Source organism: Garra rufa, chromosome 17 (assembly GCF_049309525.1).
Source record: "Garra rufa chromosome 17, GarRuf1.0, whole genome shotgun sequence".
NCBI classification, from domain to species: domain Eukaryota; kingdom Metazoa; phylum Chordata; class Actinopteri; order Cypriniformes; family Cyprinidae; genus Garra; species Garra rufa.
The window spans coordinates 13,322,720-13,394,808 of NC_133377.1; the positions used below are offsets into that span (position 1 = coordinate 13,322,720).

The window sequence follows — 72,089 nt, forward strand, 5'->3', positions numbered from 1 at the left end:
AGGGGTGTGCACCGGGGAAAGATCGAGACGCGACAGCGGGTGCCCTTCAGGCAGATGGCTGCAACCCAGCCCTGGAGACGGAAACATACTTGTATGTGCGTCGTCGTGAGCATGTGTGCCGACAGCCTAAGAAGGGATCGGAACAGAGCTCCATCCAGGGCGGATGTTAACCCACCACTCTAACTGGACACGTGAAGTCAGGACTCTTATCAAACCCCGACCTCGTCCCGGCCGGAGAGACAGGCTGGATCGCGTCCTTCGCCAGTAGGAACGCGACCTCCGCAGGCAGAACAGAGGCACGCCTGTTTCCGAATAAAGAATGTAAGGGGTACCTGTGAGTCTGGGCGGACGCCTGGAGCCGGGCCGTACCGTCCGTATCAACCAGTGTAGTGGTATCAAGGGAACGTTGACCGGCGTGACCGTGGTGGGGCAGCCTGGGGAAAGACAGGGAAGGAGACAAAACCCAGAAGGATAAACGTCCTGGAGAAGTGTCTAACTGCGCTAAGCAGTGCTTACCTACTTCCCTGGTTCCCGCGCTGGCGACATCCGGTCCCGAGTCTGGTTCCGAGGAGTGGAAGTGCTGCTCAGGAAGGAAACTCGGGGCCGGGGCCCCAGAGGTGAGAAAGCTGGGTCTTTCTGTGATTTCAAATGACCGGCTAAGTCCCGCTTCCAGCGGGAGTGCCGACAGAGTAGCTCTCTCCACCTCTGGGGGTGCTCGCATCAGGGACGCTTCGAAGCTCGCCTGCGAGGGTCTTCCGTCGCAGGACCCTGAGAGGCGAGCGGCGTCCCTCTCCCACGGGCGGCTCGACGTCGGTTGCGAGCCTGGATCGTGTGGCTCAGCAGGGGACGGAGCTGCGGGGGGACGCCCTCGGCGACGGGCAGGCGGAGGCGGGGGCCCAGGCGGCGGAATGGTAACTTCGCGGCGGGGCAGGATATGTTGGACGGCCTCCGTCTGCCTCTGGACCGTTGGAGCGCCAGAGGAGACGCCCAGCCCGAACGACGGGGAGGCGTACTGCTCTGGCAACTCGACGGGGTATGCTGATGGGCGGAGGATCGCAGGCTTTTGGGGGCCGGCGATACGTTCGACGCCGCTGAGCAAAAACCCTTGACGGTGTCGCCGAATAGGCCGCTCTGGGGAATGGGAGAGTCGAGAAAGCGAACTTTGTCGGCCTCTGCCATCCGGGCCAGAGTCAGCCATAGGTGGCGTTCCTGGACCACGCAGGTGGACATCACCTGACCAAGGGGACACGCCGCGACCTAGTGGCCCGAAGGGCGAAGTCAGTGGCGGCGCGGAGTTCTTCAAGTACCCCCTGGTCAGGACCACTCTCGTGCAGGCCTTAAGGTGCCTGCACCTGGCACTTTTGCAGTGTTGCAATGGCCTGCAGGGCGGGGCAGCGTGTCGGGGGGCGCAGAAAAGGCCCAGCCGATGAGGGCGGAAGAAATTTCACATGCCCTAAAAGGGAGACGCGGAGGGCCCCACCAGGCGGCCGCGCCCGCGGGCAAAGGTGCACCGCGATGGCGCGCCCGACCTGGGGGACCGCCACGTACCCCTTGGCTGCCCCGCCATGGAGAGTGGCGAGGGGAGAGGAGCTGGAGTGCGCTTCAAATTAATAGGGCGCCATCGATTTTGTCAGCTCCTCATGCACATCCGGTCAGAACGGGACCGGGGGGCAGCGCGGCGCTGCCGCCGGTGCCCCCCCCAGGAACCAGTCGTCCAGCCTAGAAGGATCGGCCGGAGGCCCCTGAGGAACCCTCAAACCGATCCCCCCCGGCTGCCCGGAAAAGCATAGCCGACAGTTCGACATCAACCTCCGGGGGGGCAGCGACCACGGGTGGGCGCCGCGCCGCGGGAAGAGATGTATCACCGTCTGACTCTCCCTCTGATGCTGTGACAGACATCTCATCCTCTGCAGGAGCACCGAAGGAGACGCTCAGCCCGCCAGGCGGGGAAGCGTCTGCTGCGGAAACTCAACGGGACCGCGCTGAGATAGAGAGGTCCGCAGGGCTTTTTGAGCCGGCGGAACGCTGTCTATCGTAAATTGAATGTCCCCCCCCGCGCCCCACCGCGGTGGCCGAAGAGCATAGGCGGCTCAACGGCTGACCACGGGAGGGAGGCGGGGGGAGCCAGCTCGCGAACGAGCGGCAGGACTTCAGCGTGGTCATGGTCATGCTTTCACCGCATGGACCATTCATAAGCACCACCCCAGCGTGCTCAAAGCCTAAACACGTGAGGCAGCGCTCATGTCCGTTCGCTGAGGAGAGGAAACTACCACATCCAGAAACGCACGGCCGAAAAGACATCCTGAAAAGGACGTCTAAAACGGCCGCTAGAAATTGCTCTTTTGTGATCCCGGTTTGCCCAGGGAGGGGCCGCGGGGCAATGCACTCGCCGGGGCTGCTCGCTGGAATGCAAAAAGGCTTTATATGGCCGTGAAAACGGCCGCCCGCGGGACCGCGCTGACGGCTGCCAAACAATGCTCTTTCTGTGAAACACTCTTTTAGTTATGGCAGCGCAGCAGCAGGAGGGAGCATGAACTCTGAAGAACTCTTCTCGGCTGTTTAGAGGCTCGACACATCGGCTCTGAAAGCAAAAGTCTGACTGAGTGGTGCGCGCAGCCATCTTATATACCCGTATGTACGGGGGCGTGGCCGGCGCGCACGTCCACTCGCCAATTTTCAATTGGCCTTTTTAATAAGGCTCAGAGGTGATCGGTCTCTCAAGCGAGATCCCAATGTAACGTCGAAGTGATTCGACTGAAGGGGTAACTCATTTTGAGAAAACGGCCTTTAAAAATATGTATTGTAATTGAAATCTATTGACACAAACAGATAAAGTGCTATAAAAGTAACACTTAACAGTGTCTTTCGGGGGTTTTCTTTCCACTAGTCTGAAAAAATACTTTATGGAACACCAAAAAGCCTAAAATCTTAAACTTGACAGGTGCATGAAAAAAATGCATTTTTGCCCGCAGTGTCTCCCTTTAAATACAAAACTGAACAATACCCTGATTTAAACTAGCAGCACTTTCAATAGTGGGCCTTGCCATTTGTTACGGGTTACAGAAGTGTGTGTAAGAGTCTTAAAGTAGCCGTGGATGCTATAGGTTTTGCTTGTGTGTACATACAGTATGTAATCCAGTCCTATTGTTGCGCTCTGGCTCTCTGTACATCCTGTCCCTTTACTGTGGGCAGTCCAGGCATGGTGAGACAGGCTTGTTCGCAATGTTGCGGTTTTTCCGCATTAGCCATAAGCCTTCGGGCAAAGCTGGGAGAATACCGTTTTGAGACCCCACCTGTATTTATTTAGCAACTTCATTTGCACGCAGTGGTGAAAACACCAGGTGCTCTCGGAGTGAGATTAGAAAAGATGGGCTGTAATCATGAAGACATGCTAAATACTCATATCAAGATCAAAAACATGATCTAAGCGGATCTACTGTGGGACTTGATCTGACATTTTAGCGATTTGGCCTATGCTAATGTTGCCAACATGATGTTTGCCAAGCCAGGTGTCATTGTTACTATCGCTCATACTTAGGGTTCAACCACTAAACCTATTAAACTTTGGCACATGACTCATCTTGCACCTATTGCGCTATGGACATGAATGATAGCTTAAATGATGCTCAAAAACAATTTAGTCATTAGCATTTAGCATAACAAAGCCCTGGGAAATTTTGCATGCATATGCATTGCTCAAATGATCTGTGTAAATGTAAAATGTAGCCTTATATTGCATTGTAGCTACTGTTAACTAAAAAACTAAAGATATTAAGTCTAAAACTACTAAATTGACTAATACTAAAACTACCCACTTCTGGTCAATTAAATAAGGTTGAAAATAAAATAAAATATTACAACTATTAGTTGAAAAACTTAAAAAAAAAAAAACTATAAATGTTGCCTCAGCAACTTGCTGAAAAAAAGCTTAAGTTACAGTTCCTAAAATAGTAACCACATATTTTTAGTTTTGTTTACTTTAGTAGTAATTTTAGTTTATGTTTTAGCAATTTTGTTACGTGCTTTTGTTCTTTTTTTTTTTTTAAATACATATTTATTTAGTATTAAGTTTTTGTTTTACTAATTTTAAGGATGCCAAGAAGTCCTCTTTTTTCTGGACATGTCCTGGATATTTTTCTTGCCATTTTAATTATTATTTTTTAAATATTTATTTATCGTTAATTTGGCTTTTATTTCAGTTTTAGTGATTTTAGGGTGTCCAAAAGTCCCGCTTTTTTCATATTATTTCATATTATTTTTCATATTATTTAATTTAAAAAAAAAAGATATTTATTTAGGTCTAATTTATTAGACCTTTTTTTTACTGGACATGTCCTGGACATTTGTCCATGTTCATGTTCTGTAATTTTAGTCAAAGCTTTAGTAATTTTGTTATGTGCTTTTGTTCTTTTTTAAAAAATATATATTTATTTAGGTTTACTTTATTTCTTATTTAAGTTTTTGTTTTAGTGATTTTAGGATGCCAAGAAGTCCTCTTTTTTACCAGACATGTCCTGGAAATTTGTCCATGTCCTGTAAATAACGTTTTAGTAATTTGTTATGTGCTTTTGTCATTTGCATTATTTTATTTTATTTTTTAAAGATATTTATTTAGGTCAAAATATTTTTTTTATGTGACTTTTTAGTGTTTTAGTGACTTTAGGGTGTCCAAAATTCCTCTTTTTATCAGACATATCCTGGACAGTTGTCCATCTTCATGTCCTGCAATTTTAGTTAATGTTTTAGTAATCTTATGTGCTTTTGTCATTTGTATTCATTTTTTTGATATATATATATATATATATATATATATATATAGCTTTAAATTAATTATTTTCTTTATTTAATTTTTTGTTTCAGTGATTTTAGGGTGTCCAAAATACCTCTTTTTACAAGACATGTCGTGGACATTTGTTCATGTCCTGTAATTTTAGATCATGTTTTAGTAATTTGTTATGTGCTTTTGTCATTTGCATTATTTTATTTTATTTCTTAAAGATATTTATTTAGGTCTAAATAATTTTTAGTGACTTTTTAGTTTTTTAGTGACTTTAGGGTGTCCAAAAGTCCTCTTTTTACCAGTCATGTGCTGGACATTTGTCCATGTTCATGTCCCGTAATTTCAGTTAATGTTTCAGTCATTTTGTTTTGTGCATTTGTCATTTCTATTAGTTTTAATTTTTTTAAATATTTATTTAGCTTTAATTAATTATTATTATTTTTTTAATTTAAGTTTTTGTTTTAGTGATTTTAGGATGCCAAGAAGTCCTCTTTTTACCGGACATGTCCGGAACATTTTTATATGTCCATGTCCTGTCATTTTAATTAACACTTTAGTAATTTTGTTACGCGCTTCTTGCCATTTTATTTATTTTAAAAATATTTATTTTTCTTTAATTTAGCTTTTATTTCAGTTTTAGTGATTTTAGGGTGTCCAAAAGTCCTCTTTTTACCAGACATGTCCTGTAATTTTAGCTAACATTTTAGTAATTTGTTATGTGCTTTTGTCATTTGTATTATTTTAATTTTTTTAAAGATGTTTATTTCAGTTTTTGTTTTAGTGATTTTAGGGTGTCCAAAAGTCCTCTTTTTACTGAACATGTCCTGGACATTTTTCAATGTCCATGTCCCGTAATTTTAGTTAACGTTTTAGTCATTTTATTATGTGCTTTTGTCATTTGTATTAGTTTTTTTTTATTTTTTTATTTAGCTGTAAGTAATTTGTTTATTTATTTTTTATTAAAGTTTCTGTGATTTTAGGATGCCTAAAAGTCCTCTTTTACTTGACATTTGTCCATGTCCATGTCCTGTGATTTTAGTTAACATTTTAGTAAGTTATGTTATGTATTTTTGTAATTGTAATCAATTTATTTAGTTTTAGGTTTTAATTTATTTATTGGTTTTACTATCTAATTAATTCAGATTAATTCAGTTTTTGTTTTAGTCATTTTAAAGTGACCATATGTCCTCTTTTTTTTCTAGACATGTCCTAATTGGGATTTCTAAATTGCCTAAAATGTCCAGGTTTTTCTACTAAAGGTACTACACACATCATATCTATGTGTATTTGCATTGCTTTGACCAATCACTGTAGATCCCACCTTCTCATACTCCATGATTGGTTGATTATGTACAATGCCTGCACGCTATTGGTCAAACTACTTTGCAAGTTTGAGCAAGTAGAAAACAAAAGCAAAATAAATTCAGAACCTGAACATTTTAGGCAATTAGAAAGCCAAGGATTGTTTAAAAAGAAGACATATGGTCATCCTAAAATTACTAAAACAAAAACTTGAAACTGAAAATATAAAAATAAAATGATACTAAAATATCACTTATATACTGTAAATATGCCTCCTGTTTACTTATATACAGTTCAGTCTAATAACAGCTTTGAGAGCTCATTGTTTGAGAGAGTCTTTCATTTAAATGACAAAGAAGCCAAACTTAGCTTCATTGTCCTGATGTACTGTCAGGAGTCTCAGTGGTCCTTTGTGAGCATCCAGAGAGCAGGTCAGGCCAGGGGTCTTCAGAGAGGGCAGAGCGTGGAGATGTTATCAGACTCATTTGGGCCCCGCCGCTCCAGTACCCTTCCCTATCAGACCCCCTCTCCTTAAAGCAGAGAGCCATTGTCTCTGACCCAGGCTTTTTATTGCTTTTTCTTGAATGGCTGAGCTATGCTCAAAACAAAGGCCTGTGTTTGCTTGCCCAAGGTGTCTGTCTTCAAACTCCCTCACAATAGATGCCCAGTGTTTACACTCCACTGAACTGAGGTTTACCAAAGCTGCCGCAAATTGGTTTGTTTAGAAGTGGTAATAGCAAACATTACATTCTCTCACAATAGGTTCATTAAGGTGACAATAACAGTGGGTAAACAAGATATTATGAGTTCTCCAGTCTCATGATTAATCTCTCTATAGTGGCAGCAATATTGAGATGGTCATATTGTGCATTTAAATAAAGAAAAGGTACATTGGTGGTAAAATACAGTAAAAACAATAATATTACTGAAATTTAAATAAACGGTTTTCCATATGAATTTATGTTAAAATTTAATTTATTCCTGTGGTCAAAGCTGAATTTTAGCATTATTATTACATGATCATTCAAAAATCATTCTAACATGCTGATTTGCTTGTAAAGACACATTTCTATGGAATAAATACTTTTCTCAGTATTATGAGTTATAAAGATATAAACTCGCAATTCTGAGAAATAAAGTCGCAATTGCGAGTTGTGAGTTATAAAGTCAGAATTGCGAGTTATAAAGTCAGAATTGTGTGATATAAACTCGCAATTCTAAGAAATAAAGTCGGAATTCCAAAATATAAACTCGCATTTCTAAGAAATAAAGTCAGAATGCCGAGATATGAACTCGAATTTATTTGCAATTTTGAGAAATGAAGTCCGAATTGTGAGATATAAACCTGAAATTCTGAGAAAGTCAGAATTCTGAGATATAAACTCACAATTCTAAGAAATAAAGTCAGAATTCCGAGATATAAACTCTGAATTCTAAGAAAAAAAGTCAGAATTCCAAGATATAAACTCGCAAATTTAAGAAATAAAGTCAGAACTCCGAGATATAAACTCTGAATTCTAAAAAAAGTCAGAATTCCGAGATATAAACTCGCAAATTTAAGAAATAAAGTCAGAATTCCGAGATATAAACTCTCAATTCTAAGAAAAAAAGTCAGAATTCCGAGATACAAACTCGCAAATTTAAGAAATAAAGTCAGAATTCCGAGATATAAACTCTGAATTCTAAGAAAAAAAGTCAGAATTCCGAGATACAAACTCGCAAATTTAAGAAATAAAGTCAGAATTCCGAGATATAAACTCTGAATTCTAAGAAAAAAGTCAGAATTCCGAAATATAAATTCGCAAATTTAAGAAATAGTCAGAATTTCGAGATATAAACTCTGAATTCTAAGAAAAAAAGTCAGAATTCCGAGATATAAATTCACAATTCTAAGAAATAAAGTCAGAATTTAAGATATGAATTCACAATTTTGAGAAATGACGTCTGAATTGTAATATAACTCACAATTGCGAGTTGGTAAATCAGAATTACACGATATAAACTTGCAATTCTGAGAAATGAAGTCAGAATTGTGTTATATTAACTTTTATATCTTGCAATTCTAAAAAAAAAAGTCAGAATTGCAAGATATAAATATTATATTGCAATTCTGTCTTAACAACTCGCAATTGCAAGTTTATATGACAATTCGGACTTTATTTCTCAGAATTGTGAGTTTATTTAGCAGAATTCTTACTTTATAATTTACAATTGTGAGTTTATATCACAATTCTGACTTTATATCTAGCAATTCTGACTTTGAAGTCACAATTACCTTTTTTATTTTGTATTCAGGGGCAGAAACTGGCTTCAATACATTTCTGATTATTATCTATGCAGAAAACAGTTGTGCTGATTCATTTTTTTTGTGTGGAAACCATCATTCATTTCCATTCAAAAGAGGATGCATTCAACTGATCCAAAATATGAAAAATATACAAAAATATAAAGCAGCACAACTGTTGGCAAAATTAAAAATAAGAAAAAGATATAAACTCAAAATTGCGAGTTATAAATTTTTCAGTAGTTTTTGAGCAGCAGTATCTCTTTTCCCCCAAAAATCTGCACATTCATTGTATTATTCATGTCAAACATGAACAAACAAATGGGATGATACTAGATTTTTTGCGTTTTAGGTCAGAAATCATAATAACAGTGTAATAAATCTATGAGCAATAGTGAACAACACTAATAATATTTGAGTAATACAATATCACTCTTCACATCATCTTTGGTGTCAGTGTTGCAAGTTGCATGAGTAGTTTCTTATTTCCCATGTTTTGTCATCAAGTGACATCACTGTGTACTACATGTTCACACCTGACACAGGAACAAAACAAGTTTTCCACGACCTGAAAGTGTGGGAAATGTCCCACAGATGAATTTTTCTCACACAAAATTGCACTTAACTCTTTAAGGAACTAATATTGACTAACTACTATTTGATCTATGGGCATGTCAGGTCTTGCTGATTTGAATTTCTGAAGAATCTAAATAGGATGTGTGCTATTTATTGTGCTATTACCCAACTGTAAATCATTTTAAGAGGCCATTGTGAACTGAAAACCTTTCTGATTTCCATCTTCTCCTCTGGAGTGCATCATCATTGCACCTGAACAATAATAATCCAGACTTTTTGTGGTTGAGAGAAGAGCCACAATTGACATTTAGACACAACTCTGTAATATTCAATCAATATAGTGTAGAATTTCCTCCAAAGTTCTTACATTTGTGATCCTGGAGCACAAAACCAGTCGTAAGTAGCATGGGAATATTTGTATCAGTAGCCAAAAATACATTGTATAGGTCAAAATTTTTTCTTTTATGCCAAAAATCATTAGGATATTAAGTAAAGATCATGTTTAATGAAGATATTTTGTACATTTCCGACCATAAATATATCAAAACTTAATTTTTGATTAGTAATATGCATTGCTAAGAACTTCACTTGAACAACATTATAGGCGATTTTCTCGATATTTAGATTTTTTTTGCACCCTTCAAATAGTTGTATCTCAGCCTAATATTCTCATATCCTAACAAACCATACATCAATGAAAATCTTTCTTTCAGATTATGTATAAATCTCAGTTTCAGTTTTAAAAAAAATGACCCTTATGACTGGTTTTGTGGTCCAGGATCACATTTCTCTCTCACTTCTATATATTAGAGATTGTAGTCTTCACAAAGCGGATAAATAACAAACAACTTGTTTCCAGAGATCACACAAAGTATTTCTCCATCCTGTCTCCATTTTTAGCACAAATCTATGGCTGTAGGTGAGGTGGGTCTTCTAACCTATCTTCTAACGCGGCAGCCAATCAGCAGGCGCCATTTTCGCAAGCCAACCAATCAGAGTGCCGACCCGCCCCTACTTGAACCCAAATACTTTACACAGAAAAAACCCCATCAAAGTTTACCTTTAGTTCTATACGCAAACAATAAAAACATAAAAAGTAGATTTAACATGTTGTGAAAGTTTCGAATATTTTTTTTATTATTTATAAATTAGATTTGAAAGATTCGGGAAGGACGGGACGGGGGTGCTCAGGTGTTTCCTACCTGCTCCTTCAGCCCTTGAGAAATAACCGGAGAGAGAAAAGTCGATTTACCTGTAGCCCAGGTTCTGGCATCTCTCACTCGCGCTCTGTCTTCTGTTACCTGCACCGACTTGAAAGTCCAGTTTCACAAGGAAGAACCGCGGAGGAAGAGAAATATGTCACAGGAGACAGACAGGTAAGAGTCAGGACTGCGACACAATCTTCCATTACCGTATCGGAACGACACCGAGTGCCATTCTGCATTTTTACTTACAGAAAACTTAGATATTCTCTCTAAGCTTTTAAAACGTCTATTTATGGTCGCATTAATTACGTAAACGACGTACAATGTCATCCAGGTTTTTTTTAGTCTACTTGTTTTTATTGATAAATACCACCGCGTGAGGAAAGTTTTTTTTTGCGGTCAAAACGCCATTTTTCACGGAGGAAACACCTTGAATATAAGCTACCTGATTCATTCCTATGCATTTACACCTTTAAGAGAAGGTGTATTCGCTACATTGGATGTTTTTTACGTAAAATTTAATTTATTTATTTATCTATTTATTTTTGTGCAATTATTTCGTTATTGTTTTCTTAAACCCTATGTTGATCGTTGACGATCATCCTAAAGTGGAAGTGTCACAATATTACGTTTTTGTTTTTGTTTTAATACACAAGTTGCGTGTCTTAATGTGAAGTTTAAAAAGATTGTTTTAATCTATGCAGGTCTATTGTCTCAGTTTATTTATGCTTGTGCCGATTAAAACACATTTTTGCGCATAAACTAGGCGAAGTGGATGTACTGAATTGGTTTGGTTTCTCCTCAGGGTTGGTCTTGCATTTCTAGGTTAATTGCAAAAAAGTTAATTCATGTGCTATTGCATTTAAACAGGGTAAAGTGAGAAACGTTGTGATATTTTATAGGTATGTTGCAGCCAAGTATTATCCCATCCTAATAAGCCGTAATCAATGAAAAGCTTTCTTTCAATGATAAAGCATTGATCTTATGTCAGGATTGCTGATTTGAATTTTTAAAGAATCAAAATAGGATGTGTGCTATTTATTGTGGTCCTCTGGAGACCATCATTATTGCACCTGAACAATAATAATCTAGACTTTTGTGATTTAGAGAGGAGTCACAAATGACGTTGAGACACATCTCTGTAATATTCAGTCAATATAGTATTTACATTTGTGATCCTGTACCACAAAAGTGTCACAATATTACGTTTTCGTTTTATGTTTTAATACACACGTTGTGTGTCTTAATGTGAAGTTTGAAAAGATTGTTTTAATCTATGCAGGTCTATTGTCTCAGTTTATTTATGTTTGTGCCGATTAAAACACATTTTTGTACATAAAATGGGCGAAGTGGATGTACTGAATTGGTTTGGTTTCTCTTTAGGGTTGTTGGTCTTGCATTTCTTGGTTAATCTATGTGTCAAAGAATTGCATAAAATGTGCTATTGCAATTAAACAGGGTGAAGACAGGTAAAGTGATCATTTATAGGTGTGTTGCAGAGGGATTTATAGCCTACATAAAAGTTTTCCTGTTTCTGATGGTTTAGACACTTAGACACTTTCACAAAAAGTCATATTAAATAGTTAATCATCCACACTATACAGAAAGGAGAACTATATATTATTATAAGCAAAATATATCACAAACTATTTAGCTCATTTATACTGCAGTCCAAATTATATTATTTCTAAGGTAACTATAAAATGTCATCCTATTTATTATTATTATTTTGTTTTGTATGCACAAAATGATAAAGATGACCCACTTTAGACCCACTTTACCTGCTTTCTACCCATTCTTTTTAATGAAAGAGCACACAGCTTTGTATTCACTGTTTGTGTGTGCATCTCATCCCTGTGTTTACCAATGAATGACTATTGTGTTGTGAAGTCACTATTTGGACAATTAAATGTTTTAAACCATTATCAGTAAACTGTAGTGAGATGTAGTTAGATTCTGAGAAACTTACTTTCTAACTGAACAATAAGAGACAAATAAAAAAATAACAGAATCCAAGTCATAAAGTTTTTGAACAGAAAGATTTTTAATGTTTTGTAAAGAAGTATCTTCTGCTCACCTCCTGTATTTATTTGATTCAAAATGCAGCAAAAGCAGTAATATTGTGAAAAAGTGTTTCTGCTTTCTATTTGAGTATATTTTAAAATGTAATTTATTCCTGTGATCAAAGCTACATTTTCAGCATCATTACTCCAGTCTTCAGTGTCACATGATCCTTCAGAAATCATTCTAACATGCTGATTTTGTTTTACTATTAGTTATTATCATCAATATTTAAAACAGTTGAATACAGATGATTCTTTGATGAATAGAAAGACCTAAAGATCAGCATTTATCTGAAATAAAAAGCTTTTGTAACATTATACACTACACCATTTAAAAGCTTGGAGTCAGTATAATTTTTTTGGAAATCAATTATAGAAATTAATACTTTTATTTAGCAAGGATGCTTGAAATTGATCAAAAGTGATGATAAAGACATGTATAATGTTACAAAAGATTTCTATTTTCAAAAGCTGTTCTTCTGAACTTATTATTCATCAAAGAAAGCTGAAAAAATTCTGCTCAGCTGTTTTTAACATATTAAAAAATATAAATGTTTTTTAAGCAGCAAATCAGAATATTAGAATGACTTCTGAAGGATCATGTGACTGAAGACTGTGAAATTATTCAAATAGAAAGCAATTATATTAAATAGTAAAAATATTTCACAATTTTACAGTTTTTGCTGTACTTTGGATCAAATAAACGCAGTCTTGGTGAGCAAAAGAGACTTCTTTTAAACTTTTGAAAACTAAAAAAAACTTCTGACTGCCTGGTGTATATTTGAATTTCATTAATTATATACATGTTAAAAAAAACCCATAACAATAGATTATGAATCTTCTCATTAATACATTTCATTGGAAACCTTCTGTCCCAGTTCTAAGAATGGCGTCTTATAACATGGGTCAAAATAGACAAGAAACATCTTATATGAAAAATAAACATTTAAAAACATAATTTAACCTAAAACTGTTCAGATGAAAAGTCATCATGAATTAAAAAAGCATAAAGCAGCATAACAATTCAATAAATGTGTTCCATGTTGAGTAACTTCATTTGAATAATGCTTGTGTTATTAAATTTTTATTACCAGCTCAAATTTATTGTATATTTCTTTTTAGGTGTGGCCAAAACATTCTAAGGCCACTGTATATTGCTTAATATCTTGTCCATGATTGAAGATCGAAAGCAGCCTGATATAGATTTAATATCATACAATATTAGATAGGTAGACTAGAGCCAGCAGTGGCACTTCCCCTTGTTATATGTCACTACATTGTATCTGTAGCTGTCTGTCAGGCAGTAAAATGCAGAAGGACTTTTTAAAGTGTTTGGTTGGTTAGATATGCCCGGCATCAATACACTATACATCGCACTCACAAAAGGTGCAGTGTGCGGGTTTGTTTTCATCAGTATGCAAAATAGAGCTTTTACATAAAGCTTTATCAGCTGGATCATTTATGTCTGTGTTTCTGTTTGCTAGTGTGATGATATACTGTTTTGTGTCTGTGTGTGTGTGTCTCAGTAAAAGGCTGGTTGTAGTGGTGCCCAATGAGCCGTCCTTCCACTCGCGTCGGGCCTACACCAGTGAGGATGAGGCTTGGAGGTCTTACCTGGAGAATCCTCTTACGGCGGCCACAAAGGCCATGATGAGCATCAATGGAGATGAAGACAGTGCTGCTGCCTTGGGGCTACTCTATGAGTACTACAAGGTCACTTTCTAATTTCTTCATGTTAATCAAACCTTTAAAATGCATTCAAACCTTTCTTTCTTCGGTGGAATGCAAAAAGAGAAATTCAGCAGAATGTTCAAGCTGCTGTTTTCCATATAATGAAAGTGGATAGTAACTGGGCCTGCAGTAACAAGCTCTGAAAATAACTATTAAAGCACTATATAGTCAAAAAAGATAATCATATATAAATTTAAAATCCATTTCAATTACACAGTGTATAAAATGTGATGCATGCATAATTGAAACAAGTAAGAATGAGAGTAGTACTAATAACCAGGTTTATATATTTATCATCAATAATCTAATTTATGACATGTAAATCAGTCTTATACATGTTAACAAATTGAAACTTGCTTGTTCCACAGCAACCATGTTCATACTTGTTCAAACTGATTACATTGGTTTTCACAATTAACAGATTTCTGCTGACATTTTGAAAATATAATTAAATACAATTAAATAGATGCAAAAACATATTATTACCAGTCAACAGTTTTTGAACAGTAAGTCTCTTCTGCTCACCAAGCTTGCATTTATATTTATAAATATTTTTACTATTTAAAATAACTGTTTTTTATTTGAATATATTTTGAAATGTAATTTATTCCTGTGATTTCAAAGCTAATTTTTAGCATCATTGCTCCAGTCACATGACCCTTCAGAAATTATTCTAATATTCAGATTTGCTGCTCAAAAACATGTATTGTTATTATTATGCTGAAAACAGCTTAAGAGATTTTTTTCAGGTTCTTTAATGAATAGAAAGTTTAGAAGAACAGCATTTATCTGAAATAGAAATCTTTTGTAACATTATAAATGTCTTTATCATCACTTTTGATCGATTTAAAGCATCCTTGCTAAATAAAAGTATTAATTTCTTTCGCAAAGAAAAAAATGAATAGTATGGTGTATAATGTTACAAAAGCTTTTTTATTTCAGATAAATGCTGATCTTTGGAAATTTGGCTTTGAAATCACAGGAATAAATTACATTTTAAAATATATTCAAATAGAAAGCAGTTATTTTAAATAGTAAAAATATTTCAAAATTTTACTGTTTTTGCTGTACTTTGGATGGTGAGCAGAAGAGACTTGTTTAAAAAAACATTACAAATCAGGTTCAGGTTCAGTCGGAAAAGTCCATCCAGTTCATTCTTATACTGAATTATTTTTGAATAAGTTTTTGATAATGATATCAGTTTTCTGTGGATTTATGTCCCAGTGAAATGATTCTTTTTGGTATTTTGGGTAAAAATGTAAAATGTAGGAGCATTTAGAGACATCAACATGCCACACGGTTACTTTTACACTTACACTTTTCATAATTTTCCCCCCACAATTTCTTGACTAATGAACAAAAACATAATTATGTCATTGCCAGCCCTAGTAAAAAGTAATATATTTAAAATACATTTATTTCATACTAAGTATAGTTTAAATCTATTAAAGGGGTCATCGGATGCAAAACTAACTTTTACATGTTGTTTGAACATTAATATGTGTTGATAGTTTGTGTACACAACCACCCTGCAATGATAAAAATCCACCCAGTGGTATTTTTTTAATTTTTAAAAGTAATATCTCCTTTTTATAATCAGCTCATTCTCAGCTTCTTGTCGTTGTGACGAAACACAGTTGATGGACATGAGCGTCTTACCTTAGACCCGCCCTCTCCGAGCTGAAACAGTCCGAATACGATCGCCATTGTGTGAATCAGGTGCAGAGGAAGACTCTAATTGAGTGATTGAGGTGTTCTGTTGTTGGATGTAATAATGAACATAGCAGTAGTCATTTACTCCCGACATCTGAAAAGACAGAATAAATTATACCGAACAATGACGTGATGTGATCAAACAGAGGCGCGCACTAATGCAGCAAACATGGCTTTGTGTGGAAGCATTTAAAACTGTCCGAGAAAGACGTAAAAATCATTACAAGCACCGACAGCGAGAGACTGTTTAGTATCGCATCGCATGTCTTCCATGAGAAGAGAAAGGGGTGGTTGTTGCTGGTTACTGTATGATGACTGAAATCGCCAAATGACTTTAAACCATTAGTAAATAAACTACAGAACATTATGTTGTCTAATACAAGCACAAATTGTATTTATTCTGACAGCTCTGCATGAGCTCCTTAGCCAGGGTTCAAAGTCCAAAGCGTGAGGGAAATGTGCGTGATAAGAATCATTCATAAATCTGCTGCTGTCAGCAAAAAGTAGTACTGAGATCTTCTTGTGGGTTTCTGCCAAGATAAAAGTCAAAATTCATAAATGTTAGCATTGTAATTTTACTGTTGTTCTGTAAAATAAAATAAAAAAGTAAGACAAAAATAATTATAACAATCATTACAAAAGCTCTATTAATACATTTATTATAACATTCTCCTTTGCTCAGCAAGGCTGCATTTATTTGTACATTAAAAACACATGCCTGATTCAAGAAGGGGGTCTTAACAAAGGCCAAAGAATATTATTTTACTAACTTATTCATTTTAAGTTAAATTGTGCTTTGTTGGTAGGCTATAATGTCTACTAGAATGTTCAGTGTTAAATAAATATTTTTAATTTGTTGTTTTGTAATTGATTGTAATTGATTGATTTCTTTGAAAAGCAAGACAAAACTGTAAAAAGCAAATATTGGCTATTTAATTTATGCAATGGTGAATAAAATTGGCAAAATACATGGGGGAAATACAAATAAAGTACATTAAGCACAAAATTGGTTTGTTTCAATTTAGCAGATTTTAATTATACCAGTATTTGTAGCCTATCTTTGTTCTTATTTTTTTTTATAACAAAGATTAAAAAATGACAATGATTTTTTATCTTGGCCCAATTTGGCCTAAACATCTGCCATTGTCTTTATATTATATTTTGTTACCTTGTAAGGCTTTGAAACAGGGGAATTAGTTTGGCTGAACTGCTCAGACAACTTGCAAAATAGTAAAACCAACATGACAAAGAATCGTGATATTTCTGAAAAAATCATTAAATGATATTTTTGCTATATCGCCCACCCCTAATTTCAAATAGATCTTAGTATAATTCTTTTTCACTAGGGAGCGCAACCAAGGTAAAACTAACCAAAACATACAAGCACAGTAAAGATATAGTGAAATTATTGTTCTTTGCTGATCTGATAGGGAGGTCACCTGGCGGAAGATAATCAGGAAGTTTTCGATTTTCAAAAGGCAGTGAGTTTATCTCTATGGAGTGATAAACCTCCCTTTAAATCAATTCTATCCTACTATCAGCGCTGCTGTATATTGATGTTTCATCCTTTGCAGGTGCCCAAAGATAAGAGAGTGTTACCCATCAGCAAAGTGGTTGAAATTTCAGAGGAACCGGAAAAGAGGTCAGTGAAATGATCAGAGCAATGCAGTCAAATAAATGGATTAAAAATGTGACTTATTAAATTTTTTATGTTTTCATACTGTCCCAGAAACACTACAGTGGGAAGCAGCAGTCAGATGGAGCCGGAGACAGTGGATAATCGCGTCCAGGTCTTAAAATCAGTGCCTGTTAACCTGTCGCTCAACACGGATCACCAGGACACCAAACGGGAACAGTACAGCGTGTCTGCGGGAGAAAGCAACACCGCCGCAGTGGTCAAGGCTGAGGTGTACACTCCTCTTTTCATGGCTTCGGGAGTTCACTACAGGACAGAAGGAGAGGAACCGATGCGGGTCATCTGTGAACAGACCCCTTCGTTCGACACCTCAGCTGTATGTCATAGTGGATACGCAAAGGATGATCATCGCAGTAGTCCGGATAGCACCTATGAGGAAGACAGCAGTGAAGTAAGAGCAGATTCATATTTGGTCTTTATGACACACTTGTTATAAAACTTGGATGTAATACAGCAGATTGTTTTTTTTTTTTTTGATGCAGAAGTACCGCCCATCATCGCTTGGAGCTGATGACTTCATGTTTGAGCAGTCAGAGATGTTGTAAGTGTTGTTTGTTGTAACCAAGTGAGTTATATGGAAATAATGTACACCACGAGGCTTGTAATATTATGATTAATCAGCTCTCGCATACCTGACAAACACGCTGTTCAACAGAGACACCTTCCAGTACACACTCGAGGCCAGCAGGTCGTTGCGGCAGAAGCAGGGCGAAGGGCCTATGACTTACCTGAACAAAGGCCAGTTCTATGCTATTACACTGAATGAGACTAGTGCCAGTAAACGCCTCCGACATCCCATCAGCAAAGTGAGGGTGAGTGTGTAGCCCTGCCTTCTTCTGTCAAACCGGATAATCGACAGAATGGTATAATATGACAATATAATGTAAATGAATTTAGGATGCTTTTAACACATTCAATTGATCAAATGTGACAAAACGACAATCTCTAGTGTTCCAAAGTTTTCTAGATGAAAATAATTTGCTTTCTAAAAAAAATGTGGAAGCAGGAATTTCAAAAGAACAGCATTTACAGTTGAGGTCAAAAGTTTACACTCCCCTTTTAGAATCTGCAAAATGTTAATTATTTTACCAAAATAAGAGGGATCTTGCAAAATGCATGTAATTTTTTTATTAACTCATCATGACCTGAATAAGATATTTCACGTAAAAGATGTTCACATATAGTCCTCAAAAGAAAATAATTCAAAACTTCAAAAGTTTACACACACTTGATTCTTAATACTGTGTTGTTACCTGAATGATCCACAGCTGTGTTTTTTTTGTTCAGTGATAGTTGTTCATGAGTCCCTTGTTTGTCCTGAACAGTTAAACTGCCTGCTGTTCTTCAGAAAAATCCTTCAGGTCCCACAAATTTTTTGGTTTTCCAGCATTTTTGAACCCTTTTCAACAATGACTGTATGATTTTGAGATCCATCTTTTCACACTGAGGACAACTGAGGGACTCAAATGCACTATTACAGAAGGTTCAAACGCTCACTGATGCTCCAGAAGGAAACACAATGCATTAAGAGCCGGGGGTGAAAACATTTTGAATTTGAAGATCAGGGTAAATTTAGCTTACTTTGTCTTCTGGGAAACATGCAAGTATCTTCTATGGCTTCTGAATGGCAGTACTAAATAAAAAATATGATATATTTTGGCAAAATAAAAAAAATGTACACATCTTAATTCTGTTCAAAAGTTTTCACCCCCGGCTCTTAATGCATGGGTTTACCTTCTGGAGCATCAGTGAGCATATGATCCTTCTGTAATAGTTGCATATGAGTCCCTCAGTTGTCCTTAGTGTGAAAAGATGGATCTCAAAATCATACAGTCATTGTTGGAAAAGGTGCAAATACACTAAAATGCTGAAAAACCAAAGAATTTGTGGGACTTGAAGGATTTTTCTGAAGAACAGCAGGCAGTTTAACTGTTCAGGACAAACTATGGACACATGAACAACTATCACTAAACAAAAAAACACAGCTGTGGATCATTCAGGTAACAACACAGTATTAAGAATCAGGTGTATGTAAACTTTTGAACGGGGTAATTTTTATAAATTCAACTATTTTCTCTTGTGGACTATATGTATCTTTTATGTGAAATTCAGGTCAGTGCTGACAACATGCATTTTGTATGATCCCTTTTATTGTGGTAAAATAATTAACATTTTGCAGATTCTAAAAGGGGGGTGTAAACTTTTGACCTCAACTGTAAATGCTGTTCTTTTGAAATTCCTGCTTCCACATTTTTTTTAGAAAGCAAATTATTTTCACCTGTAATAACTTAAGACTAGAATAATTGCTGCTGAAAATTTCATTTTAGGAATAAATTACTTTTTAATATATAGACAAAATTCTTTTAAATTGTAATAAAATTTCACTTTATTATTGTTTTTACTGTGTGAAGTAATTGAGTGGATTGTGATAACCTCTGTTAACTTCTTTCACTTATTTCCTCTATCAGAGTGTCATCATGGTTGTATTCAGTGAAGATAAGAACCGCGATGAGCAGCTCAAGTACTGGAAGTATTGGCACTCTCGCCAGCACACGGCAAAGCAGAGGGTTCTGGACATCGGTGAGGCTTTCTTTCCTTTCTCTCCAATGTTTAGGCTTGATCTTAGATCAAAGAGGTGTCTAATCCTGCATTAAAGTTATCAGAAAATAACTAGCAACCCTGGTCCTGGATAGTACCCAACAATACAAATGTTATCTGATTATCTAAAGCACCCATTTCAGGTTTTGTAGTGTCGATGAGTTGAATCAGGTGTGTTTGATTAGGGAGGGTTGGAGATTTCAGGTCCAGAGTTGGGAGCCACTGGCGTCCTGCAGAGTTTAGCTCCAACATGCTCCAAAACACTTGCATGGAAGTTTCTAGTGATCCTTGTTGAGTTAGATTTGGTGTGTTTAATAAAGTTTGGAGCTAAACTCTTCAGGAAACTGTTCTGCATTAAACAGGTTTCTAGCTAAAAGTGTTTTGGCACCAAGATTCTCTTTAAACTGTTGCTCCACCATGGAGGCAGTTGACGTGAAAGTAAATATTTTTGAATGCAGCGATGCATGAGAGGGTGTTTGCACAGCTAGAAGCATTTGTGTTCTTGTACTTGCGTAGATTATGTATAATTTTTTTTACAGAAATCATTAACCAAGCAACTACTCGACACACTTTGGTACTTCTTCCTTTTAAAATGGTTCATTGTACATTCACCGCTAGTTTGAAGACTGATGGTGCCTTACATCCCAGAAGCCCTCAGGGCACTCAGGAGATTGGTTCCTCATGGTTTCCTCTGCTTAGCTAATAGGTACTAGGTTGCTAAATTGCTATACACACAGATTATACACAATTAACTAGAGAGTCTGTCCTGAGATTTTTTTTACGGATAGATACAGGGGCCAAATTCAGATTAGACCAGTCTATGTTTTATGCAAGGTATGACCAGACTTGAAGAAAATAATTAGATGACTAACTTTTAAGACTAGTCCAAGTAGTTTATGCTCTGCTCAGCTGCATAAACATAGTCACCATGTTTATACTGTATCTTAAGAACTAGTTTGACTAACAAGCAGTTAACCAAGTGGTAGTGTAACTTTTCAGATTCAAATTAGACTAGTCTAAGTAGTTTATGCTTTGTTCAGCTGCATAAACATAGTCACCATGTTAAGACTGTGTCTTAAGAACTAGTTTGACTAACTAGCAGTTAACCAAGTGGTAGTGTAACTTTTCAGATTCAAATTAGACTAGTCTAAGTAGTTTATGCTTTGTTCAGTTGAATAAACATAGTCACCATGTAAAGACTGTGTCTTAAGAACTAGTTTGACTAACTAGCAGTTAACTAAGTTGTAGTTGGTCTAACTTTTTAAATTCATATTAGATCAGTCTGTTTTTATTTAACTTTAAAAAGTTGATATTAGTCTTGAAGAATAAAATTACAGTACATGACTAACTTTAAAGACTATTCTAAGTAGTTTATGCTCTGCTCAGTTGCATAAACATAGTCATCATGTTAAGACTGTGTCTTAAAAAGTAGTTTGACTAACTAGCAGTTAACCAAGCACTAATCAATCTATCTTTTCTGATTCAAATTAGAAGTAGTTTATGCTCTGCTCTGCTCACATGCTCTAATAATAATATCTTTGTAGGAATATACATTATTTGGATAATTAGTAAAAAAGGTTATATCTGATGATGTTGCATTGAACTGAATGAAAATAGTATATTAATATTTAATGTTAATAATATTCATTGATATTTAATTTTCTGTTTAATTTATTTGTATTATTTTCAATAAAAGTGTGCTTGTTTTATTGGCTTGTGTTTTGTAAAGTCAGTATCATTAAAATTGAGTTCAATTTAAAAAGTCTTACAAAATTACTTTATATTATTTAATAAAATAAGAAATAATTATTACAAAGCATTTTCGGTTTCAGTATTTGGCTAATGTAATTTTTTACAGTATTTTTACTGTAAAATTCTAAGACAATGTGCTATCCTGAAGTTTGTAAATAGAATTTAAATTGACTACAAAGATTAAAAAAAATTAAAATAGATATTTTACTAGTTTTTATTTGAACGCATGAATAAAAAAGAACTTAACACTTAAATCTGGACTATAATACCTATGTGACCCTGGACCACAAAACCAGTAATAAGGGTCATTTTTTTTTATTAACCTGAATTTTCTCATACTTTTAATTGCTGTATGATTTAATAGGATAGGACAGTATTTGGCCGAGATGCAACTTTTTGAGGGTGCAAAAAAATCTAAATATTGAGAAAATCGCCTTTAAAGTTGTCCAAATTAAGTTCTTAGTAATGCACATTACTAATCAGAAATTAAGTTTTGATATATTTACTGTGTGAAATTTACAAAAAAATTTTCATGGAACATGATCTTTACTTAATATCCTAATGATTTTTGGCATAAAAGAAAAATCTATAATTTTGACCCATACAATGTATTTTTGGCTATTGCTACAAATATACCGTGCTACTTATGACTGGTTTTGTGGTCCAGGGTTTTTTGACCTGTTGCTTTCTATAATTCTCTGTTCAAATTTATATTTTTTGCACTTTCAAAAGCTGCTGTGTAATGAAATAAGTCATATATTGCCAAAAAGCGCATGTTGTCCACTTTCAGGAGGAATTTTTTTAGAATTATTTTCATGGCAAATGGTTGAATGAATACAGCTCAGTTGCCTGTATCTTTGATGACACAGCTGGTTTAACTGGGTTACCCACACTTTATTACAAGGATAGTCCCGTTGGAGCAAGTTGGGGTTAAGTAAGGGTGCAATGGTGTTAGAAGATCCCAATTATTCTCCAGCTCCATGAGTCACCCCACCTGGGATTTGAACTTGTGACCTACAGATCACTAACCCAGTTTCTGATTCAGGTTGAATGAGGAAAAAAAAAGAACCCAACACACAGGCCCGAAATTGTTGGAGTCCACCTGGCGTGGGGCAATTATGAGTCCAAACAATTCACGTCTTATACTCGCTCTTGTCACACCTTGAGAGAACAGTCATCCCGAGCCTGTTGCTTCTTGTCCTCCCCTCATCTCCAGTAATCAGACGCTCTGCTATGCCCTTTGTCAAGATTTGGCCCCAAGACTTTCACATCCTGGGAGCACCCTGAGGGAATAGCTGAGCCGTGATGGCAGCTATCTTTGTCTTAAACTCTGCTCTTTTAGATGGGGAAAAAAATAGAGTTTTATTGATGCAAGGTGAGCTTTGCACTATGGGATGCAAAGATAGTGCTGGTAGATTGGTACATGGCACATGGTATATAGAAGTATGCTGAAGCCAAGTAGGGGAGACAGTGACTGAAACCTGACACCTGTACAGTTGGGATTTGAATAGCAGTTGAGGCGGGATTGTTCCTCAGGCTTGGGGCCGTGTCACTAGAGCTGGGATTTGAATGGGGCTATTTAACGGGGGGAGCTCGCTTACGGGCATCGTCGGGCGTGCTTGGTAAACCACCCAAAGGAGATCCATTGGGAAGGGTTTTGCCCTTCCTAATCCCCAAGTCACCCCAAAGTAAGACAGGTGTTGGGTTTACTTGACATAAAGATGAACGCCCCTGTAATGACAGCTTATTCAATTACAAAGAATTTCGGAACTAAGGAAAGAAAGTCTAATTAACATAGGAAATCACCAATATTGCTAGAACTCATACTTAGGGTTAAGGATTTAAACAGATTTTGGTTTGAGATTGTTTTGTCACAACAATCTTTCCAGCATTGAAATGCAGATCATGCATGCAATGACTTGAGCACACCTTTTCTATAAGCATGTGGGGATATGAGCATGCAACCTTTTGTACGACAATGAATGGCAACTTAAATCATGCGGCGAGTTGTGCAAATGAGTGCTGATAGATTTCTAAGAAATCTAATACTTTGTAGGGCTTCCCCCCTAATGGTCGACTGAAGGTTAGTTGGCGAGAACAGGCTTAGTAGACTAAAATTTTATCATTTAGTTGCAGAAAAAATGGTCTTTGTCTGTAACAAACAAATTGTTAATGGGTCATATGTTGTTGCTAAAAAGAACATTATTTTGTGTATTTGGTGCAATGCAATATCTTTACTCAGTTTATTGTTCGAAAAGCACATTATTTTCCACATACTGTGCATTATTGTTGCCTCTCTGAAACGTGTCGATTTTTTACAAAGCTCATCGTTCTAAAAAGCGCAGTGTACTCTGATTGGCCAGCTGTCCAGTGCGTTGTGATTGGCCGAATACCTCAAGGGTGTGATGGAAATATTACACCCCTTACCATATTTGGAATATCAGCTTCTAAAGCAAAACTGACACCTATTATAATAATGACTTTTACATGTTGTGTTGCGAACAGATGATACTATGTAAACATAACACCATGTCTGCATTTGTGATCATAGAAATGCCAAACAACAAGCACTACTCTACACTGCTCAAAACTCGATTTGAATAGTCAGTAATTCTTTAAATATGTAAACATACTGTACTTACAGGCTGCGAGTCAGAAGCGTCAAACTGTCTTTGCAAAGTTGGAATTGCCCCTCTTTTTAGAAACAGGTTCAGGAAACAGGCCTCCGTAAAATGCGCTGCACACACTTAAATATTAGGGTTTTACTTTTTCTGGAACACTGATTTCTAGGATATGACCCCTTTAATCACCAGTCCTTGAGGTAATTACAGTATATCAGGCAGAATTTCAAACGTTTGCCTGTCAGTAATTAACTTGCAGCTTTAGATGTGTATATCCAAGTGTTTGTGCGACATGTGGAAAGTATTAGCATGCTTACTGCATGACATGGACGTGCCGATGCAATCACTTGCATTTTTTCCTGATAAGAGCGGAAACAACTTAAAATACGCTGTCATTTTTGCAGATAAGAGTAATACATCATTTAAAAATGTTAAGGGTTTTACTTTTACAGTAATATTAACCCAAACATTGTGCTTTTGTAAAATAAAGAAAACAATCTCAGGTTACTTGACTGTAACCTTGTTCCCTGAGAAAGCGGAACGAGATGCTGCGCTGCTAAGCGCATTGGGGAACGTCTTTAGAAGTGACCAGCTGTGAATATTGTATGTAAAACGTCAATATAATTGACTAAACGGCAGTATAGCCTCGGTTGGTGACGTCACCGGAGAGCACGCGCACGAGGCTATAAATAGATGAGCCACAGGTGCATCGTCAGGATATTTTGTCTGAAGAGCAGTCCTGGGACATCTTCAGCACGGCAAAGTAGCGCAGCATCTCATTCCGCTTTCTCAGGGAACAAGGTTACAGTCAAGTAACCTGAGATTGTTCCCTTTTGAAAGCTACAGTCGATGCTGCGCTGCTAAGCTTATTGGGAACGAGAATACCCACGCCGCCGTGCTTGAATATGTCTGGACTCCTACGGTTGTGCAGGTGTGTTTCACAAGAACGCAAGAAGGCCTAGACATTAGCTTGTGATGTCGACTCAAGGACGTGAGAGCCCGGAGTGGCATGAACATCCAAGCTATAAAATCTTATGAATGTGTGCGGAGAGGACCAGCCTGCCGCATCACAAACTTGTTGTAGGGGAGCACCCCTTGCCAACGCATTGGACGAGGCGACCCCCCTGGTGGAGTGAGCCCTAAGGCCTATAGGCGAAGCTTGACCGCGCGCCTCATAGGCAAGAGCTATAGCATCCCTGACCCAATGAGAGATGGTCTGCTTGGTGGCAGCTGCTCCTCTGTTATGGGGGCCATAACAGACGAAGAGTTGCTCCGACTTACGCCACTGGCTAGTGCGGTGGATGTAAGCCTGAAGAGCGCGGACTGGACACAGTCTATGAGAATTCTCCTGCTCCGGCGTTGTGAACGGTGGAGGACAGAAGGCTTCTAAAATGACCGGATGTACAGCCGAGAATGGCACCTTGGGCAGATAATCAGGATGAGGATGCAAAATCACTTTCACCATTCCTGGGGCAAAGTCTAAGCAGGGTGGCGCGATAGACAGAGCCTGCATGTCCCCAATTCTTTTTAAGGAAGTTATTGCCATTAGAAAAACCATTTTAAGAGTCAGAAGTTTGTCAGACGCTGATTCTAGAGGTTCAAACGGGGTTTCAACCAGACCCTCAAGGACTATTGCTAAGTCCCAAGAAGGGATCTTGGTTTTGACTGGAGGCCTCAGTCTCCTGGCCCCACGAAGGAAGCGGGAGAGCAGAGGGTGCCTCCCAAGCGGTTCCCCATCAATCAGGGCGTGGCAAGCCGAAAGAGCGGCCACATATACCCTAAGAGTAGCGGGGCAAATGCCTGATGATAATTTCTCTTGCATGAAGTCCAACACTGAAGCAATCTGGCAATTAACTGGATCTACATTGTGTGCAGCACACCACCTTTCAAAAATACCCCATTTAACGGCATAAATCCTCCTAGTGGAGGGAGCCCTAGCACTTAGGATGGTCTCAATAACGGCAGGTGAAAGCCCCGTGTCCCTCAGTTGGTTCCCCTCAGGGGCCAAACATGAAGATTCCACAGGTTGGGCCTGGGATGGAATATCGTTCCCCCCGCCTGCGATAGAAGGTCCCTCCTCTCCGGAATCGCCCAAGGCGAGCCGTCGAGGAGAGATATTATCTCCGAGAACCATACTCTGTTCGGCCAACGCGGCGCTATCAATAAGAGGCAAGAACCTTGCTGGCGAACTCTGGCTAGAACCCCCGGGAGCAGAGAGACTGGAGGAAACGCATACAGGCGCATATTGGGCCATGAGTGCGCCATCGCATCCAGACCCAACGGAGCTGGGTGACTCAGAGAGAAGTAAAGGGGACATTGCGCTGTCTGTATAGAGGCGAAGAGGTCCACTTCCGCCTGATAAAATCTGGTCCATATCAGATTCACTACTTCCGGGTGGAGTTTCCACTCGCCCATCGGTAATGTCTGTCTGGACAGTAAGTCTGCTCCCACATTCAAGTGCCCTGGAATGTAAACTGCCTTGAGTGACAGGAACTTTCCTTGGGCCCAGAGAAAAATCTGCCTCGCTAATCTGTTCAGATTGCGTGAGCGCAGACCTCCCTGGTGATTTATATAAGAGACTGCTGCTGTATTGTCCACCCGCACTAAGACATGACAGCCCCTCAACTGATGGAGAAAGTATTTCAGAGCCAGAAATACAGCCATCAACTCGAGGCAATTGATGTGCCAATCGAGCTGATGACCCTCCCATTCCCCTTGAGCTGGACGACCATCTAAGACCGCTCCCCAGCCCGTCAGGGAGGCGTCCGTCGTTAGCAGTTTGCGACGACAGGGCGCCCCTAGAGTGGGACCCAAGGTAAGGAACCGGGGTCTGAACCACAGAGTTAGTGTACGAAGCCCGCGGCGCGTCACTTTTATTTGCCTTTGAGGATTGGCTCTTGGATGAAATCCTCTGGCTTTTAGCCACAACTGAAACGGTCTCATGTGCAACAGCCCCAAAGGAATCACCGTGGATGCTGAAGCCATGAAGCCTAACATTTTTTGGTACTGAAGAACAGTACGGTTTTGACCTAGCTTGACTTTGCTCATTGTCTGCCGAATGGTCTCGATTCGAGCGGGAGACAGCTGTGCCCGCATCGTGATCGAATCCCAAATGATACCGAGATAAGTCGTTCTCTGGGCAGGAGAAAGAACACTTTTCTTGGTGTTGAGTCTCAACCCTAGAGAAACTAAATGAGCCAACACGATGTTTCTGTGTTGAAGCGCCAACTCTCGCGATTGTGCCAGTATTAACCAATCGTCGATGTAGTTCAAAATGCGAATGCCCTGGAGTCGTAATGGAGCCAGTGCTGCATCCATGCATTTTGTGTATGTGCGGGGTGACAAAGCTAGGCCGAATGGAAGAACCCGAAACTGGTACGCTTCGCCCCCTAAAGCGAACCTCAGGAATTTCCTGTGTTGTGGCAATATTTGTATGTGAAAATATGCGTCTTTTAGATCGATCGTGATGAACCAATCGTAATGTTGAATCTGCGTCACGACCATCTTGACAGTTAACATCTTGAACTTGAGTGCTTTGACTGAACGGTTTAAGCCTCGAAGATCTAAGATTGGACGCAGCCCCCCATCCTTCTTGGGAACCAGGAAGTATCTGCTGTAATAGCCTGACTCTCTTTCTGGAAGAGGAACATGCTCTATGGCCTCCTTGCTCAGAAGAGTTTTCAGCTCTTGTGACAGTACGTGCATCAGCTCCGGTTTCACGGAAGTGTAAACCACGCCGTTGAAACGCGGAGGACGACGACTGAACTGGATTCTGTATCCTATCTGTACTGTGCTTAATACCCACTCTGAGATGCCTGGCAGAAGTTTCCACGCTGCCAGACTCTCTGAGAGTGGTATTAATTTTACTACTTCCTTTTGAGGGGATGTTAGATGTCCCGCGTCCGGAATGACAGCCGAAAACGACGGAACATCTAACATTTCTCTGGAAACCGCTGCCCCCCGAGGCACAAGAAGTGGCGGGGATGGAGAGGTTTCGTGAGGGTATCGGGGAGAGGCGAGTTTTAAATGTTGAACGCGCCCCATCCCGCGGGGGGCTACCCCCACTAGATTGGGCGCCAGACCATCAGGACTTTCTCTTTTTGTTGATAATAGTCCTGAGATCTGGCTTAGGAGGTTGTTGAGCGCGGCGAGCCTGTCCCCAATCTTTACGAGGGGGAGCATGCTGAGCCACGCTCTGCATTTTGACCTCCCTGGATGTTGAAGGACCGGGACGGGGCTGGGTGGCAGACGGCCCCTCCCCTTGAGTGCGGCGAGGAAGAAACTGAACAAACGCTTCCTCGTGTTTCTTTACCTCTTTATATCTTTCGACAACGGTGTTAACCGAGTCTCCAAATAGTCCAGAGGGAGAAACGGGGACATCTAACAGGAACACGCGATCCTTTTCTTTTATTCCTGTCAGATTCAACCATAGATGTCTCTCCGTGCTGACTAAAGCGCTCATAGAGCGGCCGATGGCACGAGCCGTTTGCTTGGTCGCACGGAGAGACAGATCTGTGGCTCGACGAAGCTCAGAGAAAGCTTCATCGTCGATTGTACTGCCGGCACTCAAATCCTTCAACAGATCAGCCTGGTATGCCTGTAACACAGCCATTGTGTGCAGCGCAGCACCAGCCTGACCTGCAGCCTGATAAGCTTTTCCCACCGAAGCCGATGTTGTTCTACACGGTTTAGTGGGGAGGGTAGGTTTCTTTAAAGACGATGCTGATTCGGGTGAGAGATAGCTCGCGAGCGTCTCTTCAACCCGAGGCATCTCCATATATCCTCGTGACTTCGCACCCACGATAGCCGAGAATGTCGACGTCGATGGCACAAAGACACGAGAGGTATATGGTTTACTCCATGACTTGGACAGCTCGTCATGGAGGTCCTCGAAAAAGGGGAGAGGTTTTTGTTTCTTCTCCCCTCTGCCACCGGACAGAAACCTATCCTCAAGCTTGCTACGTTTGGGGGTCTCTTGTTCATCTGGCCAGTCAAGCTGCAACCTGTCCACAGCGCGAGTGATCACCTCCAGCAATTCCTCAACAGATTTTCTATCGCGAGAAGAACGCTCAGAGGCTGGCGGCTCGCGATCTGATGAACCAAGAGATATGTCATCCCCTCCGTGAACCGAAGAAGCACCGAAGCGCGCTTCGAGATCACGAGAAGGAATGTCAGGATTTGGTGACGCAGCAAGCGAAAGGGACGAACCCGTCTCTTGCTCGTCAAGCAAATCCATGCGAGAGCCCCACGATTGCAATGCAGGTGCGGACTGGAAATAATTAAGACGAGTGTGAAGCATCTTGACAGTTAACAGGTCGCAATGCTCACACCCGCCCTTCTCTATCACCATGACCGCGTGCTGTTCCCCCAAACAAACAAAGCAATAATCGTGTGTATCCATCTCGGTCATGGGACGCATGGAGGAACACAACGCTTACCTGCTTGTTGACTCATGATGCTCTTTTTCTTCTTTTTAAACTCTTAAAATAAGAAGAGAGAAAAGTGAGAAAAAGAGTGAAGTTTCTGCGTTCTGCTTAGTCAAACTAACTCCTAACAAAATCAAGGATGAGTAAGAGAGAGAGTTTTCCGACGCACACAACACACAGAATGATCTCTGAAGACAAAAGACCTGACGATGCACCTGTGGCTCATCTATTTATAGCCTCGTGCGCGTGCGCTCCGGTGACGTCACCAATCGAGGCTATACTGCCGTTTAGTCAATTATATTGACGTTTTACATACAATATTCACAGCTGGTCACTTCTAAAGACGTTCCCCAATGCGCTTAGCAGCGCAGCATCGACTGTAGCTTTCAAAAGGGAACAAGACACGCTTTCTACCACCTCACGTTAGCTAAAAAGCGTCACAAAAATGAACCAAAACTCAGCGAATAGGCTACTGTTAAAAGGCTACTTTTAAATGAAGAAATTCAAATGTAAAACAAATACTCATTATGTAATCTGTATAAAAAGGAGATGGCGAGTCAGCATCATCAACTTCACTTCAGCTAACGCTGACTCAGAAAACACTAGTTTTTATTAATAAACAATTAAAATATCACCTTGCAATTTTTTCGGACACATTCATCACTATTGTGGGTGCTTTGCGGCAAGCTTTATATGTGTGCTTAAAACATGGAATACATTCTATATTAAGGGCCGCCTAAGTATATATGTTTAATTTAAAAATGGTCTTTGTCTGTTACAGTCAAATCGTCATTTTTGTTCATGCAGATAAGAGTAATACGTCATTCAAAACTGTAAAGGGTTTTACTTTTATATTAATATCAACAAAACATTGTGCTTTTGTAAATTAAAGAAAACAAGACACGCTTTCTACCACCTCAGTCACGTGGAATGCGTCACAAAAATGAACAGAAACTCAGCGAATAGGCCACTTGCCTCACAAATTTGAGAAATGTATCTATGGAAAGCTTGAATTGTCTACTTTTAAATGAAGAAATTAAAATTTAAAACAAATCCTCTCTCATTATGTAATCTGTATGAAAAACACATTAACTGTACTGCAGAGATAGCAAGTCAGCATCATCAACTTATTTTTGGAGCCAATGCAAACTCAGAAAACACTAGTATATTAATAAACAATTAAAATATCTCCTTGCTGTTTTTTCCAACACATTAATTACTTTTGTTGGTGCTTTGTGGCAAGGTTTATACATCTGCTTTAATGTGAAACAGGCTATAGACTATATTAATAGCCTCCTAAATATATATTCCAGCACTTAAATTAACAAACATTCAATTAGTTGACTAATGGCTTAAATGAATGTCTTTTAATTGACCAGAACAGTTCCAAACTCAAGTTCCTCTGTTCCACTACTCTCTACATTTTATGTGTATCTCTTCTCATTTCAGACGCTTGTTCTATTTGACCGCAAGTGCCCTGCGAAGTGTACATCACAAGATATTTTGCCATGATTCCAGGTCGAAGGGAGCATACATGTTACATTCAAAGGGCATTAAAGTGTGCGAGACATACATTTAAATTGTATTTATTTAAGTTTCGTATGTGCATGAATACGCTGCAGGCAGTGGCGTAGCGCAAATCCGTAAATGAATGTTCCGAAGTGAAGTAAACTTAAACAGATTTCCTGTGCTTTCGGAGTAGGAAGCAATAAACACTGTGTAGGGACCCTGTCAATTGGAACACAGTTCATGCATGGAGCTCTATTCTAACGAGTTGGTTATCTGAATAAGGTGTGTTAAATAAGAGAAACATGCAAAATATGCAGAACGGGGGAAATTGCGAACCACTGGACTAGAAGAGTCTTTAGTCAGGGGCAGCCCTATCTTTTAACCTGGTGGACATCAAAACAGACACTTAGAAACTTCCAGTCAAGACAAAAAGTTAACAGCCGTAGCTAAGCTAGCATAGACAGTCTGACTCCAGCCATTGAAACAGTTATGAGATCACCAGTCTTTAACGTAAATCTATAAAGTAACAACGTTAAGGCAGAATCACAGATGTGTTTAAAGTGTGAGTGGCCATAAATGGCCTATCAAGCGGCTACTAAAAAAGCAAATGTTTGTATACATAAACAGATAAGAGTTATCTAGCCTGGAAGGGTGCTGTTTTATATACACACAGCTTATCAGTCATAAAACCGCTTGCTTTGGCAGACATTGTTTTAATGTCGGCATTCTCCGACGGGTTCGTATACCCATCACTCCCTACAATTAATCATACAGCATATAAATCGTACATGCATGCCTCTACCCCTGCAATTATCAGTCTATATGTGGGCTGGTTTGCTTAGTATCCACTTGGTATCCAAAACACAACATATGCTTTTATTTCCAGCAAGTATGAAAACTGACTTTTCCTGTTCTCTCTACAGCCGACTACAAAGAGAGCTTCAACACAATTGGGAATATTGAAGAAATCGCTTACAACGCCGTGTCCTTTACCTGGGACGTGAATGAGGAGGCCAAGGTAAGGACTGATGTGGCACTGCAAGTTTACAATGAATATGTCCTCCAGTGTGTGTTTTGGGTTTATGAACATCCTGTTTGCATTAATGGTCACCATAGATGATGAAGTGGCAGGTGTAGTTGTTTAACTCAACCAAAGGTTCGGACTACATCAGTGCATCTATGTTTTTTCCTTCTTATTCAATGCACTACCAGCATTGTGTGTAATACACAAAATGTTATTGAGACACAGGGTGGAGTGTTACGACATTTGATATGTGTATTTTACACGCCTGTTGTTGAACACTCCCTGAGAGCCTTGTATGGCGTGATGTTTGATTCACAATACCTTGGTGCATCTTTCCCCAGGCCAGTCTATTAATCTAAACCTCTATTTTCTCCTGGGTTTTGGGTTTTATCTGTGCGCTACTGATTGAGAGCAGGAAATTGGCCAAACATGGCCAAACGCACACAAACCCGAGTTCATATCCTCCCAGCCTCACAGGTAGAGTCCTGCCCTCCTATTGTGGCTCTTCTGTTGCAATATAGCTTAGTTCAAACACTCGCCTCTGGAGTATATTCAACTAAAGCTCTCTGCGCAAACATTTGCTTTGATCGGGCCAACTCACACTGGTAAAACCTATTAATGTGGACTATGTGATGTCTCAATGCAGCCGCCCTTGGAAGGATATTTAAGTGTTTTTTTTTTTGAGTCCGAGCTCATGTAAAAGCATGCATTGGGGTGTGAAACGCTCTCGGTTTGATCTGATAAGCATCTCATACTCTGACCTTACATACTCTTGACTTTTATTACAAGTCCCTTCAAAGCTCTTCTCATCAGGCTGGAGTGGAGGAAGCCATAAAATGGGTCTCCATTGATCTCTAAGGTGGAAATTATGTCCTTGTTTCAGCGTGGAAGGGCTTAGTTCATTTTACGAGTGGTCCACGGTAGTACAAATCTTTCTGGCTTTGTGCCTACAACATTTTTTTAATGCTTTTGAAAGCCTCTTATGCTCAACAATGCTGCATTTCTGCAAGCTCATTGTGGAATATTTTTACAATTAAAAAAAAAGTTCTCTATTAGAATATATGTGACCCTGGACCACACCACAAAATCAGTCATAAGTAGCATGGGAATATTCATAGCAATAGCCAAAAATACATTGTATGGGTCAAAATTATCAATTTTTTTTAAATGCCAAAACTCATTAGGATAGTAAGTGAAGATCATGTTCCGTGAAGATATTTTGTAAATTTCCTACTGTAAATAAAACAAAACTTAATTTTTGATTAGTAATATGCATTTCTAAGAACTTCATTTGGACAACTTTAAAGGCGATTTTCTCAATATTTTGACTTTTTCGCACCCTCAGATTCCAGATTTTTAAATAGTTGTATCTCAGCCAAATATTGTCCCATCGTAACAAACTATACATCAATGAAAGCTTATTTATTCAGCTTTCAGATGATGTATAAGTCTCAATGTAAAAAAATTGGCCCTTATGACCTTATGTTTTTGTGGTCCAGGGTCACTTATGTTAAAATATCATTTATTCCTGTGATCAAAGCTGAATTTTCAGCATCATTACTAGTGTTCAGTGTCACATGATCTTTCAGAAATCATTCTAATATGCTGATTTGCTGCTTAAAAAATATTTCTGATTATTATCAATGTTGAAATCAATTGTGCTACTTTGTATATCGTATTTAACATAGAAATCTTTTGTTATAAGTCATGCAGTTACTGTTTTCATAATTCATTATTGCTACATCTGGTGGCATCTAAGGAAATAAAGGTTTTCGTATACCATTTCGGTTTTCTTGCTTTGCTTCACCTAATGATGACCTCTTTCTTGTCCTCTGGCATTGGTAATGGTTGATTATATAAAACTGTTAATACCTAACCACATAAATATTTAGTGAACACGACTCCAAACCTTTGAGGAGGCTAAAAACTGCTTTGGAATCGAAAATAAATCAATGCAAAGATGAGATTTAAGATTAAAACATTAAAATAAAACTATTTCCCTCAACTGGAACATTTAGCATTCTGTGCAGATGAAACTGCGTAGTTGTTAGTGTGCAGTCTGAGCGTTGCTTTCTGTAGCATTCAGTGGTACAGATCGACGTGTCGAGGCAGGCACCTGTTTTGCGTGTGTAGGTGGCTGGTGGGTGAAAAACAAGGTGCACTTTCAACGGTCAGGACTGTGTAGGTCAAACCGGAACACGCTGTTATAAAATATGAATATGGCAGATCTTATGCAAAAGTTTGCATCTAGATACCTACATATCATAACAATCCTCCAGTATACTGAAAGACACCACTAACATGCTTGTTTTCTTAGCATGGATCTTCATGTGGAACTGAACTGTTTTTGTCTTGTTCTCTGATTGGCAGATCTTCATCACGGTGAACTGTCTGAGCACAGATTTCTCCTCTCAGAAGGGGGTGAAGGGCCTTCCTCTGATGATACAGATCGACACCTACAGCTACAACAACCGCAGCAACAAACCTCTCCACAGAGCCTACTGTCAGATCAAGGTCTTCTGTGATAAGGTAAACCTTCACCCTTAACATTTGAACCTATGCATACAGTCCCAACATTCCAATTTGGTGTATCTGTGTTAAAGGAAGTTTACCCCAAAAATTAAAATTCTGTCATTAATTACTCACCCTCATGTCGTTCCGAACTCATAAGACCTTTGTACATCTTCAGAACACATATTAAAATATTTTTTAAGAAATTCGAGAGCTTTCTGACCTGAATAGACAGCAGCACAACGGATACCTTCAAGACCCAGAAAGGTAGTAAGGACATTGTTAAAATAGTCCATGTGACAGCAGTGGTTCAACCTTAATGTTACGAAGCTACAAGAGTACTTTTTGTGTGGAAAGAAAGCTAAAATAAGGACTTTATTCAACATATTCTTATTTTCAAGCTGAAACAGTGGTCCTTGGTGATTCATAAAATGCAAGTCAACAGCTGTTGTCGCTTTTAGAGTTAAAAAAGCATATGCAAGCAACACAAAATCATGATGATGACATATTGATGTCTTATGAAGCAGAATGATTGATCTGTGCAAGAAACTTAACATTATTTATGTTACTACCTGTAAACTATAGCCTTAAGGTGCGTTCACACCGGATGCGACTTGCGCGGAAAAAACGCGCTATTCGCGCATAGTTGAACGCTTGAACATTTGAGTTTACTCGCGCCATTCGCACGGTAAAATTTGCGTCATTCGCACGTGCAAATCACTTCACAACAGACGCGAATTCGCGTCATGGGAGGGGCTTCTGCTGCCTGGCCGCCAGTCTGTTCGTTGCAAAATGGCTGACATGGATTTTGTTGAGAGAGTAGCTGCGCTTTATTTAAACGTCGTAAAGTTGTTCGGCGTCGTTTTTGGGTCCATCAGATCCGTCAGAGGCGCACACAGCTTGGTGAGTTTCACCGACTCCTCCAAGAGCTGCTCCTGGATGACGGCCGGTTTCAGCGGTACTTCCGACTGAGCCGGTCCCAGTTTGATGACCTGCTGTCCCGTGTCGGTGGGAGGATTTCCCTCCAAGACACCAGCTATTACATATATATATATATATATATATCTCATGTATATCTCATTTATCTCTCATATATATATATATATATCTCATGTCTCTCATTGTCTCATTGTTGCATTCCCATGAACATTACACAAAACACTGGTCCAATCACAAATAAATAATTTTGACTATACTACTCTGAGTGGATTTGCAATAGGATATAATTAGAATGAATGTACAAATGTTTGCCATAAATAATATTTTTATGTAACAATATAATGTCTGATTTATTATGTTTTTTATTTACTATGTTGTCCGCACACAGCAACGATAATTTTCTCCTCCATCTTTGTTAAAAAATTCAGCCTCCGCTCACTGATCACGTCACTACTAGAGCGAGCTCCTGATTGGTTACCGTGGCGCGAAATTTCGCCAAAGTTCAGATTTTTCAACTCGCGCGTATCGCGCGGCAAACGCTTGAAACACTCAATACATTCGCGTGTTTCGCGCCGCAGGATGGCTATTCGCGTCTTTGCGTTAAATTAACATGTAAATCACTCGCACTTGCCGCTTCATTCGCGTCCGGTGTGAACGCACCATTAGGCAAACTGTCTGGAGCATGTTCATGAGTGTAGAGTAGGACTACAACAATTCCTCGATTGTATTCGAGTATTCGATTTAAAAAAAAATCCTTGATTGCATTTTGCCCGTTTTGAGGAATCAGCAAAATACCGGAAGTGGCGCATTCCACATATTAAACACATTTAATAAATCATAATTAGGCATAATGATATTAAGAATTCACAAATGCTTCGATTCAATTAAACAAATATATACAATGCAGGTTTAATATATGCGCTTTAATTATTCACATGCATGTAGGTTAACACTCGTCTCAGAGTGGCTCCGTTCACAGTAAATGCTGCTCCACACAAACTGTTATTATTTACATGTGTGAAGTGTCTCAAACTCTATCTCTGCTTATTGTTGTGAGTTTCTGTTTATTATAACGTTCACCTGGGAATGCAATGTGCGCTGTTTCATCAGATTTGTAAGGTAAACAATTTATAAACCTAAGCAACACAAGAGAATACATCAATATCTTTCTAAACATGCTAACTGTTCATCACAATTTCAAAATAAAAGTTGAAACATGTTTTGATGTCTACATATTCAAGAAATCACATAGCTGTAGCTTTTCTGTCATAAGGAAATGGCAGTAACACTTTAGAATAGGGAACACTTACTCACTATTAACTATGACTTTTCCCTCAATAAATTCATAATTTGCTGCTTATTAATAGTTAGTAAGGAAGTTGTTAAGTTTAGGTACTGGGTAGAATTAAGGATGTAGAATAAGGTGATGTAGAATAAGGCATTAATATGTGCTTAATTAGTACTAACAAATGACTAATATTCTAGTAGTATGCATGCTAATAAGCAACTAGTTAAGAGAATGTAGAATAAAGTGTTACTGAAATGGCAAAATATTAAAGTGGACATTTGAATTAGTCAATATTAAACAAGAATTTGATTAATTTGATTGTTAATATATATGTATTTTAAGTAATTTTAAAGGCTGTTGTTCACTATTTTATTATTATTATTATTTCTATTTTTATTACTACAAAAAAACTTAATATATATATATATAATATATATAATTATCCAATTACTCGATTAATCATCAGAATAAGCAACATATTACTCGATTACCAAAATAATTGTTGTTAGTGACAGCCCTAGTGTAGAGCTCTTTACTTCTTTACTTTCCTATAGAAGAAAAAATGTCTCCTAAATGGCCTGATGGTGAGTGTATTAAGAGTGAACTATCACTTTAAACAGCATTTATAGAGAGCTACTGGAATGACATTTTATTTGTATTTTTTGGCCAACCTGGAAATTCATATCATCCTTGATTCCACGTCAAAAACCCAATAGGACTTTTCCATCGGCTTTTGGATTATTGCAGAAAATAAAATCTGTGATCCACAAAAGTTTATGATTCTTGCATGTTTTGTAAGAAAACCATGAAAACCTTCACAAATGATAACAATTTTTATAAATTTTAAAGCCTAACCACAATTAAAGAGAAAGAGAAAGCTAAACATAGGTTATACAAGAACAAATCCACGGTCACGTGACTTCAACGTCACCATCACTAGGCTTCTGACAACTCTTTCAGTCTTTATTCCAAATCGTTTCCCCTGTAAGTTAAAGTTGGAATAGTTTGCAAGAGTGTTATTATAAATAATGATGCTGTCAAAGCGATGGTGAGTAAATGAGATTATCTGTTTAGTGTGATGATGTCTCAGACTACCTCTATAGTCCCATTTAGACACTTGTTAATGGAGGTATAATGCTTTTTCAAGAAAAGTAAAAGCTTTTAATAAAACCCAAGGGGTATTACTGATGTATATTGTTAGATATTGTAGAATATAATGTTAAATTATCTTGAGTTTGTGTTAACAGACTTTAAAACCCATTCAGAATCCCATTGACTTCATCATAATGAAACCGGTAGTGCTAAAATGTTAATTTCTGGGTTTCTGCAATATGCATAATTACTTATTTTAATAAGCACTAAAATGCTGTTACCTACAGCTCAGTGGGTCATTATTTAGACATCTTTTATGGTGTATTCCCAGTCTACAAACTCAGTAACTGTAGTGCCACCTTGTGGTTGTTCATCATTGTTACCTTTCACAGTCCTCACAAATATGTCAGTGTTTCTAATATGTCTTTTCTCTATTTTTCCTGTCTGTGTTTGTGTGGCTCAGGGAGCGGAGAGGAAGATCAGAGACGAGGAGAGAAAACAGAACCGCAAGAAGACAAAAGGTCTAAAACACTGAAAATATTTCCAGTTCATAAAAATAAGCTTTAAAGAACTCAAGAAATGATTTAATAAACACAATTAGTTTTACTGTTTTGATGTACACTACCAGTCAAAAGTTTAGACACACTTGACTCATTGTTTTTTTTTTGTTTTTTTAGTCAAATATTAATTATTTAAAAAAACAATTCAATATATTTTTAATTTAATTTAATTTAATTTAATTTAATTTAATTTAATTTAATTTAATTTAATTTAATTTAATTAAAAATACAAATTGTGCCAAGGAATGAATCTTTGAATTTTTTTCCCATGGAAAAACCAAATGTTTTTCTTAAAAACAAACTGAGAACCATACCTTGGCACAATTTGCATTTGAAAATTAAATTGAATTAAATTAAATTAAAAATATATATTGTATTGTTTTTTGAAATAGTTAATATTTGACTTTAAAAAATGTATTTTGTATTGAGATATGAAGAAATCAAGAGGCTTTAGTTACATCACAGGCATGAACCATAATGTGCTAATTGCTAGTGGCAGGTGGTTTTAGGTAGCGTTTGATGAGTCAGTATGAGTCACCATTATTATCATCCATAGCAGTTATTCATACGTTCAAATGACTTCATCTCATCAGGAAAGGATGGAGGCGTCGGAGCCGTTTCTGTCCCGAAAAAATGTGACGCCACCTTCTTCAAAACGATGACCGATTTGGACGCCCAGCCGGTTCTCTTCATCCCGGATGTGCACTTTGGGAACTTACAGAGGGCAGGCCAGGTATGAGTCAGCCTGAAAACACACTCCGTGACCAGATCACAAGCTCTTTTGTGTTGAAAGTCCTCTGCCATTTTGCAGACGGCTGTAATTGAGGTCACACAGTCTGCCCTCAGCGTTTGCTTCCTCAAATCTCAAAAAGAGGCTCATTAAAGCACTGTCATGAGGACCTCAGCGGTCCATTGTGTGTCTATATTAGAGAGTGACTGACCTTTCAGAACCCGACATGAAAGGTCACGCTCGCCTTCCTCATGAAGCATGTGAGTGTGTGTATCTTGGATACTTAGGTGACATTTGTTTATTAGGAGTGATATTCGCTGAACTGGTCATTGGAGTGTCTATTTTTATTTTAGACTTGTTCTGAATGTTACAGAGATGTTTGATTATAAATGTGCTAACATCTGTATGGCACTTTTTTTGCAGGTGTTTGCATTTAATACAGAGGAAATTGAACGTGAAGGGTGAGTTTCATCTTTTCTCAGTAAAACAGAATAAGATATTCTTGTATCCAGTGTTGGGGAAAGTTACTTTTAAAAGTAATAATTGAATGAACATCACATCACCTTATAATTAACCACTAGCACTGATGCACGAGTAAAGTTACAAGGATTGCATAAAAATAGTATTAAAATACATTAAAATAAACAGTGTTTAAAAGGATAGTTCAACCTAAATTTTAAATTACCCCATGATTTACTCACCACCTAGCCATTTAGGTGGATATGACTTTCTTCTTTCAGATGAATACAATCTGAGTTATATTAAAAATATTTCCTGCCTCTTCGAAGCTTTATAATCTATAACCTGCTCTTTATAATGGCAGTAAATGGCTGTTGAGATTTAGAAGCCCAAAAAAGTGCATGCATCCATCTACAGGGTTGCCAGGTCCCAGAAAAATGTCCAGCCCAAAGCTTACTCAAAACCTGCCCAAAAGGATAGAAAACTAGTCCAGTTTTTGGTAAGTCCAGTTACTGCTGACAGCAGCTTTATTTAATTAATGGCCTTTAAAATAAACATTATATGTAGTATGTGTATATGAAATAATTGAATCTGTATTATCTTTTTTCTTTAACCCTTTCTTTAATTTTAATTTTTTGCACTTTTCATAATATTTTTTTCAGCACTTTTTCATAATAAAATTTAAAACCAGGGCTGGGTGATATGTCCAGAAATAATTATGACAATATTATATCCATATCATATCAGTATTTATCAGAATATTAGATTACTATTATTTTGGAAGGAAATGTTTTCAGAATGCATGTAAACACACACACACACACACACACACGCACACGCACACGCACACGCACACACACACACACACGCACACGCACACGCACACGCACACACACACACACACACACACACACACACACACACACACACACACACACACACACACACACACGTGACCCTGGATATTTGTAGCAATAGCCAAAAATACATTATATTGCTCAAAAATATAGATTTTTCATTTATGCCAAAAATCATATAAGTTTTTATATATTTTCCTACTGTAAATATATAAAAAATTAATTTTTGATGAGTAATATGCTAAGGTCTTAATTTGGACAACTTTAAAGGTGATTTCTCAGTATTTAGATTTTTTTGCATCCTCAGATTTCCAGATATTCAAATAGTTGTATCTCAGTGAAATATTGTCATATCCTAACAAACCATACATCAATGGAAGGCTTTTTTATTCATCTTTCAGATAAAAAATACCCTTATGACTTGTTTTGTAGTCCAGGGTCACACACACACACACACACGCGCATGCACGCACGCACATTTTAAAATATAATATAATATAATATAGTATAATAAAATATAATATAATATATAGCAATTAATTAAATTGCATTTTTATTCTTGATGCACGACAAAATAGTATGTTTGATATTAAAACATGGATAAAAAAACATTTGGGTTGAATGATGTTCCATACAAATAATAGTATAGTATTAGCCTATTATTTTGAGACATAGATTTTACTATGTCATAGTAAAATATTTCTGTGAACATTTCTTCTGATTTGTCATGAAGTTTTTCAAATGGTATGGTGAAAAGCTCTCTCTGAGATGCTCTGGAGATAAAGTTCATAAAATGCGTCGCAAACGCAGAAATCACTGTGAGCTTCACGTGTGTTTGAGTTTGTGTGGTAGACAAAACTTTGCTATTTAAACAGAAACACATGCAGACTTATAAGCAACATGCTTTGACTGGCTGTTGTCATGTTCATTTCTGCTGTGTGAAAGCCTTGACATCTAATGCTCTGGGTGAAACTCACATACTAGCTTGTGATGTGTGAGATGTGACCTCTCTGTTCTTAAGTTGCCAGATATATATTCCAAGTATAATACACATTAGTTATACACGTTATTTCTCTATAGATACACTTTGGGCAGCTGCGGTGCATTATAAAAGTAGCCCCCCCCCCCCCCCCCTCACGCGCCTCTGAAATTTTTCCTGCGACTGCATTTTCAAAAAAAAAAAAAGTGAGGGAAAACCGCGACCCTGGCAACACTGTCCATACATCATAAAAAGTGCTCCACACAGCTCCAGGAGGTTAATAAAGGTCTTCTGAAGCGAAACAATGCGTTTATGTAAGACAAAAAATCCATATTTAAAACTTTATAAACCATAATCACTAGCTTCCGCTAACTGTTGTACGTGTGTTCATGAGAGTGTTGTTCCAGCGGTTGACATAGGACATAAGCAGACGTGTGAACAGGAGTGTTTTGACCACTTTTGAAAAACATTGCAGTGTAAACGTACCCTTAAAAAACACAAAGATTGCTGTTTTGTCAAATAATCATGATTAGATCATATAACTGCGTTCAGATGTCTGGCTCAGCTGAGAGGAGTCTGATCGTGTGATTGGTTGGTTGAGAGAGACATGATGTCATTGTGTTTGTTTGTGTGTTTGTGTCAGGAGTGTGCTGGTGAAGAGGATGTTCCGGTCGTCTGAGGATGACTTCTGTCCACCGCCTCATAAACAGCTCAGAGAAGAGACGCAGAAGAGAGGTCAGAGCAGGACACACTTATACATACACACATCTAGAGCTGAAGAGTGGGTTTCCCAACCCGGTGTCACAGGAAAATGTAACTATAACTATAACGTGGTGATTTTATATTAATCTGTATGATGCGAATTGTACAAACATGCAATATTTAGAAAAAAAGTAAACATAAAGGTCCACTCCTTAATTTAACCATCACTGACACGTACAGTGAGCAGATTATGATAATGTAAAAAGGTAAAATAGTTGGGATTATGATAGTATTTTCTGCTGTATTGCAAAGAATTAAAAAAAAGACACAGAGGCCTTAAACAATCTTGAGAAAACAAAGAAATTCATACCCCTGGAAAATTCTGACGTAAAGTTACTTTTATTCAACCAGCAAGTTTTTTTTTTGACCGGAAATGACACAGGCTTCTCCCAAAAGATAATACGATCTACAAGAGGCATCATTGTGGAAAAAATATTTCTTAGCTTTTATTTATATTTGGAAAAAAAGTGGCATGTCCAAAATTATTCATACCCTTTGCAAACTGTCACAGTCTATGGGAAAATCCAAAGTTCTATACCATTCCAAATAGTCCAAACTGTTCTAAAGCATCCTAATTACCCTGATTCATTGGGAACAGCTGTTTTAATCAACTCAACAGTTGAAAAACAGAAGCTCTCTGCTGTTGGTTTGTGGACAGTCATGGCTAAGACAAAGGAGTTCACTGAGGACCTGCGGCTGCGCATTGTGGCTGCTCACAAGTCAGGAAAGGGCTATAAGACCATATCTAAATGTTTTGAAGTTCCAGTGGCTACAGTGCAAAGTATTATTAAAAAAGACGTTCCGCACTGTGAAAAATCTCTGAGGACGTGGTCGGAAACCAAAAGTGACACCTGTGCTGGCCAGGAGGATAGTGAGAGAGGTAATAAAGAACCCAAGGATCACCATCAAGGCCGTCCTGATGAATCTGGGCTCTGCTGGTGGCAACATCTCAAGGCAGACAGTCCAACAGACACTGAACACCGCTGGGTTCCACAGACGCAGACCAAGGAGGACACCACTTCTCCAGATAAGGCACACAAAAGCCCGCTTGGCCTTTGCAAATGCTCATCTGGACAAAGAAGAAGACTTCTGGTCTTCTGTTTTATGGTCAGATGAAACAAAAATTGAATTGTTTGGCCACAATGATGTAGCCTTCATTTGGCGTAAAAAAGGAGAAGCCTTCAACCCTAAGAACACCATCCCCACTGTCAAACATGGTGCTGGGAACCTAATGTTTTGGGGGTGTAGCATAAAAAGGAGCAATACCTCAAAATTCTCAACAACAACATCAGGCAGTCTGCAGAGAAACTTGGCCTTGGGCACCAGTGGACATTTCAGCACGACAACGACCCAAAACACACAGCAAAAGCGGTGAAGAAATGGTCAGCAGACAAAAACATTAACGTTTTGCAGTGGCCCAGCCAGAGTCCTGACTTAAATCCAATTGAGAATCTGTGGAGGGAGCTAAAGATCAGGGTGATGGCAAGGAGACCCTCCAACCTGAAAGAGTTGGAGCTCATGGCTAAAGATGAATGGGCAAAAATACCAGTGGAGACATGCAAAAAGCTGGTCAGCATTTGATTGCTGTAATAGCCAACAAAAGGCTTTTCTATTGATTATTGAGAAGGATATGAATAATTTTGGACATGCCACTTTTTGTTCAAATGTAAATTAAAAATTAGTAATAATTATTTCCACAATGATGCCTCTTGTACATCGTCTTATCTTTTGGGAGACTGTGTCATACCAATAAAAAAAAAAAAAAAAACTTGCTGGTTGAAAAATCATTTCAGGCTTGACTGTGTGTGTGTATATATATATACATATACTGTATATAACATTTTTTGCTTTCTGGAGCATATTTGGGATTCTGTTGAAGACAATAGTATTTTTTATTCTATTTTATGCTGGTCGTAGCACAAAAAAAAAAAACATTTCAAATGATCTGTTAACTATATTTTAATTAAATACAGCTGTGGACAGAATGAAGCAATCACTTGAAAATTCTCAGTTCTCTGGATTTCCAATTTATAATTATGTTTTTGACTGACATTTCTTCCTTTTTTTGCATAAAATGACAACTGGTCAAAATAACAAAAAAGATGCTGTGTGATATTTATTAAATGACCAATCATAATTTTCTGCAAAAATAAAAAAGCTCCAATAATAATAAAAAAGCATTCAATTTATATTTGAATTTTGGAAGAAATTATTAGACCTTTAGAGATTAATTAATTTAAGACAAACCATGATGTAAATAAAGGATTAGTTCACTTCCAGAATGATAATTTCCTTTTAATTTACTCACCCCCATGTCATCCAAGATGTTTATGTCTTTCTTTCTTCAGTCGAAAAGAAATTAAGCTTTTTGAGGAAAACATTCCAGGATTTTTCTCCATATAGTGGACTTCAATGGGGATCAACAGGTTGAAAGTCCAAATTGCAGTTTCAATGCAGCTTCAAAGGGCTCTACACGATCCCAGTCGAGGAATAAGGGTTTTATCTAGTGAAACGATTGGTAGTTTAATAAAAACAAAATGTAGATTTATTTCTCGACTGGGATCGTGTAGAGCCCTTTGAAGCTGCAGTGAAGCTGCAGTTTGGACCTTCAACCAGTTGATCCTTATTGAAGTCCACTATATAAAGAACAATCCTGGTATGTTTACCCCAAAAGTCTTCATTTCTTTTTGAATGAAGAAAGAAAGATGAACATCTTGGATGCCATGGAGCCGAGTAAATTATCAGGACATTTTTAGTCTGGAAGTGAGCTAAACTTTAAGTCAAGTTACTTTATTAGGGTTTGCTATGACACTAAGCACACTTTATGTTTTTACAGTGCTCCTGTATGTGAGGAAGGAGTCGGATGAGGTGTTTGATGCTCTGATGCTGCGGACGCCTACTCTCAGAGGACTCATGGATGCAGTGAGTATCTGTTACTACAGGGGGTGCTCTACTCTAAATTACTGATGCATTGTGCTGATGCATTAATAAAATTGAATCAACTTGAAAATTAATGTTAAGTGCAAAAACTACATTTTTTACAAATAAAATGGAGAATTTTCCATATTTTTAAGTGATTAGCAAAAAAATTATGAAATCTATATAAATATATATATAAACAAATTTCAAAAGATTTTTTTAGATTTCGTGTAAATAATCACAAATCATTGTCAATTTGATGATCTGACACAATTTGTAGAAATCTGAAGATTTCTTTCATATTGACAGATTTCAGAGAAGTACGGTGTTCCCATTGACAGAATGGCCAAGATTTACAAGAAGAGCAAGAAAGGGTAAGTGATTTCTTAAAAGAAAACGTCAGATTCATGTGACATTAGGGCTGCTCGATTATGTCAAAAATCATAATCACTATTATTTTGGTCAATATTGTATCACGATTTTTTTACACGATTATGGGTCCGAAACTCTATATGATTGATAAATTTAAAGATAGCAATACAATAGAAAAAAAAGATACAAATGAAATTTTTTTTTTAATTTAATGTAAATAATTCAATGCAAAATAAAACCGCGTTGTCTTCACTGTAAGAATTAAACATGCTTTGTTTCTGATAAAAACTACAAAAGTCCTTCCATCAAGAGCAGTGAGTGATTTTGTCTTAGTCTTTTGTTGTTTGATTAACATTAAACACAGAGACGTTAACATTAAGCACAGATCCAATATACTGCTACACACGTATTTTTATTCTCAAATGTTTACGTTAATTTGAGACATAATTGACGAAGGTTTACACGAATAATCACCAAACACCGCATTCTGACATACTTGCATGTATTTGACCGTTTAGGTACACATCTTAAGCTAAACGTTCACTTTACTTGTTCTGTCTCTGAACGCATAAACTAAACAAATTCTCTTTCTCGCTTTTAAAAACACAACATCAAATAAACATGAATAAATTAAGCACGTCCCATTTTATGCAAGTCATGTTACATGATTTTACTGACTTTACTGAAAGTATTCATACCCCTTCATTTTTTCCACATTTTGATTTGTTGCAGCATTATGTTAAACTGCTTTAAATTAGTTTTTCCCCACATCAATTTACACTCCATACACCAATAATGACAAAGCAAAAACCAGATTTTAGGGTTGGGTCGATAGACGATGCCATCGTCCATCGCCGATGGCCGATAGACATCACGATGCTGAGCCAGCATCGCGATCCTCCGCCCCGCCCCCGCCGCAGCAGCAACCCGCTCGCAAAAAACACACACTGAATCACACTACAGTATATAGCCAGATGAAATGCATGCTTTCAATTTCCGCATCTTTACTTATTTTATTATTATTATTATGAGGAAATAATAACAAGGAAGTTGTTAGCGATCACAATATAAATTACAGTGAACTCCAAACGAATTACACGAACTAGTTCGTTTACATTAATAAATGAGGCATACAAAAACAGCAGAAAAAATTCAAAATAATTTTAATTAAATTAGATTAAATAAACTACACCAAATATGTCTTTTTCATGGTTTTACCATAACGAACCGAGCTTGGAACAAAAAACAAGAGAATATATATTTTTTCCCATCAAAATACAAACGTACAATACAAAGCCTATACATTATAAATACCAGTTTATCATTCAAATACATTGGGAATATGGAAACACTTGGATTTGTGCCGAATTACAGAGGTACGTGAGTGAGCCCAACGCCTGCTATTTTTAGTTTCGCTTTGTTTTGGTTTCTTAACTTTATATATTTTGTTTCATTCCTGTTCTGTTCTGAATACCGTTACATTTAGATGATTTGTTTTGGAGTCAGGGTAACTAACTTATAGCTATGTTTATAGTGTTTATAATGTTAATAATACATAATAATATTTCGCTTGATTTGGTATTATTTCTGATATTACACTTTCTCTCTAAACATTCCGCTGCTCATTAAATGCGTTTGGAGAGAGTGGGTTAAGCAGTAAGCAATCAATGAGAGCGATTTTGAACTTAAAGCTGACTGGTCGAAAATATGTTAAGGACCAACACACATCCTCCAAATACATCTACATAAACCCGCGCTTGCTCTGGCTCGTATGCACGCACGCACTGTCACGATCTAATGCACTTGTTAATGCCGGATCTTTAAAAATCCGGCTCAAATTAAGCACTGGTCGAAACGGTAGGCTACAATTAATTAATTCGTTATGAATTAATTATTTAACAACAACCATCCCGCACTCCCGCCCTCTCCCCGCCCCCCGCAGACGATGCCATCGTCCATCGCAATGTTTCACGTTAGACATCATATGATGCCAAATTGGTCGACATTGCCCAACCCTACCAGAATTAGCAAATTTTACAAATTTATTAAAAATAAAACACTGAAATAAGTACATTGCATTGCAAGTATTTTATACCCTTAACTCAGTACACAGTTGAAGCAACTTTACAGCCTCAAGTCTTTTTGGGTATGATGTGACAAGCTTTGCACATCTGCATTTGGCAATTGTCTGCCATTCTTTGCCTCACCTTTTCACCTCTCAGGCTCTGTTAGCTTGGATGGGGGCTGGCAGACATTTTCTAGAGTCCTAGTTGTTCCAATCGTCTTCCATTATGGATAATGCTTCTGTGAACCTTCAATGCAGCAGATTTTTTTCTGAACTCTTCCCTAGATCATTGCCTTGAAGGGATAGTTCACCCAAAAATGAAAATTTGATGTTTATCTGCTTACCCCCAGGGCATCCAAGATGTAGGTGACTTTGTTTCCTCAGCAGAACACAAACGAAGATTTTTAACAAAAATTGGTGCAGTCTGCCAGCCAAATAATGGGAGTGGATGGGCACCAAACCAACCAAAGTAAACAAAAACATGCACAGACAAATCCAAATTACACCCTGCGACTCGTGACGATACATCGATGTCCTAAGACACGAAACGATCGGTTTTTGTGAGAAACTGAACAGTATTTATATCATTTTTTACCTTTGATACACAGCCACGTCCATCTGTCCTGAGCACAAGCTCATCATCCGGCTCGTGACATGTGAACGCGCTCTGGCGTAGTATACGCAAACGCCGTAAGGGGAAATCGGTTAAAAGTCCCGGATGAGTTTGTGCAAGCAAACGTAATCTTTTAGCTTCTAAATCGGTTTGAACAATCAGGATAAGCGCAAGTAATTACCATTTTGAATAGCCGCTATACCCACAATCTCTGTGCACTGTGTAAACAATGAGTGTCGTTTGCGTAAACTACACCAGAGCACGTTCACATGTCACGAGCCGAAAGCTAAACTCGTGCTCATGACAGATGGACGTGGCTGTGTATCAAAGGTAAAAAATGATATAAATACTGTTCAGTGTCTCACAAAAAAACGATCGTTTCGTGTCTTAGGACATCAGTGTATCATCACGAGCCGCAGGGTGTAATTTGGATTTGTCTGTGCATGTTTTTCTTTCCTCTAAAGATTTGGTAACCATTGACTGTCATTATTTGACTGACAGACTGCACCGGTTTTTGTTAAAAATCTTTGTTTGTGTTCTGCTGAGGAAACAAAGTCACCTACATCTTGGATGCCCTGGGGGTAAACAGATAAACATCAAATGATCATTTTTGGGTGAACTATCCCTTTAACACAAGTCTGTCACTGAGCTCTACAGGCAGTTATCTTGACCTCAGGACTTGGTTTTTGCTCTAATAGACCTTTTCTGAGAGGTGTGTGCCTTTCTAAATCATACTCATTCAAATGAATTTGCCACAGTTTAACTCCACTCGAAGTGTAGTAACATCTAGAAGCAATATGAATGCTCCTGAGCTAAATTTCGAGTGTCCCAAACAAGGGTATGAATACTTACGCAACGGGATCTTCTCAGTTTTTTATTTTTAATAAATTTGCACAAATGTTAAAAACATATTTTTTGCTTTGCCATTATGGAGTAGGGAGTGTAGATTGATGTGGGAAAAAAGTAATTTAAAGTAGTTTAACATAAGGCAGCAACAACAAAATGTGAAAAAAATGAAGGGGAATGAATAATTTTGCAAGGCACTGTAAAATTGGCCTTTTATAGAGGGGCGAAAGCACACAAAGGGGGCAGAACTGGGAGGAATAATTGTTTTATCTCGATTATTGTATTTTCATAATCGTTTGAAGCCAAAATCGTAACTGAATTTCGATTAATTGCACAGCCCTAGGTGACATCTAATAAGCCCGTTCTGATTTTGTTTATTCTCTCCATCGCAGGATCCTTGTGAACATGGACGACAATATCATCGAGCACTACTCTAACGAGGACACATTTATCCTGAGTATCGAGAACTACGCAGATGCTTACAAAATCACATTAGCGGAAATATGAACACCATCACATGCATTTCTAACATTCAGTATGTTTAAGCTAAAAGACTTGTTACTTGGACTCCAGCCTGGTCAGATTCAACATCAGCATCATAAATTGAATTGACATCAGCTAAAGCTGACATACCTCATTTTTAAGAGACTTCAAGTATGATTATTAATGGTCAAATGGAGTTTCATTGCGTCCCAAACATGTCCACTGGTGGATGGAAAGACTAGCTATCATTGGCGTTACTTTTAAGGACTTTTTAAGGACTTTTACAGACTGATTCACATTTCACTTGATTTTGGAGACCATCAACAGATTCTTGCCTGGATTTCCAAAGGATTTGATTGGATCATATCAAAATACTGTGCGTACAGTATGTATATTCAACAATAAAAAGCGTCCATTGAAATTATAATGCTACATTCAAAAATATGAATTTAGGACTTTTCTGTGGAGTTTTTAAGTATCTGCAGAGCTATTGATCTGTGAAAAGTGTCCAAAACTGTCTTTTGTGTGTGTGTGTGTGTGTGTGTATTATTTTGCCATTAATATTATTGTTAATGTTAGCTTGGTAGATATGTTTTAGCTTCTTACTGTCTGAATATTCACTTTTTTTTCTAATGCAAAAAGAAAGCTTTTTTATGAGACTGTGCCATTTCAAGTTTTTGTATGCTTAATAGTGCAAAGCAGGAAACATGTATAAAGACTGTAACGTTTAACTGTACAGTACAGATGATCAGAAAATTCATCAAATGAGGAAGTCACAGTAAGTGTAGCTCAGACACATTTCAGTTGCATGTTTTACATGTTGCACTCATGTTTTAATGTGAAATTCATTTTATAGAGGTTCCACTGGTTTCAAATACTAAAGATCTCATGACCTTTTGGAGGTCTGATCCAGCAGAGGTTCTCGGTTTTTGTCATTACTTTTGAAATAACTATGCAGTCTTAAAGCCTGGTTCATTTCGAGTGTTTGTGTATAGTGTAACAGGTTAACATTTTTCCTGTGTAGTGCAGATTCAATTGATCATCTCCATTTTCCATTTTGAGCTGTTAATGTTGTTATGTTTTAATATTGTCTTCCAAAAGAAAGGACGTAAAAGGGCACTTCGGAAATAATAATTTGTATGTAAATAAATGCATTTTTATCAAGTTTTTATTGGTTTTCACACTACACTTAATGGAATCGTTCAATCGGAAATGAAAATTTGGCCATCCAAGATCTAGATGAGTTTGTTTCTTCATCAGATTTGGAGAAATGTAGCATTACATCACTTGCTTAGCAATAAATACGCTGTAGTGAATGGGTGCCGTCAGAATGAGAGTCCAAACAGCTGATAAAAACATCACAATAATCCACACCACTCCATCAATTAACAAACTGTGACGTGAAAAGCTGCATATTTGTAAGAAACAAATCCACCATTAAGATGTTTTTACCTTCTAAACTGTTGTTCATAAACCATAATAACACTTGCTCCAGTGAAAAAGTCCTGTTGTCCTCTTACACCCACATGTCTGTTTAGAATTGCTCTCCTAATTCAGACAAGATAACTTTTTAACTGGATTTTTCTTTTACAAACACAGCTTTTCTCTTCAAAAAATGTTAATTGATGGGCTGAAGTGGTGTGGATTACTTGTGGATTATTGTGATGTTTTTATCAGCTGTTTGGACACTCATTCTGACGGCACCCATTCACTGCAGAGGATCCCTTGGTGAGCAAGTGATGGAATGCTACCAGTGGTGTGCGATGATTCTCTCAAATGAGGAAGCAATTTCCCTTAAAAACACACTTTTTTAAATTAAATGTGACCCTGGACCACAAAACCAGTTAAAGTGGTACATTGTTGAATAACATTTATAAACTTTCCATTGATGTATGGTTTGTTAGGATAGAACAATATTTGGCAGAGATACATCTATTTAAAAATCTAGAATCTGAGGGTGCAAAAAAAGCTAAATACTGTGAAAATCACCTTAAAAGTTGTCTAAATGAAGTTATTAGCAATGCAATTACTAATCAAAAAAGTTTTTATATATTTACAGTAGGAAATTTACAAAACATCTTAATGGAACATGATTTTTATTTAACATCCTAATGATTTTTGGCATACAAAGCGATCATTTTGACCCATACAATGTATTTTTGGCTATTGCTACAACTATACTCATGCTGGTTTTGTATGGAAGGCATTTTCTGCCAATTTTAAATAAATCAAAATGAAAACCAGATTAACAATTTGGTCCGTGTACTTTTTCGTTCATTCATTATTCAATTTCGGAATGAAAGATGAAATTTAAAAAAGAGTGCAGCTTGGTTTTTTGTTTAAAAGAAAAAAAGCAGAAATGGCTGTATTTTGTTTTCCAAATGTATTGTTGTCATCAAATAATAGTAATAGAAAATTGGACGCATTTCCGATCGTTTTTAATTTGTAATATTTATTTGTACATTTATTGTATTTCATTTGACTGATCCTGTCTTTACCCGGAAGTAAATTACACCGTCGTGCGGGTATCAATTATTATTGTCTAGTATCACTAAAAATACTACTAAGATCCATATTACTATCACACGAGCCAATGGCAATTAAATGCACGGATGCATAGTCAGATAATGAATGAAATACAACTCTTCACGAACAGAAGATTGTATTTGACTCATGCTGCATACGCAATGACAATTATGCCTACTGTAAATATAGCCTAGATTTACAACTACGATTAGAGTTGTTTGCATAAAATGCACCGTGAACATTCACACGTTTGCCTAGCTGTGATAGGCTACAATTTATCTCCATTAATAGGCCTACTATTTTCTCAATTCTGCGCATATATTTTCACTTACCTTACATCAATTGCTCGATCAATATTATCATCACATATTTTACATTTGTATCTGTAGGTACCACAAACAATTTAATATAGCTAAGTTTGTGTATTTTTACAGGTAGTAAAATACTGTGTGTGCTGCTTATAAACTGTCATGATCGGGGCTGTGGGTTTTCCCTCAGCCACCTGAGGTCGCTGTTTGCACTGCACTCTGATTCATCACGTCTGTTTTGTCATTACCACTGATTCACACACAGCTGTTCACAATCTGGACTCTGTATAAGAACACTCACACTTCATTCCGTTTTCAGGTCTGCATTGTCTTATGTCTCCTGTTTTGTCTGTTCACTCTGCGTTCCTGAATTCCTGGCTCAAGATCATGTTCCCTGTTTAGTTTATTTAGTGTTTCAGTTTGTTACATTTGTGCCGTGTTGGCCTTTTGTTTTGTTTATTTTCTGTTAATAAAATACTTACCTGCATCTGGACCCAGACCTCCTTGGCTGTAACGTGACAGAATGCAGACCTCACTGATGGGTCCAGCGGGGAGTAATTTTTTTTCTGAGGAGGCGGAGGCAGCGTCGGCCACCCGCTTTGAGACCATCTACGCCTGTTTGGCGGCGATGGAGGCCATTAACGCTGAGGCGGAGCGGAAGCGCCCCTACTATAGGGCCAGGGCGGAGGCGTTTTTTCGGGAGAGGGCGTCCGCTCAATCTGCTCCTGACGCGGCGGTGACCGCTCTCTCTGCTCCTGACGCGGCGGTGACCGCTCTCTCTGTTCCTGACGCGGCGGTGACCGCTCTCTCTGTGCCGGACGCGGCGGTGACCGCTCTCTCTGTGCCGGACGCGGCGGTGACCGCTCTCTCTGCTCCGGACGCGGCGGTGACCGCTCTCTCTGCTCCGGACGCGGCGGTGACCGCTCTCTCTGCTCCGGACGCGGCGGTGACCGCTCTCTCTGCTCCGGACGCGGCGGTGACCGCTCTCTCTGCTCCGGACGCGGCGGTGACCGCTCTCTCTGCTCCGGACGCGGCGGTGACCGCTCTCTCTGCTCCGGACGCGGCGGTGACCGCTCTCTCTGTGCCGGACGCGGCGGTGACCGCTCTCTCTGTGCCGGACGCGGCGTCGACCGCTCTCTCTGTGCCGGACGCGGCGGTGACCGCACTATCTGTTCCGGACGCGGCGGTGACCGCACTATCTGTTCCGGACGCGGCGGTGACCGCTCTCTCTGCTCCGGACGCGGCGGTGACCGCTCTCTCTGCTCCGGACGCGGCGGTGACCGCTCTCTCTGTGCCGGACGCGGCGGTGACCGCTCTCTCTGTGCCGGACGCGGCGGTGACCGCTCTCTCTGTGCCGGACGCGGCGGTGACCGCGCTCTCTGCTCCGGACGCGCCGGTGACCGCGCTCTCTGCTCCGGACGCGGCGGTGACCGCTCTCTCTGCTCCGGACGCGGCGGTGACCGCTCTCTCTGCTCTGGACGCGGCGGTGACCGCTCTCTCTGCTCTGGACGCGGCGGTGACCGCTCTCTCTGCTCTGGACGCGGCGGTGACCGCTCTCTCTGCTCTGGACGCGGCGGTGACCGCTCTCTCTGCTCTGGACGCGGCGGTGACCGCTCTCTCTGCTCTGGACGCGGCGGTGACCGCTCTCTCTGCTCTGGACGCGGCGGTGACCGCTCTCTCTGCTCTGGACGCGGCGGTGACCGCTCTCTCTGCTCCGGACGCGGCGGTGACCGCTGAAGTTCCTCTGGCGGCGAGGCCAGCTCACGTTCCACTGGCGGCGAGGCCAGCTCACGTTCCTCTGGCGGCGGTGTCCGCTCACGTCCCTCCGCTGCACGGGCCTGGCCCGCCATCCCTCCCCCTTATGCACCTTCCACCGTTCCTCCTCCCTCCAGAAATTGTTTTGGGAACGTCTGGTAGCCGTTCCCTAGAGAGGGGGTACTGTCATGATCGGGGCTGTGGGTTTTCCCTCAGCCACCTGAGGTCGCTGTTTGCACTGCACTCTGATTCATCACGTCTGTTTTGTCATTACCACTGATTCACACACAGCTGTTCACAATCTGGACTCTGTATAAGAACACTCACACTTCATTCCGTTTTCAGGTCTGCATTGTCTTATGTCTCCTGTTTTGTCTGTTCACTCTGCGTTCCTGAATTCCTGGCTCAAGATCATGTTCCCTGTTTAGTTTATTTAGTGTTTCAGTTTGTTACATTTGTGCCGTGTTGGCCTTTTGTTTTGTTTATTTTCTGTTAATAAAATACTTACCTGCATCTGGACCCAGACCTCCTTGGCTGTAACGTGACATAAACACCAGAGAGATAATGATTCATGAAAAAGATGGTCTTTCTTTACTCATCTCACTTGCACAAAATAAATGCAGTAATAGAAAGTAAAGAAACGCACAAAATACACTGAGAATTATATGCCTTTAAAAATTTGGTGGGGTTGAAGTCATCCACCCGGATCTTCTGCATCCACTCAGCCCGTACGCATGCAGCGTCAACGGGGAATGCGACGAAACGGTACAAAAATGCACACAACGATGAAGTGCTGAGTCTCCTCTCTTGAATCCTAAAAACACTCAATGTGAAAAAATATCTGTGTGGTAATGGAACTCGGTCGCTGTTGTCTCTTGCTCTCGCTGTCAGTGATGCGCGGGTTGGGTTTGTTTTTCAACCCGCGGGTCCCGCAATTATGAAATTATTTGGCCCGAGCCAGCCCGCCCCGCACCACTGTGTCTATTTTTACAACCCGCCCCGCACCCGCGACCATTAAATAAACATACTATGCATTGTAATGCAAATGAAAACAGCTTTTTTTAGCCCGAAAGTGCTTGGAAACATCGCCCTTTAAACTGGCAACAACATACTGTACGATTATGAATATGAACCATAAATCAAATCATATTAATAACAAGATAATCAGTGGTGTAACGTTAGTGGTGCCGGAAGAAAAGTGGGTATATGCTTCATTTATGAATATCGTTTTAAACTTGAACGCATTCGTTTACTTGGACTGAAAGGTTTACAGGTTCACTGGTTTAAGGAAGTTCTGATCATAAAAATCGGCTCATTTTTATTTGTAAGGTATTGTTTTCGTTATTATGTACTGTTTAAAATGACTTCGGTGCGGGAGACGCATCAGGCGCAATAACCAAATACATTTCAAAGCAAGCCGGTGCCACAGTCCTGACTGCATCATTGCTGTCTTTATTGTGTGTTTTTAGCGAATATTTACATTAATTCACATATGACTGGATGTGGTTGACTGTCATGATTTTGGCTAATGCAGGAAAATGCGCATCAGAGGAGATTTAAATACGCATAGCACCAGGCCTGCAGAGCTGAATGTGCGCTCGCGCAACACAGTCTCACTCCCAAGCCGTCACATATTGACGTTTGGCCAGGACCCTTTGGCGTCGCATTTTAACGCACAGGGTACCCCTTCAGCGTCATTTTTGGACGTGCAGGGTCCTCCACTACTTTAAATAAGAAACCCTTGGCGTCAATAAGCTGACGCGAAAGGCACTGTGAATTTTATCGTCATGATTAAATGATCTATTGGGTAATAATATTGCCATTATTGCATATGTATTGGGGTGTGATTGTTCAATGCATTTACGAGCACGTAACCCAACCCCTGCCCGGCTGCCCCTAAACCTAACCACTTGTCAATAATTTAATAACAATAACGAGAACTTGTCACTTCTCGGAGGCTGACCCGTTTTGGCCCTTTAAACAACATGCAATGAATCTGATCCATGATTTTGTCGTCACAGAGATATTTTTTCACATTGAGTGTTTTTAGGATTCAAGAGAGGAGACTCAGCACTTCATCGTTGTGTGCATTTTTGTACCGTTTCGTCGCATTCCCCGTTGACGCTGCATGCGTACGGGCTGAGTGGATGCAGAAGATCCGGGGGGATGACTTCAACAAAATTTTTAAATGCATATAATTCTCAGTGTATTTCAGTGTATTTTGTGCGTTTCTGTACTTTCTATTACTGCATTTATTTTGTGCAAGTGAGATGAGTATAGACCATCTTTTTCATGAATCATTATCTCTCTGGTGTTTATAAGCAGCACACACAGTATTTTACTACCTGTAAAAATACACAAACTTAGCTATATTAAATTGTTTGTGGTACCTACAGTTACAAATGTAAAATATGTGATGATAATATTGATCGAGCAATTGATGTAAGGTAAGTGAAAATATATGCGCAGAATTGAGAAAATAGTATTAATGGAGATAAATTGTAGCCTATCACAGCTAGGCAAACGTGTGAATGTTCACGGTGCATTTTATGCAAACAACTCTAATCGTAGTTGTAAATCTACAGTAGGCATAATTGTCATTGCGTATGCAGCATGAGTCAAATCTTCTGTTCGTGAACAATTGTATTTCATTCATTATCTGCCTATGCATCCGTGCATTTAATTGCCATTGGCTCGTGTGATAGTAATATGGATCTTAGTAGTATTTTTAGTGATACTAGATGTAAGGAAGATTAGGTTATATGTGCTGATCAGGAGATTGTGCTCGCCCCAGGGTGTCAGTAAAAAACACGGCACAGGATTCAGAACAGTCTGTTTTACTGTTGCAAGTGTATATAGATGTGTGGTCTGAAATAAACAAATAAATTACGTATTACAATAATATAATTACAGCATACATACATGATATTATACAACTAATACAATTCTTAGTGAGCTGCAATACACAAATTGTCCGTTAGATGGCGCATTTGGCATGTATAACAGAATTACGAATTCTCCGTGCCTGTTATAAAGTGTTGAGTCATCATCGGATATGAACGGGATTACGGATAATTTGCTTTAAATCAGTATCTAAACACTCAATAACTGGACCTTGTTACACCAATCCAATGTTAAATGCAGAATAAAACAAATAAGTAACTTAATATGCACAGTCTATTATATTTATGGTAATTACGTCGATGCAAATTCTGAGGAGACGAACAACTGTCTATTTCCATCAGATAAAGATGTAACAGGGCAAAATAACTATACTAAGTATCACAAAGAAGTAAATAGACTTACATTTTTGCATGAACGCACACAAATTACTTATACTTCAAGGATTAGGATCAGGAACTCAGGAACACTCGTTCAATATCTTACTTCACTTGCTGACAGAGGAGAGATCGGACGATCTCGCCACCTATCGTTATTTTGCAACGTCACCAATAAAGTTTTCTCTGATTGGTTAGATCTTCTTAACATCGCCGCCCCCAAATGTGCAGGGCATATTTGTTTCTGGATCTAAGTTAAGAGTCTGCTGGTTTATTGTGGGGGTTGTCTTCATCAGCAATTTCTGGTAGGTTAATGAGACGGGTAACAGGCCGTACATATAGTCGACCCTTAACGCTGACCTCTGCAGATCTTACGTTTCCATCTGCTCCAGGGAATGTCCTGACCACTCTCCCGATTAACCAGAGGGCCCGTGGTAGCTGAGGGTCGACCAACATTACAACAGAGCCAACTGCAAGGTTTTTAGTTTCTGCATGCCATTTCTGTCGCAACTGGAGGTTAGGCAAGTAGTGTCTCACAAAGCTTGACCAGAAGTGATCAGTGATGACTTGGCTCTGTCTCCATCTCCGTCGTCCTATGAGTTCACTAGCAGGGTACATCACTTGAGGTAGAGAGCTGTCTGGCCGCCCCATGAGCAGGAGATTTGGGGTAACTGGATCCAAGTCAGCTACATTAGAGGAGACATATCCCAGGGGCTTACTATTGAGAATTCCCTCTATCTCAATAAGAACGGTCTGAAGTACTTCCTCTGTCACTGTTTGTGCACCTAATACTGTTCTGAGGGCATTTTTAAGGGATCGGATCTCCCTTTCCCAGATGCCACCAAAGTGGGGAGCATTAGGAGGGTTGAAGAGGAATGTGATCTTTTGTCTGGCGAGATGTTGTTGAAGCTCTTGGGTACAATTTGTAAAGGCCTCTCTTAGCTCTCTCTCTCCACCATGGAAGTTAGTGCCCTGGTCAGATAGCAGTTCGGATGGGGTGCCTCGGCGGGCAATGAATCTTCTCAGAGCCATAAGGAAGGAATCTGTGTCTATAGATGTGAGAAGCTCAATGTGTACACATCGAGTCGTGAGACACTTGAAGATTATGCCCCATCTTTTTTCACAGCGTCTGCCTATCTTGATTTGGAAGGGCCCAAAACAATCCATACCAGTGCTATAAAAGGGAGGTTTGTGGAGTCTTAGACGTGCTGGGGGTAAATCAGCCATTTTGGGGAACTCAGGTTTAGCCTTCCACTTACGGCATTCTATGCAGCTGTGTTGGGATTTTCGAACTGCCTCCCGACCTCTTAATATCCACACATTTCTCCTTAATTCGGCAAATACCCGTTCTGGACCTGGGTGACACAGCTTACTATCATAGTCCTGTATGAGCAGTTTGGTCGCTGGATGGTGAGGGTCCAGAACTATTGGGTGAATTGTCTGCAGTTCTAGACCTTCAGCACGGCGTAGACGTCCTCCGACCCGTATAAGTTGACTGGATTCATCAAACTGTGGGGCTAAAGTGAGTAAGTGGCTTGTAGTGGATACGGGCTTGCCAGCTTTTAGTTGTCCATATTCCTCTGGGAAACTGTCTTGTTGGATCATTTGGAAGATGAGACGTTCTGCTGTCACATAGTCTTTAGCTGTAGGTGAACTAGAGTCACTTTGACTATGCTGGACTGTGGCTTCAACAAGGTCTTTCCAGGAACCATAGTCACTGGGGTCCAACGGATTTGATACTCTTGTGACACCACAGAATACACTTTTTCTCTTTTCCTCGTCATCCTCAGGGGTTTTAAGGATTGGCATGCCTGGCCACTCTGATTCAGGTTGTAGTAGGAATGGTGGGCCTTGACTCCATCTGTTTGGTGATGTAAGCTCTATTAGGCTGCGTCCCCTTGTGAGATCATCTGCAGGGTTTCTAGCAGAGTCTACGTATCGCCATTCATGTTGATCAGTTAGGTCCTGAATCTCAGCTATCCTAATCCCTACGAATACTTTAAAGCTGCAAGACTCAGATCTAAGCCATGAAAGAACTGTGGTCGAATCAGACCACAGGACCACTCGGTGGATTTCAATGGTGAGTTCCTTTTCAAGCAACTTTGAGAGTTGGGCGCCAATAAGGGCCGCACATAGCTCGAGTCTCGGCACAGTTTGTTTCCGTTTGGGGGCAACTTTGGATCTGGCGATCAGGAAAGCAAGCTGAACTTTGCCATCTTCATCTTCAGTTCTCAGGTATGACACGGAGCCGTACGCTTGTTCGGAAGCATCACAGAAGATATGAATTTGTCTTGTGACGCTGGATCTGTCCATATGTGCTGAAACATAGCACCTTGGAAGTGTAACTTCAGAAAGGATGGGGAGCTCATTCTCCCAGTTGTTCCAGGCTTTCAATAGGTTTGTTGGCAACATAGGGTCGTCCCAATCTCTTTGCTTGTTCCACAACTGCTGGATCAGAATTTTAGCCCGAGTAGTGAAAGGGAGGATGAATCCCAGAGGATCATACTGGCTTGCTGTCACCTTATAAATGTGCCGCATAGTGGGTATGGGATTTGGTACTGGGCGGTGTTTGTAACCGAGGATGTCTGCATCATAGTTCCATCTCAGGCCAAGAGTGGATTCTTGGGGTTCAACTTTGTCATGTGATAGCCAAAGCTCAGTGCTGTCTGAACGGGCCTCTTTAGGAAGGTGATCAATGACATTCGGCATGTTGCAGGCCCACTGACGAATCTCAAACCCACCACTGCCAAGAAGGCCACGCAAACTGTCCACTAATTGTTTGGCATCATCTGGGAACCTTACGCTCTTGAGGCAGTTGTCTACGTAAAAGTTCTGTTCGACTGTTGATCTGAGGATGTCATTTGGTGGCGTGTTGTCCAAAACATGACGCTGTACAGCATAGATGGCGCAGCAGGGGCTGCAGGTTGTGCCAAAGGGCAGCACTTGCCACTCATAAATGCTGGGAGGGTTACTGGGTTCAAGATCACGCCAGACGAAGCGGAGGAGATGTTTGTCGTCGGGCAGTAGACGGACCTGATGAAACATACCCTTTATATCTCCACTTACTGCGACAGTATGCTCCCTAAAACGCAGCAGTACTCCCAAAAGGGAAGGGCCCAGAACAGGTCCGGCAAGGAGGTAGCGGTTCAGGTTTTGACCCTTGTGTTCAAAGGAGCAGTTGAACACCACACGTTTTTTTCCGTTATGTTGGACCATGTGGTGGGGAATAAACCACGATTCTCCTCCAGTGGTCACAGAGTCCATGGTGAGCTTTTCTACATAGCCAGAATTCTGTAGTTTCTTGATCTCTTCATTGTATGTAGCTGCCTTTACAAGATCCTTTGCCAATCGTCGCTCTGTGCTTCTCAAGTTGGGCATGACAGAGTCCTTGGAGGCATGGAGGTGAGGCATATCAACTTTCCTTAGCAGCGGTGTTGCATAACGTTTTACCCCATCTACCATTACTCTGGTGGTTCTGGCTTGCAACAAGTCCATTGCCATTTGATCTTGTTTTGATCGTACAGCCGATTTCTCATTTTTGTGTGGAATGACATCACCTTGCCAAAGTCTCTCCACATTCCGAAAAAGTTCTTCCATTTGAGGGGTAACAGAGATATGCAAACATTGCTGAGGCTGGAGCTGTTGCTGTAGAAGGCGCGTTGGACCCTGTAATGTCCAACCTAGTCTGGTTCTGATTGCTGCTGGACCTCCAGGGGGCCCGAGACGTACAGGCTCAATGGGTGTAATCAGGTGGGGATGATCTGCTCCTATCAGAAGGAGAGGATGTGCTTTGTGAATGGGCTGCAAAGGAATGCCTTTCAGGTGTTGATACTTCTGCTGGAGCATTGCGATGGGGTAAGTGTGCTCAGCCAGACTCAATTGCTCAGAGGTAAAGGCGTTCTGGATTTGGTAGCTCCGCTGAGGCTGTGATATCGAGTGTACTCTGAAGGAAACAGAGGCTCCAATGAGTTTCTTGACATCTTGTCGAATTGTTCTTAATGCTAGGTCCTCTGTCTGTCCCTTGAGTCCTAGTTTCTGAACTGCAGCTGGGAGTAGCATGGTTCTTTCGGATCCATCGTCGAGCACTGCATAGGTGTTTAGGGTTTGGTTCTTGTGTTGTAGGACAACAGGAATCACTTTGAGCAGAACATGCTTGGAACTAGTAGGCCTGTCCAGGTACAGGGTTTCATTTGTGGAACTCACCAAGCAGGTGCCCTCTGTCTGTGATCGGTCATTCACCTCATGAAGGATTTGCAGATGTTTCCCATTACATAGGCGACAAGGCTTTTTCAGGGTGCAATTTTTTGCTAGGTGTGGCCGCCCACATTTCCAGCAACGGTTGTTATCTTTGATCCATTTGATCATCTCCTCTTTGCTGAATTTCTGGAAGGTGGTGCACTGGCTCAGGAAGTGTTCTGTACTATCACAGTATGGGCACAACACTCTGCTCTGTTCAGGTCTCTGGACTGGGTTGGACTGCCTTGAGGGTGGCAGTACCTGTGTAGCTGTGTTAAGAGTTTGATCAGCTCCTAGAAGGACAGTGGCAAGTCTAGACCTTACTACTGGACTTGATCTTGGTTGCACCATTCTACGTCTCTGCTCCTTTCTTTGGTTTAAGTCCTCACAGTCTTGACACCAGGATTCAAACTTAAGCCACTCTGCTAAATCCAGTAGAGTGTAGACTGCACCAGACTGATAAGGCATGTGTCGTCTGAATGAGGCACGTAAATCTGGGGGAAGTTTAGTGAGCAGACGGGCTACATGTGAACCACATTGTAATTCAACTTTACCTTCAGGACCCAATGTCTTTAGGAGACCCACGAGAGCTTGAATTTGAAGGGCAAACCTATCAAAACTGGCCAAATCTCCAGGCTGAACATCAGGGGCATCCATGACTGCTGCTATTTTAGTTAAGGCTAACTGGTGAGGTCTTCCGAATCTGTCGGTAAGTGCAGTCATTGTGTCTGTGTATGGCCAAGGGGAATTGAGGAATGAGTCTGCAATTAAGCGGGCCTCTTCAAACTTCAGATGATCTAAAAGGACCTGATACTTGAAAAGCTCTGATGTATCATCAGGGAGCAGATTGTCAAGGGCTAACTTTAGACGAGCAAACTCGCTGGGGTCACGACGGGTGAAACATGGAATTGTTGGTTGTGGTCCCCTGTAGGAAGTCTCTGGAATTACAGCACTTTGAGAATGCCCCATAGGAGAAGAATATGGCAGATTTCTGGTAGTTGCAGGCTGTGAGGTTGACTTGACAACATATGTATCTGCACCTGGCATAAAGGAACTCTCCCGAGGTGATGCTTGAGGTCTGCGTGGAGTAGGTTGTGGAATGTAGGGTACTGGATTTGGTGCTGCTACCTTAGGTGGTCTATAAATGGTCCTAGGGAATGGCACTGGGGTCGCTCTGATTTGCTGTGATTGAGGAGTTGGTAAAGCTGACTGCTGTACCATTAAATTCTGCATGTCCCTTTGAAGGTCCAGTAGCTGCCGAATTTCCTCTTTAAGGACCATTTGAGATTCGCGCAGTTGCATATTCTCCCTTTTCAGATCTTGAACCTCCAACCTGTGTCTAACAGATGTGATTAAAACCTCATCTTCTTGCAGCAGATGCTCTGCCTCTCCATCACTTTCATAGTGCTGTGTGGTGGACCACTGTCTTTCAGACTGTCTATCAGCATGGGAATATGGAGTACTCACGGCTCCAGCTGCTGCTTCAATGCTGTAACTGTGCAACCTTGAAGGAGGAAAGCCACTATGATCTGAGTGTGATATCCTAGGCTTGTCTCTCATTGTGCCTTGTTGTGCCTCCTCTTCTGGCACATGTGAATGATGCATAGGGTTGGTTATAGCTGGGTCAGTGGTTTGCATAGGATATTGTACCTCATAGTCTCTGAGATAGGCTGGAAGCTGGGTTCTACGTCGTGGACGCACACTCTCGAAGGAAGGTTGCTCTGACATCCTGTCTCTGTGGTAAGCACAGTATCCGGCTCGAAGGACCACAATGTAAGGAAGATTAGGTTATATGTGCTGATCAGGAGATTGTGCTCGCCCCAGGGTGTCAGTAAAAAACACGGCACAGGATTCAGAACAGTCTGTTTTACTGTTGCAAGTGTATATAGATGTGTGGTCTGAAATAAACAAATAAATTACGTATTACAATAATATAATTACAGCATACATACATGATATTATACAACTAATACAATTCTTAGTGAGCTGCAATACACAAATTGTCCGTTAGATGGCGCATTTGGCATGTATAACAGAATTACGAATTCTCCGTGCCTGTTATAAAGTGTTGAGTCATCATCGGATATGAACGGGATTACGGATAATTTGCTTTAAATCAGTATCTAAACACTCAATAACTGGACCTTGTTACACCAATCCAATGTTAAATGCAGAATAAAACAAATAAGTAACTTAATATGCACAGTCTATTATATTTATGGTAATTACGTCGATGCAAATTCTGAGGAGACGAACAACTGTCTATTTCCATCAGATAAAGATGTAACAGGGCAAAATAACTATACTAAGTATCACAAAGAAGTAAATAGACTTACATTTTTGCATGAACGCACACAAATTACTTATACTTCAAGGATTAGGATCAGGAACTCAGGAACACTCGTTCAATATCTTACTTCACTTGCTGACAGAGGAGAGATCGGACGATCTCGCCACCTATCGTTATTTTGCAACGTCACCAATAAAGTTTTCTCTGATTGGTTAGATCTTCTTAACACTAGACAATCATAATTGATACCCGCACGACGGTGTAATTTACTTCCGGGTAAAGACAGGATCAGTCAAATGAAATACAATAAATGTACAAATAAATATTACAAATTAAAAAACGATCGGAAATGCGTCCAATTGTCTATTACTATTATTTGATGACAACAATACATTTGGAAAACAAAATACAGCCATTTCTGCTTTTTTTCTTTTAAACAAAAAACCAAGCTGCACCCTTTTTTAAATTTCATCTTTCATTCCGAAATTGAATAATGAATGAACGAAAAAGTACACGGACCCAATTTCATTATAAAAAGCTATACGCAAAATATGTGCCAAAATTGAAAACGAAATGAAATGATTTTATTTTCATTTATATTTTCACTGTGACAATGCATTTTCCCTGACAAATTGAAAAGTAAAGTGCAGTTGGTGATTTGACATTTCATTTTCACTGCAGTCTCTAGTCAAAGCTGCCAATCTTAAAATGAAAAGGTAAATGTGAAAAAGAAAATGCAAATCCAGGTTTTACAAAGCTTTTTATTAATGCTCATGCAATAATACTGACACAATTAAAATCGAAATGTAAAATTCATTTTTAGTTTTATTGTCTCTTTTATTTCACAGTTTTCATTTTCGTTTTCATTTTCAAAGTCAACTTGTATGCAAATCCCAGGGGGCCGGGTCCAGCGGGTGTCGCTAGCGTGCCGCTCCCTTCTGCTCCGCTGCTTGGCACATGCGAAGAAGTAATTCAGTTTCTCACTGATAGGAGAGAAGTCAGTCCTTATTATGAGCCATTAAGTCATTAATATGAGAGCGTTTCTCATTATTTTGACATACAGAATCATATTTTTTACCTAACTGTGGTGAGAATTGGCCTCTGTACGTCACTCTAACAATAAGCCCCGCCCCCTGGGATTTGCATACAAGTTGACTTTGAAAATGAAAACGAAAATGAAAACTGTGAAATAAAAGAGACAATAAAACTAAAAATGAATTTTACATTTCGATTTTAATTGTGTCAGTATTATTGCATGAGCATTAATAAAAAGCTTTGTAAAACCTGGATTTGCATTTTCTTTTTCACATTTACCTTTTCATTTTAAGATTGGCAGCTTTGACTAGAGACTGCAGTGAAAATGAAATGTCAAATCACCAACTGCACTTTACTTTTCAATTTGTCAGGGAAAATGCATTGTCACAGTGAAAATATAAATGAAAATAAAATCATTTCATTTCGTTTTCAATTTTGGCACATATTTTGCGTATAGCTTTTTATAATGAAATTGTTAATCTGGTTTTCATTTTAATTTTTAGAATTAAATTGATTTATTTAAAATTGGCAGAAAATGCCTTCCATAGTTTTGTGGTCCAGGGATACAAATGAAAATTCTAGTCTTAGTCACATTTTTTGTTAAATAAACCCAATCTATTTTATATTTTTACATTAACAATGTAATAAACCCTCTATTTATTAAAGCCAAATATGATTTTACATTTATTCCAAAATATCCAAGGCACTTTTACACAATTTACACAGTATATTTTATTTGTGAACTTATGTTCAACTATTCTTTTTAATAGTCAACTTTTAACTATTTTTTTTTCATCAGTCATCAAAGCTCCTTAAATATTGGTCACAGACAAATTTACTCAAGATTTCACCAAATTACTCACTAAAACTCTCACAGATCATGTTTCATGCCATTTGAAGTCTTTTTTTTATGTAACAAAGTGGTTATATCCAAATGTGTGAGTTGTTTACTTACTTTTTTTAAATTAGTCATCCCATTAAACACCATTATATCGTTCCTTCAGAGTTCAGACTGATTCGCAAACAGGAATATGCACGAACACAAGAGGGGCGGGATTTATGGCATGAACCAATCACAGCCGATCAACCAGTCATATCCAATCATATCGCGATGGACGCATTGCCTCCTATCACGTGACTTTCACTGTGCAGTTAAAACCGTTAAAACTCAGTGGGCTCAGGGGATGCAAAAGGTAAGGTAACTTTACTTGCTGGTGTTGCTGTTGGACAATGTTTTTTTTTTTTTTTTTTTTTTTTTTTTTTTTACACCAAAAATGAGCGATTTAGACACATTTTTAATGTGTCATTGTACATTGTAATGTTTTGTTAAATTGACTAAGCTTTTTTCCTCATTCAACGTTTTGAGGAGAGACTGCCTCCCTTGCCTCCTCAGAGGAAACGCCCCCTGAATGCTATATTTCTCCAAATCGGTTCTAATGAAGAAACAAACTCATCTACATCTTGAGTTGGATGGCCTAAGAGTGAGTACATTTTCATTTTTGGGTAATAATTATAACAATAATTAATATTCATGCAAGACCATGAAAATTAAACGATTATTTAAAACAAAAGAAACGTTGCATTTTAATAATAACAGCAGCTTCATAAAGAAAAGCATTTTTTGTGGTGTGATATATAACCATAAATTATATCTACAATTTTTTCTGGTAACGCGTTTTATGAAGCCCCTATTTATAATACATTATAAGGGTATTTCTAAGGCATTATAATGAATGCATAATGCATTATATGTTATATCATCTCATGAATAATCATAACAATTATAATACATTATAATATTTACGTATTTGAGGTTATAAACTTTTATGATTATGATTATTTATAAGGCACAATGGACACCATATTACATCTACTTCATTTATAATGGACTATATCATATTACATTTATTTTTTACATTATAGGTATTATGTTTTATTTTGATGGTCCCCTTAGTCTATTGACTATAAGCAACTTTGCAACTACATGTCAACTAACACTCCTTAGAATATTAGTACTTAGGTTAAGGTTAGGCTAGGTAGAAGGTTCAAGTTACTTATAATCAGTTTGTCTTGTGGGGAACCATCAAAATACAGTGTTAGCATATATTTAGCATACTACTATTAATAATTACTGCTAGCTAATATGTAGTTGCAGAGTTACTTATTAAAAGCTGTCTAAAGGGTAATAATCAAACTGATCATATTACAAATTCATCTGATCTTATACCTGATCTTATGGCTCTTTGATAAAAAATATCATTTTTATTTTTCATAAGTGGTCTTTGTATGCTTTAAATAAAGTGACACAAGTAACATGGCAATATATGAGACTTACAGTCAAATTATTCATACCCCTGGCAAATTCTGAGTTAAAGTTATTTTTATTCAACCAGCAAGTTTTTTTTGACCGGAAATGACACAGGCTTCTCCCAAAAGATAATTAGATGATGTACAAGAGGCATCATTGTGGAAAAAATATTTCTCAGCTTTTATTTACATTTGAACAAAAAGTGGCATGTCCAAAATTATTCATACCCTTTGCAAACTGTCACAGTCTGTGGGAAAATCCAAAGTTCTATACCATTCCAAATAGTCCAAGCTGTTCTAAAGCATCCTAATTACCGTGATTCATTGAGAACAGTGGTCAGAAGCCAAAAGTGACACCTATGCTGGCCAGGAGGATATTGACAGAGGAAAAAAGAACCCAAGGATCACCACCAAGGCCATCCGGATGAATCTGGGCTCTGCTGGTGGCAACATCTCAAGGCAGACAGTCCAACAGACACTGCACACCACTGGGTTCCACGGACGCAGACCAAGGAGGACACCACTTCTCCAGATAAGACACACAAAAGCCCGCTTGGCCTTTGCAAATGCTCATCTGGACAAAGAAGAAGACTTCTGGTCTTCTGTTTTATGGTCAGATGAAACAAAAATTGAATTGTTTGGCCACAATGATGTAGCCTTCATTTGGCGTAAAATAGGAGAAGCTTTCAACCCTAAGAACACCATCCCCACTGTCAAACATGGTGCTGGGAACCTAATGTTTTGGGGGTGTTTTCAGCCGGTGGACCAGGGAACCTAATCACAGTAAACGGCACCATGAAAAAGGAGCAATACATCAAAATTCTCAACAACAACATCAGGCAGTCTGCAGAGAAACTTGGCCTTGGGCACCAGTGGACATTTCAGCTCGACAACGACCCAAAACACACAGCAAAAGTGGTGAAGAAATGGTTAGCAGACAAAAATGAACATTTTGCAGTGGCCCAGCCAGAATCCTGACTTAAATCCAACTGAGAATCTGTGGAGGGAGCTAAAGATCAGGGTGATGGCAAGGAGACCCTCCAACCTGAAAGAGTTGAAGCTCTTCACTAAAGATGAATGGGCAAAAATACCAGTGGAGACATGCAAAAAGCTGGTCAGCAATTATAGGAAGCGTTTGATTGCTGTAATAGCCAATAAAGGCTTTTCTATTGATTATTGAGAAGGGTATGAATAATTTTGGACATGCCACTTTTTGTTCAAATGTAAATAAAAGCTAAGAAATATTTTTTTCCACAATGGTGTCTCTTGTACATCGAAAAAAACTTGCTGGTTGAATGAAAGTAACTTTAAGTCAGAATTTGCCAGCGGTATGAATAATTTCAGGCTTGACTGTATAATATGTTCTAACTACAGGGAGTATAATCCATGGTAACTGAAGTAAATGCAATGTGTTCATTGTAATATAAATAATCTTATTCTTAAAAGCTATAACACTTAAAACTGTTCTTATGAATACTCATGAGATGATATGATACAACAACAAGGTTTTTTAAAATGCATTATGCATTCGTTATAATGCCTGGAATACCCTTATAATGTATTATAAATATGGGCTTCATAGAAAGTGTATACCAACATATTTCTTTGTTTTTATGACATTTTCCAAAAGACACCAAAACATTTTCTTTAAGATTTTTATTTATGATATAACCAAAACAGATGCCTGCGTTCATAATATCTACATTCACACAATGTACAGGTTACCATATAAAATCTACAAAATGATGATGACAAACATTTAGTTTGACAGATAACAGTTGCACAGCAAACACTGATAGAACACTGTTTGTTTTGCCATATATATTAATCTGCGTTTGGCACTTGACCACATGTTGCTGTCTCCTGTGGTTTAGAAATTAAATGCCAGATGCTAAATTGTTTTAATGAAGGAGAATCTACAAGCATAAATGATTCGTTTTGAATTCAAGCTCCTTCATGAGCTGTTTCAGCATGTGGCTGAAGAAAGTTTGATCATTACAACCTCAGCTTCACAGCAAATGAAACCGCAGAGAGTCTCTGACGGCTCTCCATCTTACAAGCGGCCTCAATTATGATGTGGTTTGCATGTGAGCGAGCGTTTGTGTATTTAGAAATGGACACAAAAAGCACATGCCATCCGTTTACACAGTCCCTTGCATTTTGCCCCTGAGGTTGTGTTGAAATATTCTTACACTTTAATATTTTACCCACCAATTCTCTCCACAGTCATGCTCACCAAAACACACAGTATGCATAGACAAACACTGACTCAAAAAAGCATCACATATACCACATACACACATATTCAATCTGAAATGTACAGAACGTCCCAGTAGATGCAGAGAATACATTCAGTTTGAGGTGCAAAATGATTTGAGCTGGATATAAAAATAAAGACCTGAACCGAATACTAAGGCCAAGATTCAGTCAAATTTAAATAGTACTTGAACTAGTCACTCATGCTAACCTGTAGTATTTTTTAAAAGCTGATGGCGTGGGCGGTAGATTGACTGAATCGAGGTCTGGATCGAGTCGGAAAGTGCGCTGGAAAGCTGAAGTGAATGTGTTGGCTGGTCGTGGATGTGCATAGTAACCTGTGGTCTTCGCTGTTCATTGTCACAGTCCTACATAGATACGCTTTTACTGTACAAACGATTATTTGAAACAAAAGAAAAGATCCTTTTTTAATAATAACAACAGATTTTTTATAAAGAAAGCATTTTTTGTGGTGTGATCAGTTCTCACTTAGCCACCATAAATTATATCTACAATTTTTTTTTTGTCTAATACTTTTTCATTTTTCATTGTGTGAAGCAGCAAGAGCAATATTGTTGTCCCTATGAAAATATTTCTTTGTTTTATGATATTTTACATCTATTTGGTTATAGTCAGTTCTATGCAATGAGTATTAATGTTTACAAAATATTTTTTTGAAATTATTTTTATTTTTTGTGTCACCATCGTGGGCAGGCTCTGACATTATAATGCAATAAATGTTAAACAACCAAAAAAAAACTTCAAGTAAAAAAATGATATGTTGCCCAAGTGCCTTTTTTTTTTTTTAAATAGATGTTTGTGCTGAATATAACTGAAATACACTAGGAATGACATTTGTCATTTATTAAATTCTTTAAAATTTTCTATATTTTGGTGTTTAGAAAGTCTCACATTATCTGGTGCATTTTGCACACTTGGAAAATGTTGCTTCAACTCCCTCTTTATTAATATTTAAAGCCCTCTTCAAATGGGTTTATTTCAGTACCAAAAGTTTACAACAGGATTTGATGTCACTTGCACGTGCCTGTTGTGTTAAAACGCAACAAAAAAAGCTTTATGAGGAATTGAAAATACAGAGAGACGCATGAACACAAGCTTCTTAGTGTGTATGATCTCTGTATGTCCGGTCTGTGGGAAATAAATGGGCGCATGTTTCAATGCGTGGTGGGAAACCCACAGACACTGTAACAGGGGTTTTTGGAGTCCATGCTCTGCTGATTTTCGAAGGAGAGCGAACAGAAAGACTTGTGTAAGAGAAGTTACGACGCAGCTGATTCACTGTCCCGCACTGCTGGGGTCGCACTGCAACAGTCGCACAATGGATGGGTCGTTCTTTGCGCCCTCTACAAACTCTTCCAGTGACAGCTTACCTGAGGGAAAACACAGGGTCAGAGGTCAAAAATAATTGGGATTTAGCATTCGCAAAGGTGCATATTTCTGATCATTCATGTGATCCAAATGTTCATGTCTTTTTTCTTCAGTCAAAAAGAAATAAGAATTTTGAAGAAAACATTCCAGGATTTTTCTCTATATAGTGGACTTCAATGGGGGTTGAAGGTCCATAATAGCTGTTTCAATGAAGCCTCAAAGGGTGTTAAATGATCCCAGTCTAGGAATAAGTGTCTTACGATTGGTTATTCTCTTAAAAAATGTATAATTTCTATACTTTTTGACCCCAAATGCGTCTAGCTCTGCGATGCACGTTTTCTCGCATTACGCATTAAGAAAAAAAATCTTATTTCAAACAGAAAACGAGATTATTTTTCTTACCCCATTGGCAGATTATTTTGCTTGTTTCAAGCAAAAACACACTTAATTTTGACTTGTTTTTTTCTGAAAACAAGATCATTTTTACTCGTCTAGAAAATCCTTCTTGATTTAAGAATTTTTAGATATTTTGGCTGGAAACAAGACAAAAAATCGAAGTAAGAAAAGCATTTTTTGCAGTGCATGCGGTTAGTTCTTCGTCTGTGTACTTAGGTTCAAAAAGGTAGGACAATCTCATTTTCTCCTCCAACTTCAAAATCGTCCAACGTTGTTGTTTTTTTTTTTTAAAGGGTGTTTGACTTTCTTTGCATGTTCGCTTTGTAAACACTGGGTTGGTACTTCCGTGTACATCACATGTGACCTTTCCAATGTGATTGTGTATTGTGTGAGGTTGAGCTAGTGCAACAAAGACAAGCATTTGTGGTAAAAAAGTATATACTTTTTTTTTCTTTTTTTGAAAATGACATTTTTTTGCTAAATAAGACCCTTAATTCTCAGCTGGGATCGTGTAGAGCCCTTTGAAGCTGCATTGAAACTGCAATTTGGACTTTCAAC

General features: G+C 39.0%; 2 protein-coding genes across 3 annotated transcripts in view; one reads left to right on the forward strand and one right to left on the reverse strand.

Annotated features, from left to right (window-relative positions):
• The first annotated feature begins 10,184 nt into the window (after nucleotides 1–10,184).
• On the forward strand, nucleotides 10,185–50,924 carry grhl2b (grainyhead-like transcription factor 2b). Its single transcript, XM_073821938.1, has 16 exons — nucleotides 10,185–10,318; nucleotides 13,737–13,923; nucleotides 17,229–17,296; nucleotides 17,384–17,741; nucleotides 17,833–17,891; nucleotides 18,006–18,162; nucleotides 19,819–19,930; nucleotides 32,180–32,274; nucleotides 34,651–34,809; nucleotides 38,574–38,631; nucleotides 39,264–39,403; nucleotides 39,824–39,861; nucleotides 42,339–42,430; nucleotides 45,294–45,379; nucleotides 45,686–45,750; nucleotides 49,665–50,924. Exons 1-16 carry the CDS (start codon nucleotides 10,299–10,301, stop codon nucleotides 49,777–49,779), a joined length of 1,809 nt encoding a protein of 602 aa, XP_073678039.1. The 5' UTR covers nucleotides 10,185–10,298; the 3' UTR covers nucleotides 49,780–50,924.
• Nucleotides 50,925–69,131: 18,207 nt separating this feature from the next.
• ncaldb (neurocalcin delta b) overlaps nucleotides 69,132–72,089 on the reverse strand; it is a 24,464-nt gene continuing 21,506 nt past the window's right edge. For both annotated transcript variants that reach the window (XM_073821424.1, XM_073821425.1), the window contains exon 4: nucleotides 69,132–71,137. In XM_073821424.1, coding sequence (XP_073677525.1) covers nucleotides 71,043–71,137 — 95 coding nt within the window. In that variant the 3' untranslated portion in view covers nucleotides 69,132–71,042. The remainder of the gene's footprint in view (nucleotides 71,138–72,089) is intronic.

Excerpts from the sequence above, each read along its gene's own strand:
- grhl2b (XM_073821938.1), top strand. The coding sequence starts at position 10,299 with ATGTCACAGGAGACAGACAG. Across the intron at positions 32,275-34,650 it reads ACGTGAATGAGGAGGCCAAG|ATCTTCATCACGGTGAACTG; the intron begins GTAAGGACTGAT and ends TCTGATTGGCAG. Across the intron at positions 39,862-42,338 it reads GAGGAAATTGAACGTGAAGG|GAGTGTGCTGGTGAAGAGGA; the intron begins GTGAGTTTCATC and ends TGTTTGTGTCAG.